The following is a 72,089-nucleotide window of genomic DNA, read 5'->3' as shown; positions in this document are numbered from 1 at the left end:
CCACCCTCTCGGTAAAGAAAACTGGCCTCATTCATCTCACTTAAAACTTCTCACTCTCACCTTAAACCGAGGCGCCTCAGTGTTTGATATTTCGACATTGGAAGAAGGATTCCAACTATCCACACTATTCACACCTCTCCTAACGCTATATACCTGTACCAGGTCACCCCTCAGTCTCCGATACTCTCGCAAAACAATCCCTCTGTTGCAACCTCCCCAGAGCCTCCACATCCTTCCTGTAGTGTGGTGATGAAAACGACACGTAACATTCCAAACATGGCCGAATGAAGTTTCATTCAGTCACAACATGACATGCAAACGTCTGTACTCAATACTGTGACCAATGAAGGTAACCATACCATACTCCTCCTTTACCACCACATCCTACTGTGTTGTTATTTTGAGGGAGATATGGATTTGCATTCAAGATCATCTATTTATCAATGTTTCCAATTAGACAATTAGTGCACTTCTCTCTTCCATTTGACTTCATAAATGTATCACTTCACACTTGTCCCGATGACATTCGGTTTGCGATTTCTCTGCACAGCGTCCCAGCTGGTCTACACACTGCTGCAACCTTTAACACTCCTCCTCACTATCCACAATTCCCCAAACTATCCCTGAGCATTACATGCCTTTCCAAATGTCGTCTGCAAAATACTAATCAAACTGCTGACCTTTTCATCTGAATCACAGCTAGAAATTACACACAGACATCGCAGCACTGATCCTTGTGAAACACCATTGGTCACAGACGTCCAATCAAAAATTGACCACTCCACATGCCTCTGCTGACGATCACCAAGAAAATATTGTATCCAACTTAACAACGAGCATGGATTGTGATTTGATCTTCCAGATCCCCAGGTCATTCTGCAGCCACCCTCCACAATAACAGTTCGATCATATCTGTTTTCTTCAGTTAATGCTGTCATTCCACCTGCCTTGTTGCAAATGCATGGCATGTGTCACCGAGAGAGGGCCTTGGAGGGATGGGTAGAGGTCACAGAGTGGGAGAGATGTTTGGGGGCGCGACAATGTTGCAGGGTTAAATATAGTTACAGTTGCTACAGAATGTTCGCAGGAGAAAGCATTTTATTGTTTGGAGGCTGTTAGAGAGATAAAGCGTCTTTGATTAGACTTCAGAGAAAGGGATGTGTGTAGGGCTGTGGATCGTGACATGACAATATCACAGTGATAGGGAGGATGGTATGGACTGGAGAATGTTACAGGGAAAGGGAGAGTGGTATGGACTGGAGAATGTTGCAAGCACATGGAGGATGATGTAGACTGGAGAATGTTGCAGGGATAGGGAGGAAGTTGTAGACTGGGAAAAAAGTTAGAAAGAGAGATGATTTCATGCACTGGAAGGTATGTCGGAGAGAGTGAGTGGTGTGCATGCTGCAAGATACTACAGGGATAGGGAAGCTTGTAGAGACTGGAGGAGAGAGTCGTAGAGAGGCTTGTGAGAGACAAGATTCACTTATGAGCATAGGATGTGCTACAGTGAGCAGCTTCTTTTGCAGATATAAATGAGTATACAGTGGTCACAAAGCAGTCACACCTATATGTATAAAGGAACTGAAGGTATTGAAGAGATTACACAGACTTGGAGTGTTGTACGCAGTGGAATAGATTAAACTGATAGGGTCGGTTTTAGAGACTCAACAATGTTAGGAAATACTGGGGGTTCCAATTGTGATAGCGGGTTTCAGCAAGGTGGATGATATAGACCTGAAGGAGCTTTCACAGATAGTGATGGCTTTCGGGTCTGGTGGGGGCTGCAAAGTAATGGGGATTGTAGAGACTGAGGCATTTACACAGATAGAGAGAGTATCAGTGCTCGGCTGAATTCACAAAAACGGGTAAGCAGGACATGATAGAAATCAGAAGGGTTGTATCAACTTGATGGTGTACAGAGACAGGAAATGTTATGGGGATTGAAGCAGCTCACCATGACAGAGGGACGCATGGAGACTGGAGATGTTGCAGAACGATTACTATGTTTAATTGTATAGATCTCCACATAAGTCTGTCCTGGTTCTTTCTTTATGTTTCTGAACGGCTTCATTACGTTTCTGGTACTAATCCATAAGCACTTACAATAGCCTGTTTGACATGTGCATAATCTCTTGACCACTCATGAGACAGCGCTGCAAATACCTCACTGGCTCTGCCTAACAGCTTAGACTGAACTAGCTTCACCCACAAGACCTCAGGCCACTCCATCTGTCTATCCAATTTTTCAAATGAAGTACAGAGGTCCTTGAAAGTCGAGTCACAGGTAGATAGGATAGCAACGAAGGCACTTGCTATGCATTCCTTTATTGGTCAGAGTATTGAGTACAAGAGTGGGAGGTCGTGTTGTGGGGAGATATTTGGGGGAGCGACATTGGTTAGGTCACGTTTGGAAAACCGCGTGCAATTCTGGTCTCCTTCCTATCGGAAGGATGTTGTGAAACTTGACAGGTTCAGAAATGATGTACATGGATGTTGCCAAGGTTGGAGGATTTGAGCTATAGGGAGAGGCTGAACAGGCTGGGGTTCTATTCCCTGGAGCGTCGGAAACTGAGGGGAGACCTTACAGAAGTTTACAAAATTATGAGAGGCAAGGATAGGATAAATAGACAAAGTCTTTTCCCTGGGGTTGGTGAGTCCAGAACTATAGGTCATAGGTTTAGGTTGAGAGGGGAAAGATTTAACGAGAGCTAAGGAGCAAATATTTCACACAGAGGGTGGTACGCGTTTGGAATGAACTGCCAGAGGAAGTGGAGGAGGCTGGTACAATTGCAACAGTTGAAAGGCATCTGGATGGGTATATGAATAGGAAGGGTTTAAAGGGAGATGGGCCAGGTGCTGACTGGTGTGACTGGATTAGCATGGACAAGTTGGACCGAAAGATCAGTTTCCATGCTGTACATCTCTATGATTCTCTGACTCTAATTGCCGAAGTTTCAAATCACTGCAGGCAGATAGTGATCGAGATAGAATTGTAAGGTCTTTTGGGGGTTACACAGTTTGGGAGGATTGCAGGGACTTGATGTTGTATATGGAAGTTGGGTTGTCGGGACTGAAGATGGGAATAGAGACAGAGAAAACTGCAAGGGGATTACTGAGATCTGGAGGTTCGTGGTATCTGGCGGAAGTTCCACGTAGAGGAATGTTTTGTGGAAATGCGGGACCTTGGAGAGATAGGCAGATTTGAAAGGGCTGGACGGGTTTACAGATGCATGGAGAAATGTAGTGACTGGAGCATACAGAGTGGTAAGGGCTGTAGGAGATGCAATAATTTAGAGGGACTGTAGAAGCTGGAGGGGTTCTCACAGACAAGGAGGATTGTAGGAGTGTGAGGAGTTTACAGAGGTAGGAGGTTGGAGCATTCTCAGTAATTAGTGGTTTGGAGCACTGTCCAGACTGGTGGAGGTTTCAGAATGAGGGAGGGATAGAGCAAAAGGAAGCAGTTGCAGAAAATCGGGGAACATAAACATGTCACTTCGGTGCTGTGTCACTGAGGGTCATCAGGAGGAGAGTTGTCCTCATTAAAATGTACAGATCCTCAGGGGAATGGACAGGGTGGATGCTGAAAGGATGGTTCCTTCCCCTTATGGGAGAGAGACAAACAAGCAGACTCTGTTTGACAAAGGTGGAGAAGGGGAAGTTATCTTTTTGTTCCAATGGCCCAAAACTACTTCAGGTTTGTTCCCACACAGCTCAAAGGAAAGCAATGCGATAACATTGGTCATTTAGGATTGCAGGAGATACAAGACCAAGGCCAGGTTGGAAGGGCTGGAGGGAGTGAGAGAGAAGGGAGATGTTCAACAGCTGGAAGGGTTTCCAGGGAGTGGACACTGTCAGGACTAGAGAACATGACACACTCACTCATGAGAGGGAGATAACAATATGGCACAAGGTCAAAGACAGCAGGAGGAACCCAAGTTCCATACCTGTCATTTACTCAGGGAGTTGCTCTCACCCAGTCTGGTGCTAAGCCTCACAGCTGAAAATGTGTTGCTGAAAATCGCAGCAGGTCAGGCAGCATCCAGGGAACAGGAGATTCGACGTTTCGGGCATAAGCCCTTCTTCAGTAATGCCCAAAACGTCGAATCTCTTGTTCCCTGCATGCTGACTGACCTGCTGCGCATTTTCAGCAACATATTTTCAGTTCTGATCTCCAACATCTGCAGACCTCACTTTCTCCGCTGAGCCTCACATACAAATAGAGTCTAGGTTAGAATGGTTGCTGGAAAAGCATAGCAGGTCAGGAAGCATCCGAGGAGCAGGAACATCGACATCTGGCACAACGTTGATTTTTCTGCTCCTCGGATGCTGCCTGACCTGCTGTGCTTTTCCAGCATCACTCTAATCAAGACTCTGATCTGCAGCATCTGCAATTCTCACTTTTGCCGCATACAATCAGCATGAGGTTTCCCAGTTCCTGGTGCTCAGGGCACAGCGCACTCACCCCTGAACCAGTCGGTGAGGTATTTACACAGTAACACATTGTCCAGAAACACTGTGTCCGAGCTGACATCAACTGGGAAACTGACACTCTACCAAGCAAAGACTATCTGCACTCAGATTCCCTGGTGATACAATCCTCTGAGTGATAGTCTGTAGAGAATAACAGAATCCACGAATCCCCGGTGCATGGGTCAGGGTCAATGATAAAAGTTTCATTCTTTCAAAAATGACAACTCCTCAATTCCTGCATCTCACAAAACTGCCATTTAAAAATATTAAAATAAAGACCATTCTAAACGAAGGCTTTGATGAGGTGAGCTGTGGTCAGTCCTGTAGATCTGGATGTTACCGGATATACTGAGAGTGCTTTCTACCAGAACGCCACCAGATCAATCTCAGGCACACAGAGAGAATGGGCAAATAGATTCACATCTGAACTCACACCTCCCAGCCTGGGAACCTGAAGATTTGCACAGCCATTCCGGTAAAGATCTCTAGAAACAGGGCATCAGAGCCAGAAGACTGGAGGTTGGATATCGTGTTGCTACTATTTAAGGAAGACAGTAAAGAAAAGCCAGGGAACTATAGACTGGTGAGCCTGACATCAGTGGGAACGTTGTTAGAGGGAATCGTGAGGGACAGGATGTCCATGCATGAGTCAGGGTCAAGGAAATGCAAGGACTGATTAGGGATAGTCACCATTGCTTTGAGAGTGGGAAATCATACCTCACAAACTTGATTGAGTTTTTTGAAGAAGTAACATAGAGGATTGATGAGGGCAGAGCAGTGGATGTGATCTATGTGGACTTCAGTAAGGTGTTCAACAAAGTTCCCCATGGGAGACTGGCTAGCAAGGTTAGATCTCACGGAATAGAGGGAGAACTAGCCAATTGGTGCAGAACTGTCTCAAAGGTAGAAGACAAAGAGTGGTGGGGAAGGGTTGGTTTTCAAACTGGAGGCCTGTGACCATTGGAGTGCCACAAGGATCGGTGCTGGGTCCAATATTATGTATTGTTTAGATATATGATTTGGATGTAGGCATAAGAGGTATAGTTAGTAAGTTTGCAGATGACAACAAAATTGGAGGTGTAATGGCCAGCGAAATGGGTTACTTCCAATTACAATGGGATATTGATCAGATGGGCCAATGGGCTGTGAAGTGGTAGATGGAGTTTAATTCAGATAAATGTGAGGTGCTGCATTTTGCAAAAGCATATTTTTGCTGGACTTATACACTTAATGGTAAGGTCTGACAGAGTGTTGCTGAACATAAAGATATTGGAGTGCAGTTCATGGCTCCTTGACAGCAGAGTCGCAGGTAGGTAGAATAGTGAAGGAGGCATTTGGTATACTTTCTTTTATTGGTCGGAGTATTGAGGACAGGAGTTGGCAGGTCATGTTGTTGCTGTACAGGACATTGATTAGGTTACTTTTGGAATATTGTGTGCAATTCTGGTCACCTCCCTATTGGAAGGATGTTGTGAAACTTGAAAGTGTTCAGACAAGATTTACAAGGATGCTGCCAGGGTTGCAGGGTTTGAGCTAGAGAGAGAGGTTGATTAGACTGGGCCTGTTTTCCCTGGAGAATCGAAGGCTGAGGGGTGAACTTACAGAGGTTTATAAAATTATTAGGGGCGATCTTACAGAGGGTTATAAAATCATGACGGGCATGGAGAGGCTAAAGAGGCAAAGTCTTTATCTTCAGGTGTGGGAGTCCAGAATTGGAGAGCATAGGTTTATGGTTGGAGGGGAAAGATATAAAAAACTTAAGGGGCAATTTTTTTCAATGCAGAGGGTGGTAGGTGTATGGAATGAGCTGCCAGAGGAAGTGGTGAAGGTTGGTGCCAAGACATCTGGATGGGTATATGAATAGGAAGGGTTTACAAGAATATGGGCCAGATGCTGGAGGTGGGACTAGATTGGGTTGGGATATCTGGTCAGCATGGACGGGTTGGACCGAAGGGTCGGTCTCCATGCTGTACATCTCTTTGACTCTAAGTACGGCTGAATGGTTCAATCAAAAATTATCTGTGGTTCAAATTATAACATCCTTCATGTTTCACAACCCATTCTTGGTCCCATCCCGCAGGTTCTATGAGTCCCGGTCCCTCTAACCGCCTGCAGGATCCAAGTCCCTTCCTACACTAGCACCATCCTCCAGGTTCTGCAGCCCTTCCTACCTCAGTAACATGGCATAGTCTCTACAACTCTTCCCTCCTCTGCAATGTTCCCCATAAGGGCAGTGGAGGCTGGTGGCATTTACAAGAGTTAAGGATGGATATCGGGATTGGAGAATTTTGCAGGCATTACGAATATAGTGACTTGAGGAGGTTTCACAGTTTATGAGTGTTGTAGGGACTGTGGGAAGTTACAATGATAGGGATGGTTTCAGATTGGAGGATTCTGCAGAAAAAACTTACATAGGTAAAGGCAGGATTCTTAACAGTGTATACAAACAGAGGGATCCGGTGTCCCTGAAGTTACCAACCAATTTGAGAGGGTATTAAGAAGGCGTATGGTGTGTTGGCTTTCATTAGCAGATATGGTTAAGACCCTAAACAAATTTTTCACTCCAGAACTTACTATGGTCAAAGACTGGGGAACTCAGGGAACAAGAGTGATACGTTAGACCACAATTAGAGTTCTCCGCAATTCCAGACTCCCTGCTATAGGGAGGATGTTGTGAAACTTGAAAGGGCTCAGAAAAGATTTCCAAGATGTTGCCAGGGTTGTTGCTGAATAAGCTGGGGCTATTTTGCCTGGAGCATCAGAGACCTTAAAGAGGTTTATATAAACATGAAGGGCATGGATTGGATAAACATTCAATGTCTTTTCCCAGGGGTTGGGAAGTCCAAATCTAGAGTGCATAGGTTTAAGGTTAGAGGGAAAAGGTTTAAAAAGGGACCGAAGGGAAAGCCTTTTCATGCACACGTGATGTGTGTATGGAATGAGCTGAGAGAAAAAGTAACGGAGACTGATACAATTACAACATTTAAAAGGTATCTGGTTGGGTATATGAGTAAGGGTTCAGAGGCACATGGGCCAAATGCTGATAAATAGGATGAATTTATTGAAGTCTTCTGGTCAGCACGGATGAATTAGACTGAAGGGTCTGTTTCCATGCTGTACATCTCTATGACTTGAAAAGAGTGCATGTTACAGAAGAGGTGGTGCTGGTGGTTTTAAAACACAAAAGGTATGGAAAACCCCAGGACCTGATTAAGTGTACCACAGGACACTGTGGGATGCTAGGGAAGAAATCGAGGAGCTACGAGCAAAGAGTATTTGTACCATTGACAGTCATGTGAGATGGGCTGGAAGGCTGGAGGGTGACATAGTGGACAGTGAAGGGGGTTTTCTAATGTTACAAAGGGATCTTGATGAAATGGATGAATGGACTGAAAACCTGTAGATGGACTTCAATCTGAATAAATGTGAGGTAGTGCAATTGGTAAAACAAACAAGGGTAGAGCTGATACAATTAATGTTCGGGCCTCGGTTAGTGTTTTAGAGCAGAGGGACCTCCGGGTTCAGGTACATAATTCTTGAAGCTCACATCACAGGATGGATAAGACAGTGCTTGGCATGCCTGACTATTGCTCAGTCCATTGAGTGGAGGATTTGGGACGTGATTATGATATTGTACGGACATTGGTGAGAACTCTTCTGCAATACTCTGTCCAGTTCTGGTCACCCAGTTATAGGGAGAACATTATTAACCTGAAAGGTGTTCAGAAGAAATTTACCATGACCTTGCTGGGTATGAAATGCTTGAGTTCTGAAAAATGGCTGGATATGCGGAGTTTCTTTTCAGTGGAGCCTGGAGGTTGAGAGGTGACCTCATAGAAGTTTAAGAAAAAAGTTGGGATATAGATAGAGTTAATGGTAGTTGCCTTTTCCTTAGGATGAGGGAATCTCAAGGAAATGGGCCACATTTTTAAGGTTAGAAGAGAGAGATGTTAAAAAAAAAGAAAATAAGGGGCAGGTTGTTACACAGAGGGTGGTTTGGGTGTGGAATGAACTTCCTGAGGTGGATGTCAGTACATTTACAATGTTTAAAAGACATTTAGTTAAGTACATGGATAGGAAAGGGTTTGGAGGGATATGGGCCAGCAACAGGCAGCTGGGATGAGTTTAGTTTGAGATTATGGTTGGTACCAACTGAAGGGTCAGTTTCCATGCAGTCCAGCTCTGACAACCATATGGTTTTGTTCCATTATTTAAGAAAGACTGCAATGGAAACCCAGGGAACTAAAGACCAAGTAACCCAATGTCAGTGGTGGGTAAGTTGTTGAAATGATTCTGCCAGACAGGAGTTACATGCATGTGGAAAGGCAAGGATTGATGACAGATAGTCAGCATGGCTTTGTGCGTACAAAGACAGGTCTCACTAACTTGATTGTTTTTGTTGAAGTGGTGATCGTACATTGTCTCCACTAAAGTCAGCAGGGCCTTTGACGGGATTTAGCATGAAATACTGGTTTGTAAGATTAGATCACATGTGATCAGGAGGAGCTAGACAACTGGATACGAAATCGGCCTGACAGTAGGAGACAGAGGGTGGTGGGAGAGGATTGTTGTTCAGACTGGAGGCCTGTGACCAGCGGTGTGCTACAAAGATGGATGCTGGGTCCACTGATGTGCATCATCGACAAACGATTTGGTTGAGAATATCGGAGTCATTGTTAGTAATTTTGTGGATGATTAAGTTAATGGTGTAGTGGGCAGTGAATACGGTTATCAAAGGGGATCCCGACCAACTGGGCCAGTGGAGCATGACATGAAAGATGGATTTTAATTCAGGTATTGAGTTTTGGACTAACACAGTTAATGGTACAACCCTGGATAGTGTTATTGAACAGAGACAGACCAAGGGGTGCAGTTACATTGTTCCCTGGAAGTGGCATCACAGGTGGACAGTGTGGTGAAAGCAGCCTTTGGCACACTTGCCGTCATTGGCCAGCACTTTGATACATGAGTTGGAGATATTTGTAACATTGTCTTCAATATTTCCCTTGGACAGAGGAGGCTTATAAGGGGTGACTTATAAAAGTTTTTAAAACCATGCAGAGAATAAGAATGGTGAATAGCCAAGGGTAAGTGAGTCCAAGAGCGTATAAACGTGAGGTGAGTGAGCAAAGATTTAAAGAGGGAGCTGAGAGGTAACATTATCCACAGAGGATGGTGCATAGGCGGAACGAACTAACAGGGCCACATGGGCAAAACAAGCACAATTGCAACATGGAAACAAAATTCGGGCAAGTACATGGAGAGGGAAAGTTTTGAAGGGATATGGGCCAAACACAGACAAATGCGACTCGTTCAGTTTTGGAAAAATGGTCAGCATTGATGACTTGGACAGAAGGTTCAGTTTTCCTGCTGTATGACCCTGTATCCAGTTAAAGAGGAGGACAATACTGAGATAAGGCATGTTGTAGACACTGAAGCAAGCTATAGTGATAGGGATGGTAGTCTGGAATGCGGTACATTTTAAATATGCAGAGGGCCTACATGGAAAGAAGGAGGTTACAGAGATAGGAACGGTTATAGGAGTTAAAAATTATTGAAGACGCTGATCAACAAGACATACCATAGGTACAGTGTTCTAGAGAGAACACAGAACAGAAAGATCCCAGGCAGCATTTCCACCCTCTCGTGGGAGGCCTGCTTTCCCCTCTGTTGTACTGATGCTCACTAAGAGAGCACAGGCCTGGATTGTGAACTCCCTATGCTGTCTCAGTGCAACGTAAGTTAAAGTAGACATGGTGATTGAGCTAGAGGTGTGTCTGTACTGTGCTCGCCCTCCAGCACTGTATCTGTGTCATGTCCTGTTAGCTGATGTTTAGAGCCCTCTCATTCCTTCCTGCTCTGTTCACTGTGAGTGATCTTACCTCACTGCAGGATTTAGTGAAGGCTCCAGATCTCCATGTCCTTTGTCTCTCTGGCTGGTCAACCATCTTCAATGTGGTGATGGACGAGACACCCCGCAGTTGGGAAGTCTATTGAGTCAGGACTCCCCGAGTACCTACAGAAGACAGACAAATAGACAGAATGGAAAATTACACTGATGTAGTGAAGATAACTCATGTAGAATGACACTGAGCCCCACAGAGATCAGTCTGCATCCCTGGCCTGAGCTGTTGTATCTCTGTGGAGCGGAGAATTCTGTTAGCTCAGGATCTGGAGTAGCTGCAAGAGTGAGAGGCACTGACAGAGGCAGCAATTAGACCCACACAGTGAGGGATACCACGTGGAGAGAGACTAAGTGATATCACCAGAATGCAGGAAGGTGTCAGGATCAAACAATTGTGACAAAAGAATAGGTTTAGCTTCATGATGCACTGCTATAACGGTCAAAGAGTGAGCAAACTGTGAGCAGGCGAAGTGATGGCCTAGTGGTATTATCGCTAGAGCATGTATCCAAAACCTCAACTAATGTTCAGGGGAGGAAAGTTTGAATCCCACCGTCTGAAATGGCAGAAATTGAAATCAATAAACTCAAATAATATAATTAACAATCCATAAACATGTATGAAACCATTGCTGATGTGCAAAAAACCCAAACACTTGTCCTTTCGAGATGGACATCTGCCCATGCTCACGTGGTCTGCACGACATACCCACAGCAAAGTGTTTTCCAAATTCAAATAGAAAAGGTGACGCATTGGAACAGCATGGGGATGTGGCTGAAGACAAGCAGAAAGGAACAGGATGGGATAAGGTTTAACTAAAACTCTACATTAGCGAATTAGTATCTGATAGGAAATTGTGGGAAAGAGTACAGATTTTTATTTCTGCATCGACAAAGTCTCTTCAATAAGGTAGCTGGATTTGTGACATAGATGAAAGAGATTTAAACATCAGAGAGATGTGGTTACAGGGTGAACAAAATGTGGAACATAAATATTCAATGGTTCACAACCTTGTGGAACCTCTGGCAAAATGGGTAACACTAACAATAATGGGGATCAAAGGCATGAGATAGAAAGCGCCGGGGGTGGGGGTGGGGGTGGGGTGTCCTTAAAAATCAATGGGCAATCAATGGTCTCAAAATATCCTTAGCAGATAATGTTAAGGATAAGGCACAAGATATTTAATAAGTACAGTTAGAGTAAGAGGATCCCCAACTAAGCAGTGGGGCCTGTTAGAAACCAAAGGGACAATCAGTGCATGGAGCCAGTGAATGTAGGTGAGGTCTTCAATGAATACTTCCCATCTGTATTCACACAGGAGCAAGGCATTGTAGCCGGGGGTTTCAGTTGGGATGGTGAGGTTCTGAAACATATTAAGATCAATGAGAAGGAGGCATTAAATGTATTCACGGGCAAAAAGGTGGAGAAATTCCCAGTAACAACAAAGTATATCCCAGGCTGTAATGGCAGGGAAGGGAGCAGATTGCAGGGGCCCTGGCCCTGGATATATTCAATACTTTGCTGGCCACAGGCGAAGTGCCCAATGACTGTAGGATCGCTAATGTGGTTCCTTTGTTCAAGAGTAGCAGTGATAGGCCAGGTAACTATAGAGCAGATCGTCTGACAGCAGGGGGAGGGAAATTATTGGAAACAATTCTGAGGGACACGATGAACCAATATTAGAAATGACAGGAATACATTAGGGATTGTCTGTATGGATTTGGTAGAGGACTGTCCTCTGATATTGATGAGGGCAGTGCAGATGATGTGGTTTACATGGAGTTTATTAAGGTCTTTGACAAGGTCCCACATGGAAGGCTGGTCCAAAAGGGAAGAGCCCATGGGATCCAAGGCAAGTTGGAAAATTGGATCCACAATTGGTGGAGGGTGTCTTTCACGATTGGAAGCCTTTGCCCAGCGGGTGTACCACAGGGATCTGTACAGAACCAATTGCTGGTTATTATGTACATTAATATCTCAGATGTGAAAGGAGAAAGTATCATTCGTAGGTTTGCAGATGACATGAAAGGTGAGGGTGTTGTCCAGAGTGAGGAGTATGGTCTCCAGCTGTAGTCTGATATCGATCAGATGATAAACTGAGCAGAGTATTGGCAGATGGAGTTTACTTCTGATCACTGTTGGAAGTTTAATAAGTAAACGATATCCATTATGAATTGTAGGTTCTCCTGGAATACTGAGGAATACACATGGACCTTGGTGGACAAGTCCCTGGTTGTCTGAAGGTGTCAGCACAAGCAGACAGGGTGGGGAAAACACCTGAACTGGGAGCAGGAGGGGGACCCATATCCTGGTGGGGAGAGTTGCTGGAGCTGCTTGAGAGGAATTAAACTCGTCTGGCAGGAGTGTGGGACCCCAAACAGTCAGAAGGCCAGAAAGAAATTTGAGGCTGGTACAGATGTTCAAGAGAGCAATATAAATAGACAAGGCAGGCAAGAACGTAGCAGGCAATAAGGGAAAACTGGTGGATTAAACTGCATTTATTTCAATACAAAGGGTCAGACAGATAAGGCAGATGAACCCAGAGCATGGATGGGAACATGGGACTGGGATGTTGTAGATATTACAGAAACACAGCTGAGGGAGCGACAGGACCAGCAGCTCAATGTTCCAGGGGACAGATGCTGCAGGAAGGATAGAACAGGAGGCAAAACAGGCGGAGAGTTGGTGGTTTTGATTGGGGGAAAAATCCCAGCAGTACCTAGAGGGAGTATTCATGCAGGATCGCCCAGTTAAGCGATATTGGTGGAACTGAGAAATAGAAATTGGTCATCAGTTTGCTACGGTCGTACTACAGCAATAGGCAATGGGAGATGGAGGGGCAAATGTGTCAGGAAATCGCAGATACCAGTTAGAATAATAGGATCGTAACGGAAGGGGATCTTCACCTTTCCAAACTTGGACTGGGATTGCTACTGCGTTAAGCATTTGGATGGAAGGAATTTGTTAATTGTGTCCCAAAAACTCCCGTCATAATGTAAAAAGCCCAACTGGAGAATGGGGCTAAACCTGACCTCCCCTTGGGAAACAAGGTCGGGAACGGGACTGAGGGGTTAGTGGGGGAGCCCTTTGGAAAGTCACCACAATTGTATTAGTTTGAAAATAGCGATGGAAAAGGACAGACCTGGTCCACAAGTTCAAGTTATACAATGGAGCAAGATAGTATTAGACAGGAATTTTTAAAGTAAATATGGGAAGGTTATTTGCAGGTAAAGGGAAGTCTGGCAAGTAGGAATATCTTAAAACCGAGATAAAAGGAGGGTTCAGCGCCAGCATGTTCCTGTTAGTGTGCAGCTCAATGCTGATAGAATTAGGAAACATTGGCTGTGTTTCGAGGCTCTGGAGAAGAAAAAAGGGGACACATGTCAGATATAACTGGCTGGCTCAAGGGAATCCCCTCAGGAGCATCGGGGCTGTAGAAATACACTTAGGATGGAAATCAGGAATGCAAAAAGGGAACATGAGATAGCTTTGGCAGAGAAAGTTAAGGAGAATTGAAAGAGATTCTACAAGTGTATTAAGAGCAAAAGAAGAGCAAGGGACAAAACCGGTATCCTTAATGATCAATGAAGCCAATGATGTGTGAAATTATAAGATCCAAAACAAATATTTCACTTTGGACCTTACTGTGGATAAAGACTGGGGAGCTCAGGGAGCTAAACAGTGTTTGTCCTGACTATTATTGGAACACTGTGTGCAATTCTGTTCTCAATGCCACAGGAAGGATGTTATGGAACATGAAAGGGTTCAGAAGAAATGAATAAGGATGTTGCCAGGGTTGGTAGGTTTGCGCTACAGGGAAAAGCTAAATAAGCTGGAGCTGAATTCACTTGAATATGGGAAGCTGAGAAGTTAACTGATAAAGGTGTTTAAAATCATGATGATAATTGATAGGGTCAACAGACAAGGTCTTTTCCGCAGGTTGGGGGATTCCCAACCGACAGGACATAGCTTTAAAATGCGTGAGGAACTTTTTAAAGGGACCTAAAGGACAATTGGTTCCTGCAGAGTGTATGGAATAAGCTGCCAGAGGAAATAGTGGAGGGTGATAGAAACACATTTAAAAGGCATGTGGATGGGTGTATGAGTAGGAAGGGTTCAGAGGGATATTGGCAAAGTTCTGGCAAATGTGACTAGATACGTCATTCAGGGGTTGGTCCGAAGGATTTGTTTCTGTGCTATACATCTCTATAACTGAAATGATTCCACATTATAGAAGAGGATGCGTTCGAGGTTTTAAAACACAAAGGTAGATAAATCCCAAGGACCTGATCAAATGTAGCGCAGGACATTGTGGGAAGCTGGTGAAGAAATTGCAGGGCCCCTAGCAGAGATATTTGTACCATAGAGAGCTGCATGTGGTAGGCTGGTAGATTGAAGGATGGCATTGTGGACAGTGAAGAAGGTTTTCTGAGATTACAAAGGGATGCTGATGAAATGTGTGAATGGCTGATAAACTGTAGATGGAGTTCAATCTGAATAAATGTGAGGGAATGCATTTGGTACAACAAACACGGGCAGGACTTATACAATTAATGGTAGGACCTTCGGTAGTGTTGTAGAACTCGGGGTTCAGGTACATAATTCTTTGAAGTTTGCAACACGGAGAGACAGGATGGTTAAAAAAAACTTGCTTGCTACACTTGCTCTCATTGTTCAATCCTTTGGAGATAGGAGTTGGGAAGTCGCATTGAGATTATACAGGCCATTGGTGAGTCGTCTTCGGGAATGCTGTGTCCAGTTCGGGTCACCCATTTATAGGAAGAATATTATTAAGCTACAGAGGATTCAGATTAGATTTACTGGGATGTGGCTGGTTATGGAAGTTTTCAGTTATAAAGAAAGGCTGGATAGGTTGGTATTTTTTCATTGAAACCTGAATGTTGACAGATGATCTCATAGAAGTTTATAAAGTAATGAGGGGGATAGATAGAGTTAATGGGAGTTGTCTTTTCCCATGGACAGGGGAGTTTCAAGTCAAGGCACTACATTCTTAGGTTTAGAGGAGAGACATTTAAAAAAAAGTACATGGGGACACATTGTCACAGAGAGTGTGGGATGCGTGTGGAATGAACTTCCCAAGGAAGGCATGAATGTGGGGACAATTACAAGGTTCAAAGACATTTGGATTAGTACAGAAATAGGAAGGTTTGAAGGGATATGATCGAGGAACAGGCAGGTGGGATGAGATCCGTTTTAGAGTATGGTTAGCATTAACCAAACAATGCGGTATGACTCTCTGACTATGATTATAATGTTGTGTCATTAATTAAGAAAGGCTGCAATAGAAAGCCAGGGAACTACAGACTGATGAGCCAGACATCCTGGTGGGTCAGCTGTTGATGGTCATTCTGAGAGGTAGGACTTACATGCGTTTGGAAAGATAAGGACTGATTACGAACAGCCAGCCTGGCTTTGTGCGTGGGAAAACATGTCTCACAAACTTGACTGGAGTTTGCTCAAGATGTGACCAAAAAGATAGACGAAGGCAGAGCAACAGATGTTGTTTCTGGCTTCAGCAAACCCTTGGTCAGGGTGTAGCATGATACATTGGTCAGTAAGGGTAGATCACAAGGGATCAGGGAGAGCTAGCCAACTGGATACACAATGGGACGACAGTGGGAGACAGAGGGTGGTGGGAGAGGGTTGTTGTTCAGACTGGAGGTCTCTGACCAGTAGTGTGCTGTAAGGATTGGTGCTGGCACCACTGTTGTACATTATTTACATAAACGTTTTGAGTGAAAATATAGGAGTCTCTGTTATTATGTTTGTTGATACCAAGATTAGTGGAAGAGTGGGCATAGAATATAGTTATCGAAGGGGATGGTAATCAACTGGGACAGAGGGTTAAGGAATGAAAGATAGAGTTTAATTTGGGTATTGAACTTAGTTCAGACAAACCATGGAGGAGTAACACAGTTAATGGCAGGGCCCTGGGCGGTTTGTCGAACAGAGAGAGACCAAGGGATGCAGTTACTTTGTTCCTTGGAAGTGGCATCACAGGTGGACAGGGTGAGGAAAGCAGCATTTGGCACACTAGCCAACAGTGGCCAGAGCATTGAGTACATGAGTTGGAGATATTTGTAACATTGTCGTCAATGTTTCCCCCAGGCAGAGGAAGCCACGGGGTGACCTTATAAAGGTTTATGAAACAATGTAGGGCCTAAGTAAGGTGAATAGCCAAGGGTAGGTGAGTTCAAAGCTAGAGGCACAAAGGTGGAGTGAGAGAGCAAGGATTTAAAGAGGGAGTTGAGGGGCAACACTTTCCACAAAGGATGGTGCATAGACAGATGGACTGCCAGAGGAAATGGTGAAAACAAGTACAATTACAACATGGAAAAGATACTTGGGCAGGTACATGGAGAGGAGAAGATTAGAAGGGATATTGGCCAAACACAGGCAAACGCGACGCATTTCATTTCAGAAACCTTGGCCAAAAAGTCATGCTGTACAGAAACAGACCCTATGTCTCCAGTTATTGGAGGAGACTATCGAGACAAGGCATGTTGTAGAGACTGAAGGAAGTTACAGCGATATGGATGGTCATCTGGACTGGAGTTTTCAAATATGTGAAGTAATTGGTGAGAGGTGAGGAGGTGACAGAGTTAGGAACTGTTGTAGAAGTTAGAATGATTGAAGACACTGGTCCACAAGACAAGCCATGGATACAGTTTTAGAGAAGGAATAGGGAACAGAAAGATCCCAGGCAGCATTACTACCCTCTCATGGGAGGCCTGCTTTCCCTCTGTTGTCCTGATGCTCACCAAGACAGCACATGCCTGGATTGAAAAATGGGAACTCCCTATGCTGTCCCAGTACAAGAAAACATAAAGTAAAGATGGTGCTTGAGTCTGGGGTGTGTCTGTACTGTCCTCCTCCTCCAGCACTATATCTATGTCATGTCCTGTTAGCTGATGTTTGGAGCCCTCTCATTGCTCTCTGCTCTGTGCACTGTGAATGATCTTACCTGACGGCAGGATTTATTGAAGGCTCCCGACCTCCCTGACCATTGTTTCTCAGGCTGACTAACCATCTTCCCAACCAGCAGTTGGCAAATCTATTGAGTATCTGTAGAAGACACAGAAATAAGCAGAATGCAAAATTAGACTGATGCTGTGAGGGTTACACATGTAGAATGGCACTGACCACATAGAGATCTGGCCTGTGCTGCCTCATCTCTCTGGAGTGGAGAATTTTGTTAGCTCAGGATCTGGAGTAGCTGCATGAGTGAATGACGCTGACAGAGACAGCAATTTGACCCACACAGTGAGGTATCCCACATGGAGAGATACCGAGTGATATCACCAGAGTTCAGGATCAAATAATTGTGCAGGAAGAAATGGTTTGGATTCATGTTGCACTGGGATGCTCGACCTGTGAGCAGGCGAAGTGATAGCCTAGTGGCATTATTGTGAGGCAATTTATCCAGAAACTCAGCAAATGCTCTCTGGACACAGGTTCAAATTCCGCCATTGCAAACGATTAAATTTGAATTAAATACTTCAAAAAATATATAAGTAAAAACATGTAAGTGAGTATTAAACAATTGCTGATGTTAAGAGAAATCCATCAGGTGCATTCCTGTCTTTAGTGAAGTAATCGAAGATGGGACTGGGATATCACAGGGATTACAGAACAACAGCTGAGGGAGGGACAGGACAGGCAGCTCAATGCCCCAGGGGACAGATGCTGCAGGAAGGACAGAAGGGGAGCTGAGAGAGGAGGAGAGCTGCTGGTTGTGATTGGGGTGAAACATCACAGCAGGGACTGAGAGAGGAGATTCCTGCGGGACCGCCCAGTGACGCTGTGTTCATGGAATTCATCAGTAACAATGGGGCTTCCCTTTCCTCTGATTGTTCTACAGACCCCGATAGCCCCGCCCTCCTGCACCTTGACCTTCTCAATATGGCGGCCTCGAGCTCTCCCTCTTCCCTCAAACAAATGGCGGCCGTGACCCTGGGCCCCTTCCCTGATCAGAGACCGCCACCTCCTTCCCCGGGCCTGGAGAGGGTTTTTCGAGTTTTTTTAAACCTTTATCCGGGACTTGTGAATTCTGTCCGCTCCTTTCTCCCAGCGAGGCTCCCACACCCCGGCTCTGAGCGCCGCTCTCTGAAGCCGATCGCAGCCGCTGCCGGAGAAAGCAGCTCCATGTCTCTCTCCCTGTCCTGATCAATGTGACACTGCGCATGCTCCACATAGGAACCAAACTGCGCATGCGTCTGAGGTTATCGGTGTTTATAGAGAATATTCATAAATGCTCAGAATCATGGGTGAAATATACATCATTAATAATTGTTCTATCGAGATAGAGACATATAGATGTCTAGCACGCAAGTAGATTGTTCAGTCCAACTTAACCATACCGGCCAGGTATTTAAATTACCAGTCATTCTGGGAGTTTGATAAGAAGTTTCTTACTCGAGTTGTGCAAATCGATTGAAAATATGTACGTTATCAGATTTACTTCTCAACTATTCCTTAAAATCTCACATTGATTTATGAGAGAGGTTTAATCCTCCACGATGTAGTGAGAACGATCAATCCTGCAAAACAGTTTGCTTTCTGACCAATCCTGAAGCGTTCCCTCCCGAGAAAGTTTTGGCCCCGCTCCTCACTCACTGGTTGGAGGACCCGCTGCTGCTTGATCCTCCAGTTCCGCCCCTCCCATTTGCAGAGTTGATTCGGGCGTGACTCAGCAGCTAAGCACCAGAAATATTCAGGGACAAGGGAAGTTAGAGTCGATGTTTTGTGATGCGATGAAAATATCCCGAATCTTGGAGCAGGAGGCTTGGGTTCAATTCACAGCTAGTGCAGGTGTGTCAAATAACAACTTTGAACAGGTTCATTCGGAAAAACAAGGGGAGTCAGAAACAGAGTAAAAACAATAGAAAATGCATACAATGTGGTGGGGCTCTCAATGCTCAGATGATTTTGGTTTTTACCAAGTGTTTCAGGGCCCCAATGGGTCCCAGTACAGACCGTTCCACTCTAATTGTGAACAGCCAGATACCACAATTGTGGGGCAAAGTGTTGTGGTAGGATACAGAGGTGTTTTTCTGGAACTCCCTCGGTTTTGGAGGTGAAAATAGGTGAGAAGGAGCAGGGTTTTGTATGGAGTTACCTGTTCCCCTCCAGTTGCATTATCTTATTATTGCCCTGACTCAACATTGTACATGTTTGGTAGAGATCAGTGACATTTCGCATGCCCACGATACAAGATCTGCCACTCTGTTTAAGACAGCAGAAATCTCTTGTAGCACAATAGTCATAGAACAATATAGAGCAGAAGAGGCCCTTCAGTCCTTGATGTCGCACCGACCTGTGAACTGTTCTCAGCTCGTCACCCTACACTATCCTAAAATCACCCATGTGCTTATCTGAGGATTGCTTTAATCTTACTGATGTGGCAGAGTTGTCTACATTAGCAGGTAGTACATTCCACACCCTTACCACTCTCTGAGTAAAGAACCTGCCTCTGACCTCTGTCTTGAATCTATCACTCCACATTTGTAGTTTTGCCCCCTCATGCACTCTGACGTCATCATCCTAGAAAAACCCTTCCACTGTCTACCCTATCTAAGCTCTGATCATCTTGTATGTTTCTATCAAATACCCTCTTAGCCGCCTTCTTGCCAAGGAGAACAGGTTCAAGTCTCTCAGCCTTTCTTCATAAGACCTTCCCTCCAGACTAGGCACCATCCTGGTTAATCTCCTCTTCACCTTTTCCAATTCTTCCATGACCTTCCCGAAATATGGGCACCAGAACTGCACACAATATTCCAAGTATGGCTGCACCAGCGTTTTGTGTAGTTGCAGCATGATATTGTGGCTCCGGAACTCAATTCCTCTACGAATAAAACCTAACACGCCGTATGCCTTCTCAACAGTAGTATCCACCTGGGTGGCAACTTTCAGGGATCTATGTACATGGACTCCAACATCCTTCTGCACATCCACACTACCGAGAATCTTTCCATTGACCCAGTACTCTGCCTTTCTGTTATTCTTCTCAAAGTGCATCACCTCACATTTAACTGCATTGAACTCCATTTGCCATCTCTCAGCCCAATTTTGCAATTTATCCAAATCCCCCTGTAAACCTGTAACATTCTTCCACACTGCCCACTACTCCACCAACTTTAGTGTCATCAGCAAATTTACTAATCCATCCACCTATGCATGCATCTAAGTCATTTATAAAAATGACAAACAGCAGTGGTCCCAAAACAGATCTTTGTGGCACACCACTAGTAACTGGACTCCAGTTAAATATTTTCCATCAATCACCACTCGCTGCCTTCTTTTACAAAGCCAGTTTCTAATCCAAACTGCGAAATCGCCCTCAATTCCATGCCTCTGCATTTTCTCCAACAGCCGACCATATGTAACCTTATCAAAGGCTTTACTGAAGCCCATGTATACCACATCAACCGCCCTACCCTCATCTACATGCTTGGTTACCTCCTCAAAAAACTCAATGAAGTTTGCGAGACACGACCTGCCCTTGACGAAACCATGTTGATTATCTGAAATCAAACTGTTGTTTGCAAGATGATTAAAAATCTTATCTCTTATAATCCATTCCAAAACCTTTTCATATAACACACGTAAGGCTCACTGGTGTATAATTACCTGGGTAATCTCTACTGCCCTTCTTGAACAAAGGCACAACATTTGGAATCCACCAGTCCTCTGGTACCAAACCTGTAGACAATGACGACTCAAATATCAAAGCCAAAGGCTCTGCTATCTCTTCCCTAGCTTCCCAGAGAATCCTCTGAAAAATCCCATCCAACCCAGGAGACTTGTCTACTTTCACTCCTTCTCGAATTGATAACACCTATTTTGAACTAATCACGATCCTTTCTTGTCTAATATCTCGTACCTCACTCTTCTCCTCTACAATATTCTCCTTTTCCTGAGTGAAAACCGATGAGAAATATTCATTTAGCACCTCTCTGATCTCCACAGGGTACACACTCAACTTCCCACTTCTGTCTTTGATTGGACCTATTCCTACCCTAATCATCCTTTTATTCCTCACATACCTATAGAAAACTTTAGGGTTCTCCTTGATTCTATTTGCTAAAGACAGCTCGAGTCCTCTCTTTGCTCTTCTTAACTCTCTTTAAATCCTTCCTAGCTGATCTGTAACTCTCCACCTCCCCATCTGAACCATCTTGCCTCATCAACACATAAGCCTCCTCCTTCTTCGTAACAAGAGATGCAATTTCTGTCGTAAACCCCGGGTCCCTCACCTTATCACTTCCTCCTTGCCTGACAGGGACATACCTTTGAAAGACACACAATATTTGTTCCTTAAACCAGCTCCATATTTCCATTGTCTGCATCCCCTGCATTTTGCTACCCCATTCCATGCATCCTAATTCCTGCCTAATCGCATTATAATTCACCTTGCCCCATCGATAACTCTTGCCCTGTGGCATTAACCATCCCTTTCCATCGCTAAACTAAACGTATGTGAATTAGCATCACTCTCTCCAAAGTGCTCCCCAGAACTAAATCAAACACCTGGCTTGGTTCATTACCAAGCACCAGATCCAATGTTGCCTTCCCTCTTGTCAGCCCTTCACCATACTGTGGCCGGAAACCCTCCTGTACACACTGGACGAAAACTGATCCATCCGACGTACTAGAGTTATAGCATTTCCAGTCAATGTTGGGGAAGTTAAAGTCCACCATAATGACCACACTGTTACTTTCACTCCTACTCAGAATAATTTTGCTAATCCTCTCTTCCACTTCCCTCCAACTCTGTGGAGGCCTATAAAAAACTCCAAGCAATGTGACCTCTCCTCTCCTGTTTCTAACCTCAGCCTACACTACCTCAGTAGACGAGTCCTCATCAAAAGTTCTCTCAGCCACCATTATACTATCCTCGACTAACATGACATTGCAGTGCTTCAAACTCCATGAGGCAGTCATACTCTCTATGACAGACAGACTCAGTCTGGAACCTCCTCTGTCCTTAAGACCTTATATACTGCCTGCACTCCTCCATTTCCCTTTTCCATGTTCCCTTTCCAACCCACCCCACCTGCATCACTCCACGATTGGAGCTGCCAAGGGCAGAAGTCTGTGGAATAGCCTCCCTAATCTTCTCTATCCTCCTTTAAAATGTATTTTAAAATCATTCTCTTTAATCAATGTTTTGATCATCCATGAAGCACCTGAGGAGATTTGCCATTGTGAAAGATTCCATACAATGCAAGTAGCTGTTGTTATTGCCGTACATTAGGGAAAAAAAACAGGAATGATGCATTCAAAATTCTAACAAGGAAGTCACTGATAGGTGCAGTGTGCAGGCCACCAAATAATAACATCACATTGGGATGGGCAATAAACAAAGAAATAACTAATGCCTGGAAAAATGGTACGTTTATTATCATGGGTGATTTTAATCTACATGAACTTTGGTCGAACCAGCTCAGTCAGGGTAGCCTTCAGGAGTTCATTACGTGTATCCATGATAGTTTTTATTTGACCAGTATGAAATGGAACTGACAAGGGAGCAAGCTATCCAAGATCTGGCCCCTGTGCAATGAGACAGGAATAATTAATCACCTCAGAGTTAGGGATCCTCTTGGAAGAAGTGATCACTGTATGGTTGAATTAGAATACATATGGAGAGTGTGAAGATAAAATCTAATACCTGGGTCCTGTGCTTGAACACGGGGAACTATAATAGAATGAGAGAGAACCTGGATAAAGTAGACTGGAAACAAAAACTTTATGGTGGGAAGTTGATGAGCAGTGGAAGATTTTCAAAGACATTTTATAAAGTGCTCAGCAAAGGTATATTCCAGTGAAAAGGAAGGACTGTAAGAAAAGGCATACTCAGCGATGGGTATCCAAGGAAAGTGATCAAATTGAAAGAGAAGGCATACAAAGTGGCCAAAAACAGCATGAAACTAGAACTGAAAAACCTTTAAAAGGTCAACCGAAAGTCACAAAAGAGCTATAAAGAAAAGTAAGATAAACATGAGAAAAATAATCTAGCACAGACTGTAAAGACAGATAGCAAAAGTCTATAGAAATATTCAAAGTTTGTTATATATATATATATATATTTATAACAATAGGATACTAATATCTTGCCAGTAATTAACAGAGACAAAGGAAGGTGAGGAATTGGAAACTATCATTACTATGGAACGGGTAGTTTAAGACTGTTGGGAGGTAATTGAGCTAACGATAGAAAAGTCTCCTGACCCTGATGGATGCATCTCAGGGTACTAAAAGAGATGCCAGGAAAAATAGCAAATGCACTGGCAGTAATTTCCCAAAATTCACTGGACTCTGTGGCAGTCCCAGCAGATTGGAAAGCAGCAAAACACTGTTTTAAAAAGGTGGACAAAAAGTGGGGAATTATATACCAGTTGGCTTATTCCCTGGAATGGGAAAGATGCTTGGATCTATTATCAAGGAAGAAATAGAAGGGAATCTCTTTAGAAATTGTCCCATTGGACAGACATAGCATGGATTCATGAAGGGCAAGTCATGCTTGACAAATCTTTTGGAATTCTATGAAGACATTTCGAGAAAGGTGGACAACGGGGACCCAGTGGATGCAGTGTGCCTGGATTTCCAAAAGTCCATCAACAAAATGCTGCACAAGAGGTTGTTGCATGATATAAGGGTGCATGGCATTAGGGGTAGAGTATTAGCATGGATATTAGATTGGTTGACTAACAGGAAATAATGTGTGGGGATAACTGTGTATTATTCTGGCTGGCAATCATTGACAAGTAGTGTGCATCAGGGATCGGTGTTGGGACTGCAATTATTTACAATTGATACAGATGATTTGGATTTGGGACCACACGTAGGGTGTCAAAGTTTGCATATGACATTAAGATGGTTAGCGGAACAAAATGTGCAGAGGACTGTGAAACTTTGCAGAGGAACATATAAACATTGGGTGAGTGGGTAATGGTCTATTAAATGAAATAGAAAGTTTGTCAATGTAAAGTTATACTCTTTGGTTGGAGTAACATAAAAAAAAACTTGAATGTTAAAAAGTTACATCATTTGCTATACAGAGGGACCTGAGTATCCTTCTGCATGAAGGTTGGTCACCAGGTACAAACATCAATTCAGAAAGCAAATGGATTTTGTCCTTCTTTGCTGAAGGGATTATGCTTAAAAGCAGAGGTTATGTTCCAGCTGTATTGGGTGCTGGTGAGGCCACACCTGGAGTACTCCATGTAGTTGTTATCTCCTTACTTGAGAAAGGATGTACTGGCACTAGAGGGGGTGCAGCGAAAGTTAACAAGGTTGATTCCGGAGTTGAGGGGGTTGGCTTAACAGAGATTGGGATTATATTCATTGGAATTCAGAAGAATGGAAACATATAAAATAATGAATGGAATGGATAAAATAGAAGTTGAGAGTTGTTTCTACTGGCAGGTGAAGCTAGGACAAGAGGGCATCACCACAAGACTAGAGGCAGCAAACTTAAGTCTGAATTGAGAAGGAACTTCTTGACCTCTATGGAATTCATTGCCCAGGGAAGTAGTTGATGCTAGTTCAGTAAACGCTTTTAAAGCTAAGTTAGACATTTTTAAAATAATTAATTAATTAAGGGACAAGGTGAGAACATGGGTAAATGGTTCTGCATCCACGAAATGATCAGCCATGATGATATTGAATGGTAGAGCAGGTTCGAAGGGCAGGATGGCCTTCTCCTGTTCCCAGTTCTTATGTTATACATTCCTCCCTCACTCGTGACTTGGAGGTGTTGGTGTTGGATTGGGACGAACAAAACTAAAATTCACAGAACACCACGATATTGGTCAACAGATGTTTCTGGGAGCACTAGCTTTGTTGTTTCTTCATCAGGTGGTTTTGAGATGGTGTCGTGTCATTTATAACTTTTGTCCCTCACTCTTGTAACTCATGAACAGCAACAAAAGCCGCGAAGCAGTGTGCATGCTCCAGCCAACAATGGGCTCCGGGGATTGATGTCAGCGGTGGACCAATGGAAAGGCAGGGACAGAGCTGGAGGACCTGGCCGGGCAGTTATTCCTCTGACCAATCAGAATGAATGACGGGCGGGATTAGATGTGATCATGCGATACCTTTACGTCGAGCCTCCTCCTAGGTGGTGCGCCCTGGCGACGTATTTTTTCGCCAGGTGCGTAACCTCAACTACAACACGCAGCACCTGTTCGTCGACCGTGATGGTTTGGAGGTCGCCATCAAGGTGCTGCCTGTCTTTTACCAGGACCTGATCACTGTCTGGAACATGGTTGAATCACGTCTCGCCTACCCTCCGGCAGGAGTAGCGGCTGTCGTCAGGGAGCCGTTGCTCAGGAATCCGCACCTCCGTGCTCGCGGGTTCGAGTGGCTGTCGGAGGGGAGGGCCATGGCGGCGAGGGCGACCAGGGTCGGGGACGAGCTGGGTGCCGGGGGCCTGGGCTGGATGTTGCCGCAAGACATAGCGAACAGGGCAGCGGTAGACGTCCGGTACGTGGCCACCGCCATCCGACGCCTTAAAACGGCAGTGCTCGGACCCGATGTAGTGCACCAGTTGGAGGACGCTCAGGTGTGCGGTGGGATCCCGTCTGCGCTCACCCCAGCCTGGACAGAATTTCACATTGGCCCCAAGGTCCTGTACTTCCCGCGGGAGCCTGTGCCCCACAACCTGAGCCGCCTCCGAAATTTTAATTTTGTCCAATTTAAGGACATTAAAAGGCGTGCCCTGTATAGACTGCTGCTGCACACCGTCCACCTCTTCTCCCTCATCCACCGCCCGAACACGCCCTGGCGTGCCCATTGCCACCGGGCGGTGGGGATCCCCAGTGGAGAGCCCTCTATGCAGGAGTCCTCCCCCTTTCTCTCGGGGATCTGGGGTGGAGGGTGCTGCACGCAGCAGTCCCCTGCAACCGCAGATTGCGGTGGTTCATGGACTCCCAGCCCAACTGCTTGTTCTGTGGTGCTGTGGAGTCCGTGGACCATGTGTATATTGGGTGTGGGCATTTGCACTCCCTCTTAGATTTTCTGAAAAACCTTCTCCTCTGTTTTTGGTTGCACTTCAGCCCCACGCTCCTGATCTTCGAGCACCCGGTGCGGAGGAGGGAGGGCAGGCCTGAAGACCTCCTCGTGGGTCTGCTCCTGGGCCTGGCCAAACTGGCCATAAACAGGTCCAGACAGCGGGCCGTGGAGGGGGTCGTTAGGGCCGACTGCCTGCCCCTGTTCCGCGGTTACGTTAGGGCCCGGGTGTCCTTGGAGAAGGAGCACGTGGTGTCCACCAACACCCTGGAGAAGTTCAGGGAGAGGTGGGCGCCACAGAGATTGGAGTGCATCATTTCCCCCTCCAACGCTATTTTGATTTAGTCGCTGCCCTCCCCTTCACTGTTTTGATCACACAGCATTGCCCTCTTTGATGTGAAGGGCACTGCTTGTCACAGGCCACTTGGGTGTTTTCCTATTTTTCCTGGTGGTGGAAATTGAATAAAGATTTGTGCACTTTGTGTCTCTCACTGTGTCTCACACCTGCACACACTATGGGTGCTGGGGAAAAAAATAAGCACTACCGCAGTTAGACGGTAGTGTGGGGGAAATACAAAAAAAAGGTGTATCTTTGAAAAAAAAGACGTGATCATGCTCGAGGTCGGTGCGGCATGTGCGGGCGGAGAGCTGTCAGTAAGGAAAGAAATAAACAGCTGGAAGCGGGGGACATGGTGCTGGTATGGGCTGAGAGGTTTCACAAACATTTGGTGCACATCAGAAAATACAGATTTGAAACTTAGTCCCATTTTTGCAGTGAATGGGAAAATGCCTCATCTGGCGATTGACTTGAGTAAGCAACACCATCTTTATTCGGGGCAACGATTCACTGGGCACGTGCAGCCGCCAGCTTTGTAGGGGGCAAGGTTCAGAGGGGTGTCTGTGCAGAGCCTTCTCTGGTAGAGAGTCATAGGGCAGGATTTACACAGAGCACATTCACACCCAGAGAAATGGATTTTTTTTTCTGAATTTGTTTCGTTATTCATTTAATTGATTTGGATGTGAATAGAGGCGGTACAGTTGGTAAGTTTGCAGGTGACACCAAAATTGTTGATATTATGGTCAGTGATAAAGGTTGTCTCAACATACAATGGGATATTGATCAGATGGGCCAATGGGCTGGGGAGTGGCAGATAGGGTTTAATTGAGATAAATGTGAGGTGCTGCATTTTCGAAAAGCAAATCAGAGCAGGACTGACACTGAATTGTAAGGTCTTGGAGAGTCTTGCTGAACAAAGAGACCTTGGAATGCAGGATTATAGTTCCTTGAAAGTAGAGTCACAGGTAGATAGGACAGTGAAGAAGGCATTTGGTATGCTTCCCTTTATTGGTCAGAGCGTTGAGTAAAGGAGCTGGATAGGACATTGGTTAAGCCACTATTGGAATATTGTGTGCAATTCTGGTCTCCCTCGTATCAGAAGGAGGCACTGAAACTTGAAAGGTTTGAGAATAGATTTTCAAGGATGTTGCCGGATTTGGAGGATTTGAGTTGCAGGGAGAGGCATAATGCTGGGGCCATTTTCCCTGGATTGTCATAGGCTGAGTGTGATATTATAGAGGTTTATAAAATCAGGAGGGGCATGGATAGCATAAATAGACGAGGTGTTTACTTTGGGTTGGTGGAGCCCAGAACGAGAAGATACAGGTTTAGGGTGAGAGGGGAAAATTCAAAAGGGGCCTAAAGGGCAACTAAAATAGTTATATTTAAACGGGATTTGAATAGGAAGAGTTCAGAGGGATGTCGGACAAGTGCTGGCAAATGGGAATAGATTAGTTAAGAGTATCTACTTGGCATGGACGGTTGGACCGAAGAGTCTGTTTCGGTGCTAGTCATCTCTGACTGTGGGATCATAAAAGTGAACACGGCTCTGATTCCCCTCTGGTCTCCTTGATTTCCACTTGTTCATTATCTAGCTTCCTCAGTCTCTCATGAGTGTATTTTTGCTCTGTTTAGTAATTTACTATTACGTTCACAGACCCTTTTGTAAATGAATTGTCCATTGCTGCCCGGCTCGTGACCGGATAATGCTGCTCATTATCAAGTTTTTTTCCCCTCAATATCTTTTACAGTCAAGAATTCTTTTTTTCCAAATAAGCGAGTGTATTTTCTTCTATTTCTGACAGTCAAATTCTGCACCATTTTCATTCCCTATAATTCATATTGCACTCCCTGAAACATTGTGTGTATTTCTCCTTCCACGGACACCAGTGATCAATGCCAAAGTCATGTTGCCTGTGGAGAGGGTAATGTTTGACTTCCTTGTACTGTTGCAGTTTGTATGATGAAGGTGCTCCCACAACGTGGTTGGGTAAGAGATATAACAGTTTATTCACTCAGTGAAGAGTAGAAAATGTCTGTACAAATCAACATGTTTTTAATTTCACAAAAATATTATTGAGAACTTTTGACATAAGACCAGAGATGGAGAATATTCTGTCCGGTGATCACAACCATTGCCAAATAATCCGTTTGTCAGGAATACCTTAAAGGGAGAAAGCAGATCTTAGAGGGTTAGGGTGGGAATTCCAGACCGTACTGCCTTGGAAGCTATAGAAACAGTCACACAGGTGAACTCAAAAATAAAAACATCGTTGCACATCTGAACTAAAATGAGTTATTAAGATATGAAAGGGGGTGTGTGTGCAGGGAGATAGGAATGATTACAGCCAGGAATTAAATCAAGGGTGTGAAAGTAAATGGTTGTTGCTTATAATTGGGAGCCTTTTGGTGGATCAGCAAGTTCTGGTACAAGTGAGCACTTGGGCCGTAGAGTTCTCAATGTTCTTGAGATTAACGGGACGGTGAATGTGGGATGCTGGCCAGGAATGGGTTTAGATATTCAAATCTAGAGTTAACAAAATGAATGAATGAGAGTTTCAGCAAATGAGCTGAGAATGTGGTGAGGTCAGATAGTGGTCTTGGAGTGGGACTGGGCTATCACCCTCGCCTCACCTCCGGAATTCATCTGTTTGTCAGTTTGTGAATCATGTCTGAAATAAGATCAGGATATGAGTGGCCCTGGCAGAACCCAAACTGGGCGTCACAGAAGGCTATTGCTGAGCAGCTGCTTGACAGCATTGTTGATGACACCTTCCACCACTTCACTGCTGAGCGAGTGTGAATGCATGGAGGGAAATTGGCTGAGTTGGCTCTGCCCTGTTTTTTTGTGTTGAACATCCATAGGCAATGTTCCACAATGTCGATCGATCCCAGTGCTGAAGCAGTACTTGTCTTGGTGGGCAGCAATTTCTGTAGCACAGCCATCAGTGTTATTTGCCACGATGTTGGCAGGGCCCATAGCCTTTACACTACTTGTCCATTTCTTGATCTGATTTAAGTTTTCAAACAATTCGATTCACATTTGTGATGTCAGGGACCAATGTAGAAAGCTCATCCATTTGGCACTGCTGGCTGAAGATTGCTGCAAATGCTGTTGTCTTGTCTGTTGCATGAATATGTAAGACCCTTCCATCAGTAAGGGTGGGGATATCTGTGATGCTTCCTGCAGTGAGTTGTTTGATTTTCCATCACCATTCCTGACTAGGTGTGGCAGAACTGCAGAGCTCAGATCTGATCCATTGGTTGTTGGATCATTTAGTTCTATTTGGTGTTGCTTGCACTGTTTAGCATGCAGGTTTGGAAGCTGCACAAGGTTGGCACTTCAATTTTAGCTATGCCTGGTACTGTTCCTTGTTTCCTGTTCCTTGGATGCTGCCTAACCTGCTGTGCTTTAACCAGCAACACATTTTCAGCACTGTTCCTGACACGCCCACCTGAATTCTCCATTGAACAAGGATTGATCCCCTGGCTTGATGTTATTGGTGGAGTGGGGGGTATACCAGGCCATGAGATTTCAGATTGCGCTGGAGTACAGTTCTGTTGCTGTCGGCCCACAGTGAGGCAGAAGTTGCAGTGTCAAGAGGGCTGATTGTGTGGTTGTATTTTCCAGTGCATTAGTAGATGTCATGTGGTCCATCCAGTTTCATTCATTTATTGAGACTGTGCAGTGATTAATACAATGAGCGATTGGGTGGGCCCCTGTCAGGAATGCAACTTTTACAACCAGGTTTTGTGATAGTTTCATTTCTTTCATGTGTCAATCATGGTATTCGAAAAGCTAAAAGACTCAACAGACAATCAAGGTATTTTTCAATGTATAATTTCAGTACATTACACTGTAAATTTTTGCTATAAATTCTGTATCTTAGAATTGTGCCCTCCACAATCACCTGATGAAGGAGCGGCGCTCCGATAGCTAGTGTGCTTCCAATTAAACCTGTTGGACTATAACCTGGTGTTGTGTGATTCTTAACTTAGACAATTACAGCACTACTAACAGGACTGCATGTAAACAGGCTCAGTCCAGTTAATCAATACATTCGGAAGGATTTCCTCCAAGTTTGATGACGCAATATTAGTCAAAAGCGTCAACTTCAACCTGCAATGTTGCTCTTAACAAAAACTTCAGTCTGACACAAAGCTCCCCACCCCACTGCAATGTGGTAACCGAGCCCGGCCCAGGAACTGGAACTGGGACATTTGTTCTCAAAGGAAGTGAACAAACACAATTCTGACAGATTCGTTCTCAAAGATGAGTAGCAGGTTTGAGACACGGTAGATGGTATATCTTCTTGCACTTAGCTGAATTGCATTTCTTATTTACAGAAGTGTTTTGCAAAGTATAAAGAATTATGTTTTTTTCCCATGGTTGGGGAGTTTTATCCCAGTTGATCACAGTTGCTGCCTCTCGCAAGTCAAATCATAGGATCCATAACAAAACAATAAACTGCTTAGATTAGATTACTTACAGTGTGGAAACAGGCCCTTCGGCCCAACAAGTCCACACCGACACGCCGAAGCGCAACCCACCCATACCCCTACATTTACCCCTTACCTAACACTACGGGCAATTTAGCATGGCCAATTCACCTGACCCGCACATCTTTGGACTGTGGGAGGAAACCGGAGCACGGAGGAAACCCACGCAGACACGGGGAGAACGTGCAAACTCCACACAGTCAGTCGCCTGAGTCGGGAATTGAACCCGGGTCTCTGGTGCTGTGAGTCAGCAGTGCTAACCACTGTGCCACCGTGCCGCACACAATGTTACAGTTCAAGTTCACTGACTCTTCGTCTGAACAGACAAAAGGTCACTGGACTTGGAACTTACAATGTTTTATTCCCCTCAGAGATGTTGCTGGACCTGCAGTTCTCCAGTACTGTGCTTTCTATATTGAACTTCAGTGTTTTTCTGATCTGGTTTGTAAATAATCTCCAAAGGTGAAAGGTTCATTGCAAACATGAGCATAGTTTCCACACTAAAGTTACACAAGCACGCCTCAGTTTAAAAACAAGATTTAACTCAAAGTAACATTCCATCTCAAAATTAGCCAAGTTACACCAGTAATAAAGCTCATCCACCCAATGGGGCACTTCAGCACAACATCCTGCAGTGTTGCACTCAGCCACCTTTACCAAAGAATGATTACATGTCACAAAATTGAAGGCCAAGTGCATGTCTCTTTAAAGGAGCTGAAGTCAAACTCTCAATTTTTGGAAGGCTTTTTGATCAAACCTGATTGAACATTTAAATCTCAGAGCATAATCTTTGCTTTTTTAAACAAAGATTGTGGGTAACATCCCACATCGTGCTAAAGGTTCAGTTCGGTCTGATACATAGAGCCAAAGGTCAAGCAAACATCACACCTTCCATTCACTTCTACAAAGGGCTGACATCACATTTCTTCAGGATTTAAAGAATTTGATAAATTGTTTGTAAAATCATTTGACACATTAAAGAACTGGACAATAAATGTCACTGTGTGCAATAAGAGTGAAGCCTGTGACAGCAGATTTAGCTTTGGAGGGCAGTGTGTGTGCTTTCTAAATTCTGGGAGCACTTTGGGAGACTGCTCCCCGATGGTGAGAGTGAGCATACCTGGAATGCACTGTTTAGATCTGGGAATCCTTGGGAGACGATCTGTGGGTTCAATAGTACTTGGCTTATGTTGTTGGTGTACAGTAAGCAATTCATAAAGTTACTTATGTATTGCTGTTGACTACCTGAATGGTATTCAAATCTGCCAGGTTGCCTTCAAAAGTGTGAATGCATCTATTGTAAATATTTGGAATATTCCAGAACTGCCCAGTGCTTGGCAAATTCAGGGAGGACAAAAATCACTGAGTAATTTGAAATAAAGAATCCAAGAAGATGTAACCACTGAAGTATTCAATTCAAATAGTTAAATGGAGTGCTCACATTTAAAATACCTGTTATCCATGGGAATGGATGGACTGACAGAATTGGGACCAAATTCCTAGCTGGGGAGTGTGAAATGTGCTTTGACAAAGTCACCTGCATTTACCAACAATAATTTGGCAAGCTCGGAAATTTAAAAAACAATACGAGCTTCATTGCTGCTCCAGTCGGGTCCCAAGCTCTGTGAAAACAATAACCATGTTCAGGTTTATTGCATACACTCTGAAACACGTGTTCCTTCTCCAGATCCTGCAAGTTTCCCCAATGAGCACAGTCCTTCCAAATGGTGTTGCTAAATTTGGCCAACTCATTTCTTTCCTAGCCTCTATAGCCTGAAGAGTGACCAGAAGCAATTACTCCCCATATGTGGGAACATTACCTACGAGGATGTTTTCCTTCAGAACTGACTTCCATATATTGTGCCAGAACAGATGAAAAGCTTGTTATCTTTTATAGAGCAATGATTCAGTGGGCGTAAAACACTAACCTTTTCTTGCTTAATAATCAAGCTGCCTAAATTTTAAAAATGAACACTTCTTAATATTTCACTCGATCCTAACGAAATATTTTGTGTAAAACAAATCACATGATACATAGTTATTCAGAGAACAAAACAAGTTTGTTCATTGAAGAACCCAGAGGAAAAGGTGATGAAACAATGTGAGTTTGATATACCTCAGTCATCATTTCAAGTGCATTCTCTGCATAAATTCTCCTTTTCCTCCTCGAAGTATTCAACTTCTTGAATAACTGAGAGAATGAAGTCACAGTTGTACAATACATAAATCAGACCCTTCAGTCCAATTTACCCATGCTGACCAGATATTCAAAATTAATCTCGTCCCATTTGCCAGCATTTGTTCCATATCTATCTTAAACCCTTTCTACTGATTATCAGTTTATTTTACTTTATCAGCACTTGAAATACTGACTTTTTTTTCTCCCAACATTGGTTAAAGAAGTCATAAGTTCATTCATCCAAGTTAATTTTGTAATCTTTCACAAAGAAACAAGTGAGAACAACATATAGCTGAGTGCAAACCAAAATACTGCAGCTGTGTGATATCTGGGAACACACTAAAGGTGAGGCACTGATACTTTGGTGTAACCTGCAGTCTGGCCAAATTGCAGCAAAAAGCTGTTCAATTTTATCTGCAAACTATTGAATAAAATCCTCCTTGCACATTAATGAGGCAGCATTTTGGGGTGTCATTTTTAAAATATATTATTTTCAAAGTTACTCACAATTAAGAGTGATCACTTGGTGCTGTCTGCATAACACAGTATGAAAAGGAATTAACAGTAAAAAACATTATAACCCAAATTCAGAGTCATAAATTCATTGATGTTGCATGGGTCCAGCATTTATAAGTAATCAATTTTTAAAAATAAATACATATACGTTTACTAACTATATTGGAGTACAGTCAAGTTTCTTACTGAACAGTGACAGGATTGGACAGAGTCCGCATGGATTTAAGAGAGGGGAATCATACTTAGCAAATCTACTGAAAGAATCTACAGAGTCGAATATTGAAGTAAGAAATAGCAGGACATTTAGACAAGCTTATCATTAAACATGGTAGACTGGGTTTTGTGAAAGAGAAACTATATTTGACAAATTTGCGACAGTTCATTGAGGAGATAACAAGCAGGGCTGATAAAGGGCAATCCCATGATATTCTCTATTTGGAATTTAAAAATGCAAATGATAAGGTGCTACATAAAAGTTAATTGCACAATTGAGGAGCTCATGGTATTGGGGTAATGTATTAGCATGGATTGAGGATTGGTTAACCACACTGGGGCTGTTGCTGAGTCCTCACTTGCAGTGCTGTATACAATATTAGCTTCCATATTTAATAAAGGATAAACCAACATTGGAGACCATTCAAAAAAGATTCACTTAGCTGCTTCGAGGATGAAAGGGTTGACCTATCAAGAATAGATAAGCAGGGGTGATCTTATGGAAACAAGATTCTGAGGAGCTTGACAGGGTGGATGTTGACTAGATCTTCTAGCACCAATGAAGTCTCAAACAAGGGAACATTCATTTTAGAAAAAGTAAAGAATTTTTTCTGTCAGTGAATGGCTAAAATTTTCTCACCCAAACTTTTTTGGAAGTTAAATGTGGGAGGGGAATGGTTGGGTTACTCTTCGGAGGGTTGTTCTGGCTTGTTGGGCTGAAAGGCCTGTTTCCACACAGTAGGGAATGTATGATTCTATCTCAAATTATTTTAAAAGAGGGCAGATAGATTTTTGAAATATTGAGCAGTTGAGGGCTATGCGGATCAAGCATAAAAGAGGTGTTGAGGCCTGGGTTGGCCCAGCCATGATCTGATAGAATGGGGGAACAAGCTGAAAGGGATGAATTGCCTACGCCTGCTCCAATTCCTTGAGGCTTAAATTCATGTTTTTGTTGTTTCCAAAGAAGAGCGTAATACAATGTGCTAAAGATCTCAGATGTTGTGAAAATGGGGTGTTTATGTACTGATTCAGATAGCATTGAATCATCAGTCACAGCTATACAGTCATGAGTAGGAAGGCAATGCCCTCCATGAATAAAGGAAATCTACTGCAGAGCTCACGCAAAGGGAATTCTTACCCTCAGCAAACTCTCAACCCACCCGACCTCTTGCAAAAATGCCTTCCCGTTTTCCAATTCCTCCGCCTCCGACGTATCTGCTCCCAGGAGGACCAGTTCCACCAGAAAACAAACCAGATGGCCTCCTTCTTTAGAGACCGCAATTTCCCTTCCCACGTGGTTAAAAATGCCCTCCAACACATCTCGTCCACATTCCTCACCTCCGCCCTCCACACCCCACCCCTCCAACCGTAACAAGGACAGAACGCCCCTGGGGCTCACCTTCCACCCTATAAACCTTCGCATAAACCAAATCATCCACCGACATTTCTTCCACCTCCAAAAAGACCCCACCACCAGGGATATATTTCCCTCCACACCCCTTCCCACCTTCCACAAAGACCGTTCCCTCCGTGACTACCCAGTCAGGTCCACGCCCCTCTACAACCCACCCTCCCATCCTGGCACTTTCCCCTGCCACCGCAGGAACTGTAAAACCTGTGCCCTCACCTCCTCCCTCACCTCTAACCAAGGTCCGAAAGCAGCCTTCCACTTCCATCAAAGTTTTACCAGCACATCCACTAATTTCATTTATTGTATCCGTTGCTCCCGATGTGGTCTCCTCTACATTGGGGAGACTAGGGGGCGCCTCCGAGCAGAGCGCTTCAGGGAACATCTCCAGGACACCCACACCAATCAACCACACCGCCCTGTGGCCCAACATTTCAACTCCCCCTCCCACTCTGCCGAGGACATGGAGGTCCTGGGCCTCCTTCACCGTCGCTCCCTCACCACCAGATGCCTGGAGGAAGAACGCCTCATCTTCCGCCTCAGAACACTTCAACCCCAGGGCATCAATGTGGACTTCAACAGTTTCCTCATTTCCCCTTCCCCCACCTCACCCTAGTTCAAACTTCCAGCTTAGCACTATCCCCATGACTTGTCCGTACTTGTCCTACCTGCCTGTGTTCTTTCCCACCTATCCACTCCACCCTCTCCTCCCTGACCTGTCACCTTCATCCTCTCCCCCACTCACCCATTGGACTCTATGCTACTTTCTCCTCACCCTCCTCTCGCTTATCTCTCCACGCTTCAGGCTCACTGCCTTTATTCCTGATGAAGGGCTTTTTCTCTGCACTTTGGATGCTGCATGAACTGCTGTGCTCTTCCAGCACCACTGACCCAGAATCTGGGTTCCAGCATCTGCAGTCATTGTTGTTACCTCCCATCACATGACCCAACATCTCAGCACAAGCAGGACACACTGCGCATGCTCCAGCCAACAGTGATCCCGGGTGATTGATGTCAGCACCGGACCAATGAAAGGACGGTGGGCGGAGCTGGAGGACCTAGCGGGAGGTTAGTCCTTCAACCAATCACAGGGAATGAAGGGCGGAGCTAAAGTAAACCATGTGATCACCCTCGCGCCCGACAGAGTCGCTGTAATGAATGCTCGGGAAGTTATGGAGAGAAAGGAGACGGTAAGGCAAGAAATAAACTGGGAAACGGGACAAAAACTGTGTTGCTATGAGCGGAGAGGTTTTAGAAACAAACTGTGCATGTCGGAAAACTCAAATGTGAACGTCTCAGTCCCGTATTTGCAGTAAATGGGGAATTGCCTCAGCGGCTGCAGGCCTGAGTGAGGCCGCCATCTTTATTTGGGACAACGATTCCCTGGACACGTGCGGAGCCGCCATCTTTGTAGGGGGCAAGGTGCAGCCAGGCGCATGTGCAGCCTCTCTCTGGTATAGTGTCATTGTGACGACAGCAGCCAATCCTGCTCTGATTCACCTCTGGGCTCCCTCAGGACCACTTTGTCAATGTCTAGCTTCCTCAGTCTCCAACCATGGGGGTATTTTTGGTCTGTTTAATACTGTATTATTACTTTTATAGACCCTTTGTAAACGAGTTTTTCACTGTGGCCCAGCCCCTGACCATGTGCTGCTCTATTATCAGATTACTTTTATCTTGAATATTTTTGACTGTCAAGAATTCTTTTTTCCAATAAGCAAGTGTATTTTCCTTCCATTTCTGACTATCAAATTCTGAACCATTTTCATTCCTTGTAATCCGTTTTGCACTCCCTGAGACATCAACTGTGTTTCTCCTCCCACAGATCCCAGTGATTAATGCCAAAGCCCTGTTGCCTGGGGAGAGGGTGATGTTTGACTTTCTTGTACAGCTGCAGTTTGTGTGGTGAAGGTGCTCCCACAATGTGGTTGGGTAAGAGACATTACAGATTATTCATTACAGCAACAGTGATGATTTGAAGATAATGTCCAAATCAAGAACAGTTTGTAATTTTATTATCATGCTTATAATTTCACAAAAATACTGTTGAGAACTTTAGATATAAGGCCAGAGATGGAGATATTAGGTCAGGTGATCAAAAGCATTGCCAAAAAGCAGGTCTTAACGGTGGAAAGCAGACCTGTGAGGTTTTCTCTGCAAATTCCAGACCATAGTGCTGTCGCAACTGTAGAATCAGCCACATAGTTGAAGTAATGAATTAACAAGTCGTTGGGAGTCTCAAAGAAAATGGTTGTTGAGGCCTCAAAGGATGTATGGTGCAGGGAGCTAGGGATGATCACAGCCAGGAATCAAATCCAGAATGAGAATTTTAAATTGTTGTTCCTTATGAATAGGATCCTATTGACAGATGAACATGTTTGGGGAGAAGTGAGCACGTGGGCAACACAGCTTTCAATTTTTCTTGAGATTACAGGGTGGTTGAATTTGGGAGGCTGGCCAGGAGTGTGTTTGGACAATTAAGTCTGGAGATAACACATGATGAATGAGAGTTTCAGTATATGAGCTGAGATGAGGTTGGAATCAGCTAGAAATAGTTGTGTTGGAGTGGGACTGGGCTCCACTGGGATTCAGCTGGAGGTCAGGTTGTGAATCAGGCAGTAACACAATCGGGAGCTGAGTGGCCCTGGTGGAGCCTAAAATGAGTGTCACTCAGCTGGCTGTCGCTGAGCAGCTGCTGATGGATAGCCCTGTTGATGACGTCTTCCATCACTTTACTTCTGATTGAGTGTGGACTGACAGAGGGAAATTGCCGGGGTTGGATTGCCCTGTGTTTTTGTGTTGAACATTCCTGGGCAATGTTCCACATTGTCGGTAGATGCCAGTGCTGGAGCAGTATGTGGCTTGATGGGTGGCAAGTTCTGGAGCACAAGCTGTCAGTATTATTGCCGAGAATGTTAGCAGGACCCATAGCCTTTACACTACTTAACCATTTCTGGATATTGTTCGAACTAAATTGAACTGGCTTATAGCTCACATCTGTGATGTTAGGAACCACTGGAAAAGGCTGAGATGTTTCATCCCCTTTACATCTGGCTGAAGATTGCTGCATATGCTGTCATCTTATCTTTTGCATGGATGTGTGAAACCCCTCCATCAATAAGGGTGGGGATATCTGTGGTGCTTCCTGCAACAAGTTGTTTAATTGTCCATTACCATTCACAACTGGGTGTGGCACAATTGCAGAGCTCTGATCTGATCCATTGATTGTGGGATCACTTAGCTGTGTTGCTTGCTGCTGATGCTGTTTGATTATGCAGATGGTCCTGTTTGGTAGCTTCACCAGGTTGGCACTTCATTTTAAGGTATGCCTGGTGCTGCTCATGGCATGCCCTCCTTACCTGTCCATTGTGATGGGTGTGCGGGATTTACAAATCCATGAGATTACAGATTGTGCTGGAGTACAGTTCTGCTGTTGTTGTAATCCCACAGTGCCTCAGAGATGTCCAACTTGAGTTCCTACATCTGTCCCATTTAGCATGATGATAGAAGAACTCAACACAACGGAGGTTTTTCTCAACTTTAAGGTGAAGCTTTGTCTCCAAAAAGACTGTGGGATAACAACAGTTATCGCTCATACCGACACTGTCATGGACAGATACATTTGCAGCTGGTAGATTCATTCTGATAAGATCTAGTATGTTTTTCCCTCTTGCTGGTTCGGTTACCGCCTGCTGCAAACCCAGTTGAGCAGCTATGTCCTTGAGGACCCGACCAGCTCAGTCAGTAATCCTGCTGCTGAGCTACTCTTGGTAGAGGAAATTGAAATCCTGTACCCAGAGTAGGCTTGTCACTATGTTATTGTCTCAGTGCTTCCTCCAAGTGTTATTCAACATGGAGGAGAACTGATTCATCAGCCGTGGGAGCACGGTACGTGGTAATCAGCAGGAGCCATGAGACTTCCTGGTGTCCAAAGTCAATGCTGAGTACTCCCAGGGCAAATGGTTCCTGTGTGTACACTACTGTGCCATCACCTCTGCCTGGTCTGTCCTGCTGGTGGGACAGGACATATCCAGAAATTTCAGGAGAAAGTGAAGACTGCAGATGGAGATCAGAGTCGAGAGTGTGGTGCTGGAAAAGCACAGCAGGTCAGGCTGATGAAAGGCTTAGGCTTGAAATGTCGATTCTTTTGCTCCTCGGATGCTGCCTGACCTGTTGTGCTTTTCTATCACCACACTCTCGATATCTAGGGATGGTGATGTTGGTGTCTGGCCATTATCTGTAAGGGATTACTCTGTGAGTATGACTGTGTCAGGCTGTTCCTTGACTAGTCTGTGAGACAGCTCGCCACGTTTTGGCACAAAAAAACAGATGTTAGTGAGCAAGATGTTGCAGAGTCGAGAGGGCTGATTCTGTGGTTGTATTTCCTAATGCCCTGTTCGATGCCAAGTGGTCCATCCAGTTTCATTCCTTTGTTGAGACTTTGCAGTGATTAATACAGTGAGTAGTTGGCTGGGCCACTGTCGGGATGGCAGGATTTTTTTCGCTATTGACAATGGTTCCATGGAGATCAGGAGATTCCTAATTCCAGTTATGTTTTCCTTGAATTCAGATTCCACCATCTGCCGAGCTGGGATTCGAACGATGACTTCAGTTGTACATTTTAATATTCTGGATAAAAGTTAAATATATTAGTTTTGTTCATTCATTTTAAATATCACTAACCCCGGTTTTGTTTCTCTGTAAAACACTGCCCATCATCCTGTCTCCTTCATCCTTCTCTCCAACAACAAGAGCACACTGAGTTTCTCTGTCACTAAGACTGAGACAATCCGACCAGCTGCCTCTGCTGCTTCCCTCCCTCCCACTAGCCCACTGAGACAAACTGCCTCACATGGTGTTCCTGATTTTTGTCCCAAACTTACATCTTTCTCCAGTCTCTTGTCAAGCCTTATCGGAGCTCATCTTGATTTTTTACTAGTCTCACTAAACTACAGACATTCCAACTCTGTTTCCTCCTCATCACTCCCCCTCGCCAAATCACAGGTATTGTTCCTTGTTCTGTCTGTCTGTCTTTCCTGGTTATGTCCTTCTCATCCATTCTGCAAAAAAACTAACATTTGACCTCACCATCATTTGTAAATTCTGCTCCATCTCCACAATCCCTTTCCTTTCTGAATTCCTTGTATTTGGTGTCCCTCAAGGATCTATCCTTGGTCCCTCCTGTATCTCACCGACATACTGTCAGGAGGTGAAATTGTCCAAAAGCACAGTGTGAGGTTTCACATGTACACTGACGATGCCCAGCTCTCCCTCCCCATCATCCCTCTCCATTGCTCCACTGTTGCTCAGTTACCAAACTGCTTATCACATTCCCACTACTCGATTAACTGCAATTTCCTACAATGAAACATTGTAATGGGTAAACACATTACCTTCAGATGCTAATACAAATTTCTTTCCCTTCCAGCTGAGCCCCTCCCTCTCGCTGGGTGCAGTCTGAGGTAGAACGAGACTCTTCACAACATTCTTGTCATATCTGGAACCCCAAGGTGACCTTCTGAGCAGACATCTGCACAATCAAAAACACCAGGAATTCCAATCTCTAAAATGTTGCTTGTCTCCACCTCACCCCAGCTCCATTGCTACTGAAACCCCTTACTCGTGTCGGCGTTGCCTTAAACTTGGTGAATCTGAAACAGAACCCTTGATTTCGTGACTGACCCAGAATCTGCTACCTTTCAGTGTTTCCTGCACAATGACCCCCCGGTCCCTTTTTGGTGCAGCTTTCTACAGTTTCCACCATGTAAATAGCACTCTGTTCTCTTATTATCCCCTCCCAAATGACCGACTTTGCATTTTCCTAAATTATACTCCATCTGGCAACTTGTTGCCCCCTTCTCCTATGTATCTCTCTCTCTTCACAATCCTCTTAGAACTTTACAGTTATGCCTTTTCCAGGAGTTCCCCCCTACCCCCATTCTTCGAAGAATTTACTGGGAACACTGGGCAGTGTGAAGCATGCAGAGTTGCTCTGTTTTTAGAGATACTCTATGGGAGGAGCTTGCTGCCCATTGGTCAGAATGGAGACAACTTGCCCATCGAACTGCATGAGCCTTTCACACCCCATGTCTTATTGATGAGGCACAGCGGCAGCACGGAAGGAAATAAAACAAGCAAATCCTGCTCTCCACATCTCACTGATTCTTGGAATATTCGGTCCCATGTGTCAAAGATCTGCCCTGTTCAGTCACATGAAATTCCAAGGTGGAAACTCCGAGAAACCAACATAGATTTCCACCTGAACTGACTGCTGACCTCCACAAGGAGTAATGTGTCCAGTCATCCTGGGCCAGGAGGAGGGGATGGTGCGAGTTTCTAACCTGAACTGACAGTGATGGCTTTTATAAACGTGTATTACAGGATACTACAGGTGGACATTCAGATGGTAATCTCAGTCATTGTAACACCAAACTCTGATTGAATTAGTCAGTTCATCAGGACCTGGATATTCGCATTGTGTGTGAGTATTGTATTCCATCTGAATCCCATTTGCTACATAAAAGTTCTCCTTTGAAACTTCCCAAACATTTAATGTGTGTCTTGTAAGCCTTGTATAATGAGCTGATGGGTGTAAGGTTGATTATTATAACGTGTAACTTTTCTAAACCCCTCTGTCACAGCTCCTCTCAATTGCCTTTGCTACAAGGAGAACGACCTCAGTTTCCCCAAACCCCTGATTCCCCAATGTCTGTTTGCTCTCTATAAGGTACACATCAGGATTGTGTTGGAACATTCTCCACTTGCCTCCATCAGTGCAGCCCCCAACAATATTAAAGAAAGTGAACATCCTCCAGGACAAAGCACTGTGCCTGAGTGGTGTCCCATCCCCCACCTTCAGCATTCCCTCTCCCCACCCCAGAGACACAGTGGCATCACTGTGTAAAAGGTAAAGGCAGCATTGTCCTCCCAGACCATAGGGCTGCTCTCTCATTAGGGAGGAAACTGGAGCCCCTGGAAGAAACCCATGCAGACACTGGGAGAATGTGCAACTCCCACAGAGACAGTTGTCCAAAGCTGCAACCGAACCTGGGGCCCTGGCAGCAGGGCTAATCACTGAGCCACCGTGCCACCCTAAAGTTGTAATTTGATTCACAGCTACCACTTCCTCTGATAGTTCATTCCACACATAAACCATTACCTGAACAAAAATAAAAAAAATCCCAAACGACTTTTTAAAGCCATTCTGCTGTCACCTTCAAAGGTATGTACCCAGTCTTGAATCGTGTCCCTTCCTGGAAAGGACACCTTCTGTTCACATTACTGAAACCACCCCTCCGTGATTTCAGAAACATCTAATAAGGTCACTCCTCAGCCTCCTGCGCGCCAGTGAAAGAAGTCGCAGCCTATCCAGCCTCTGCTTAGAATTCAAATTATTCATTCCCATCAACATCCTGGTAAATCGCTTCTGAATCCGGTCCAACTACATAATGTCCTCCCGATATCAGCATGACCAGAACTGGACACAGAATTCCCGAAAAGGCCTTCCCAATATCCAAAATAACGTCCCAACTCTTGTACTCAAAGATCTGAGCAATGATGGTAAGCGTGCTAAGCACCTTCTTAACCACCCTGTCTACATGTGGCACAGACTTGAAAGACCCGAACTCCTCAGCCTCTTTGTTCCATATCACTACTCGAGGCTCTGTTTTTAATTAGTGTAAGTCTGCCCTCGTTTGTTTTATCAAGATGTAATATTTTGCATTTATTCCAATCCAAAAATACCAAAAAAAAACCCTGAGCATTAAAGACAGTAGGAGTATACTTAAGAGGGAAATCAGGAGGGCAAAAAGGGGACATGAGATAGCTTTGGCAAATAGTTATGAATAATCCCAAGGGTGTTTATAAATACATTAAGAACAAAAGGGTAACTCGAGAGAGAATAGGGCTCCTCAAAGATCAGCAAGGTAGCCCACACGTGGAGCCGCAGGAGATGGGAGAGATACTAACTGAATATTTTGCATCAGTGTTTACTGTGGAGAAGGACATGGGCAATATAGAATGTGGGGAAATAGATGTTGAGTATGTCCATCTTACAGAGGAGGACGTGCTGGGTGTCTTGTAACCCGTACAGCTTGGTTAATCCCCAGCACCTGATCAGATGTACCCTAGAGCTCTGGGAAGCTGGGAATGTGATTGCTGGGCCTCTTGCTGAGATATCTTGTATCATCGATTGTCACAGGTGAGATGCCGAAAGACTGGAGGTTGGTTAATGTGGTGCCGTTATTTAAGAAAGGTGGTAAGGACAAGCCAGGGAACTATTGACCCGTGAGCCTGACATTGATGCTGGGCAAGTTGTTGGGGGGAATCCTGAGGAACAAGATGCGCATGTATTCTGAAAAGCAAGGACTGATTAGTGATAGTCAGCAAGAATTTGTGCATGTCTCTCAAACTTGATTGAGTTATTTGAAGATGTATCAAAGAGGATTGATGAGGGCAGAGAGGTGGACATGATCTATGGAATTCAGTAAGGCACTCGACAAGGTTCCCATGGAAGACTGTTGAGCAAGGTTAGATCTCATGGAATACAGGGAGAATTAGCCATTTGGATACAGAACTGCCTCAAATGTAGAAGGCAAGGTTGTGGTGGAGGGTTGTTTTTCAGATTGGAAGCATGTGACCAGTGGAGTGCCATAAGGATCAGTGCTGGGTCCACTACTTTTCGTCGTTTATACATATGATTTAGATATGTGCATAGGAGGTATAGTTAGTAAGTTTGCAGATGACACCAAAATTGGAGGTATAGTGGACAGCAAAGAGGTTTACCTCAGATTATAACAGGATGCTGTTCAGATGGGTGAGAAGTGGCAAATAGAGTTTAATTCAGATAAATGTGACGTGCTGCATTTTAAAAAAAAGCAAATCTTAACAGGACTGATACACTTAGTGGCAAACTCCTAGATAGTGTTGATGAACAAAGATATCTTGCAGTGCAGGTTCATGTTTCCTTGAATGTAGAGTTGCAGGTAGATAGGATACTGAAGAAAGTGTTTGGGATACATTCCTTTATTGATCAGAGCATTGAGTATAGAAGTTGGAAGGTCATGTACAGGACATTGGTTAGGCCTCTTTTGGAATATTGTGTGCAATTCTGTTGTCCGTCAATCGGAAGGATGTTGTGAAACTTGAAAGCGTTCAACAACGATTTACAACGATACTGCCAGGGTTGGAGGGTTTGTGCTGCAGGAAGAGAGCAAAAAGGCTGGGGCTTTCTTTCCCTGGAGCATCAGAGAGTGAGGGGTGACCTCCATAGAGGTTTATAAAATCATTGGGAGCATGGATAGGGTAAACAGACAAGGTCTTTTCCCTGAGTAGGAGAGTCCAGAAATAGAGAGCATAGGTTGAGGGTGAGAGGGGAAAGATATAAAAGGGAACTAAGGAGCAACTTTTTCACGCAGAGTGTGGTGCGTGTATGGAATAAGCTGCCAGATGAAGTGGTGGAGGCTGACAATTATAGCATTTTAAAGGCATTTGGGTACTTCACATGAATAGGAATGATTTAGAGGGATATGACCCAGGTGCTGGCAAGAGGGATAAGATTAGGTTCAGATATCTGGTCGGCATGGACAAATTTGACCAAAGGTTCTGTTTAGTGCTGTTCATCTGTGACTCACAAGGTTTTGGTCTCTTCAAAGATAAATGTTAGTTTGTTTTATTTAGGTAAAGCTACAACATTCAGTTTGGTGACGGTTTACTTCTTTAAATACACATCTTATATTTAAAAACTTAGTCAATGTATCATAAAATATTGGTACTAATTTATTCTAGAGTAGAGTTTTATAAAGCTGTAAGACTGTGCACCTTTTTCTGTGTTAAGGCGCAGAGATGGCCATTCGTACAGTGATGTGCTCTTCCTGTTGGATGTAGGAGATTAAGGAAAGTTTCAATGATCCTGATTGTCTGCAGGAAGTGAGGACGTAAATCCTGTAGGGTTTCATGGATCAGATGGAGCGATAGTTAAAGGTAATGAAGAATTTACAGGAGCCGGGGGGTGTGATAGGTGTCAGTTTCAGAAAGGTAGGAAAACTGCCGATCCAGTCAGGTAGATGGGTTTCCTCTCGGAAAGGGAGGAGTGGAGGGCAAAGTAGTGCAGGAGTCTTGTGGTTATTTCCACCTCAAACAAGTATACTGTTTTGGAAAGCGTCGGGGGTCACACTCTCAGGGGAATATCACACTGACAGCCAAGTTACTAGTGTAATGAATCTAGTGTAATGTGAGGTATATCTGTTTTCATGCGATCGATGGTGATAGGGGGCTGTCTAGTCTGCAGCACAGACTGCAGTTTTTGTAGCTGACAGTGAGACATCAGAATGGGGTGGTGCCTCCCTACTGCCTGGGTGAAGGATGGCTCCGAGGGTGCAGAATATTCTGAAAGGGGAGAATGATCAGTGGGAGGTCGCTGTGCATTGATACCAATGACATCAGAGAAAAGGATGAAGTCCTGATGAGAGAATATTGCAAACTAGCCTGGAGGATAATAAGCAGGTCCTTGTGGGTAGTAATATCTGGATTACTCTCTGTGCCACATGCTAGTGAGAGTAGGAATAGCAGGGTAGAGCAGATGAATGCGTGGCCGAGGATCTGATACAGGGGAGAAGGATTCCCATTTTTGGATCATTGGAATCTCTGCCGGGGTAGAATTGACGTGCATAAGAAGGATGGATTACACCTGAATTGGAAGGTGTCTAATATCCAAGCAGGGAGATTTGCTAGTGCTACTCGGGAGGCATTAAACCAGTGAGGGCGTGGGGGTAATCCTAAAGAGATAGTGAGAAAGGAGGTAACCCTGAGGCTGGTACCGTTGAGAAGTTAGACAGGCAAGGGCAAGGCACAGAATGAGGTCGGACTGACAAGGTACAATAGACAATAGGTGCAGGAATAGGCCATTCTGCCCTTTGAGTCAGCACCACCATTCATTATGATCATGGCTGACCATCCACAATCAGTGGAATCATGAAAGTATCCAGAGACTTGGCCTCCACTGCCTTCTGGGGCAGTGCATTCCATGTGTCCACTACTCTCTGGGTGAAGACGTTTCTCCTCACCTCTGTTCTAAATGGTCTCTCCCTTATTTTTAACCTGTGTCCTCTGGTTCTGGACTCACCCATCATGGAAACATGCTTCCTGCCTCCAGAGTGTCCAACCCTTTAATAATCTTGTAGGTCTCAATCAGATCCCCCCTCATTCTTCTCAACTCAAGGGTATACAAGCTCAGTCGTTCCAATCTTTCAACATATGATCATTCCGCCATTCCAGGAATTATCCTCGTGACCCTATCCAACACTCCCTCAATAGCCACAATGCTCTTCCTCAAATGTGGAGCCCAAAACTGCACACAATACTCCAGGTGCGGTCTTACCAGGGCCCTGAATAGCTGCAAAAGGACCTCTTTGCTCCTATACTCAATTCCTCTTGTTATGAGGGCCAGCATGCAGTGAGCTATCTTCACTACCTGCTGTACCTGCATGCCTGCTTTCATTGACTGATGTACAAGAATACCTAGATCTCGTTGTACTTGACCTTTACCAAACTTGACTCCTTTTAGATAGTAATCTGCCTTCCTGTTCTTGCTTCCAAAGTGGATAACCACACATTTATCCACATTAAACTGAGTCTACTATGCATCTGCCCACTGACTTAGCCTGTCCAAGTTAACCTGTATTCTCATAACATCCTCCTCACATTTCACCCTGCCACCCAGCTTTGTGTCATCAGCAAATTTGCTAATATTACTTTTAGTATGTTCATCTATATTATTAATGTATATTGTAAACAGCTGCGGTCCCAGCACCGAACCTTGTGGTACCCCACTAGTCACTGCCTGCCATTCCGAAAGGAAGCGTTTATCACTGCTCTTTGCTTCCTGTCAGCCAGCCAATTTTCAATCCAATCAGTATATTCCCCTTTGTAAATCCATGCTAACTCTGACGAATCCTATTACTGCTGTCCAAATGAGCCATAATTTAATCTTTTATAATTGACTCCAGCATCTTTCTCACCACTGACATCAAGCTAACCAGTCTATAATTCCTTGTTTTATCTCTCCCAACTTTTTTTGAAATGTGGGATAACATTAGTCACCCTCCCATCTGACTCTACATCCCCTGATTCGTGTCTCCCCCTTCGCAAGGGACTGAACGTCATCCTTCACCAATAGGGCCATCCCACCCCCTCTGCCCATCAGTCTGTCATTTTGATAGCACTGCACTGCATTTATTTCAATGCAAGAGGTTTTACAGGGAAAGCAGTTGAGCTTAAGATAGGATTTTGAACATGGTACTGTGATATAGTGGGTATTACAGAAACATGGCTTAGGTTGGAAAGGATAGGTAGCTTCATGTTCCAGGGAATAGATGTAAAAGGAAAGATAGAAAGGGGGATAAGAGAGAAGGTGGAATGGTGTGTTTGATTCAGGATAACATCATTGTTGTGCTTAGGGAGGATATTCATGGGGGTTCGCCCATTGAAATTACTTGGGTGGAACTGGGAAATAAGAACAGGATGATCACCTTATTCAGGTTGTCTGGGTTTCGTCCGGGTGCTCTGGTTTCCCCCCGCAGTCCAAAGATTTGCAGGTTTGGTGGATAATCCAGGCTGAATTGCCCATATTGTTCAGGGATGTGCAGGCTATGTGGATTGGCCTTGGGAAATGCAGCGTTCCAGGGGTAACGTAGGAGACTCTGAGGGTCAGTGTGGATGTGATGGGTCGAATAGCCTGCTTCCACACTTGGGATTCTCTGACGATAATTCTACTAGTTTTAAAATAGTTCCAGAAAATAATAGATCAGATCTAAAAGTTAGTGTTCAAAATTGGACAAAGGTGAATTTTGACAGTACAAGACGAGAACTTTCAATATTTCTTTGCAACCCCCAGATAAAGGGACGGCTGGAAAGTGGGAAGAGAAGAACAGAAGGAATAAGAGCAGGAGCAGGCCTGATCTCTGTCCTAAATCTGATACCACCTTACTTTGACGCTATGCTCTCGAGCATCCTGTATAGCTGCAGCATAACCATCCCTCTAGCAAGGAAGGACAATAGACCCTTCACAATCTCTTTTAGTCCCCTGGGATGCATTCCATCACGGCCAGGAGACCCATGTACTTTTGGGCTGTTATCTTTCCCAACACTACCTATTTACTGAGAATGACTGTTTCCATGTCCTCATCTGCGATTGCCTCCATAGGCCTGTGAAAATGAGGCAACAAGAGTACATGGACAGTATGTTCCTGTTAAAGCCAAGTCTGGTAGGTGTAGAGAATGCTGTGTGTCTAGAGAAATTGAGAGTCTGGTCAAAAAGATGAAGGTGGGATAGGGCAGGTACAGACAGCTGGGTTTGAGTGAATCCCTCGGAGTATAGGGGCAGTAGGAGTGCACGTGAGGGAAAACAGGAAGGCAAAAAGGATACGTGAGAGAGCTTTGGGGGGAAGGAGGTTTAAGGACAATCCAAAGAGATTCTACAAAACACTAAGGACAAAAGAGTAACCAGGCAGAGAATAGGGACCCTCAAAGATCAACAAGGCTGTCTGTGGAACCACAGAAGGTGGGAGAGATACTATCCGAGGATTTCATGTCAGCTTTTACTGAAAGAGGATATGGAAGCTAGAGACTTTGGAGAAATAAATAGTGATAACTTGACAAATATCCATATTACAGAGGAGGTTGTACTCGATGTCTTATACAGAAAGCTGAGTAAATCTATGGGACCTGATCATTATTTGAGAAAGGTGATGAGGAAAGGCCTGAGAACAATACACAGGTGAGCTGAAGTTAGTGGCAGACAAGGTGTTGGAAGGAATTCTGAAGGACAGGTTTATATGTAATTTGAAAGGCAAGAAGTGATTAGGGATAGTCAGCATGGCTTTGTACATACATCACTAACTTGGACTTCAGAAAGACATTCAAAAAGGTTCCACATAACAGACTGGTTAGCAAGTTAGACACCATGGGATACAGAGAGAACCAGCTATTTGGATACAAATTGGCGGGAAGGTTGGAAATGGAGGGTAGTGCTTTTCGGACTGGAGGCCTGTGATGAGCAATATGGTGTAAGGATCAGTGCTGGGTCCACTGCTTTTCATCATTTATATCAATTATTTTGATGTGAATATATGAGGTATAGTTAGTAGGTTTACAGTAGGCATCAAAATTGGAAGTGCACTGGACAGTAAAGAAGGTTACCTCGGAGTACAATGGGACTTCAATCTAATGGGCTGAGGATTGTCAGGTCGAGTTTATTTCAGATAAATATGAGATACTCAATTTTGGAAAAGCAAATGAGGGCAGGAATTATACACTTAATGGGAAGGTCCTGGGGAGTGTTGCTGAACAAAGAGACCTTGGAATGCAGGTTCATAGTTCCTTGAAAGTGGAATCATAGGCAGGGTAGTGAAGAAGGTGTTTAGTGTACTTGCCTTTACTGGTCACTACATTGAGTAGTGAAGTTGGGATGTCATTTTGCAGTGGCACAGCACATTGATTCAGCCATTTCTGGAATTCTGCTTTCAGTCCTGGTCTCCCTGCTATCGGAATGATATTGTGAAACTTGCAAGGGTTCGGAAAAGATGTGCAAAGATGTTGCCAGGTTTGAGCTATATAGGTAGAGGGTGAATAGGCTGGGGCTGTTTCCCCTGGAGCATCGGATACAGTTGTGAGGGGCAAGGATAGGGTGAAATCCCAGGGTCTTATTCCCAGGATATGTGAGTCCAAAGCTTAGGGCACAGGCTTCAGGTGTGAGGGAAAAGATTGAAAAGAGATCTAAGGGGCAATGTTTCCAGCTGAACATGGTACGTGTGTGGAAGGAGCTGCCAGAGAAAGTGTGGAGGCTGGTACAATTACCCAATTATGCCTTTGAGATGTTGTATGTGATTAGCAAAAGTTTAGAAGGATATACGCCAAGAGCTGGTGGATGGGATGAGATTAATTTAGGATATCTGGTCAGCATGGACAAGTTTTGGATCGAAGGGTCTGTTTCTCTGCTGTACATCTTTATGGCACTACTAAAATTAAGATGGGTTTCTATTTTATGGAGAGTTAGCAGAAGATCAACTAATTCTTCTTGGAGCTGAGAAGGTTAGGCAGGAATTTCGACCAGGAGCAGATTTCTTTCCAGGATATTTAATTTACAGAGAGACAGAGGGAGAAATTATTAACGTCACAATTTTGAGTAACTACCTTCAGGTAAATGGCTAATAAAACAGGTTAAAAATGTGAAGATTATATTACTCACTAAGTTCTGAGCATCTGGAACAGTTTGTCCGCCAGCTGGATGCAGATCCAGTAGTTATTGAGAAAACGAATTTAGAATGTAACTTTTTTAAGGAAGGATTTGGAGGTCTACAGACAAATGGGAGGTGAGTTGGGATAGACTGGCACCATCTCCAGAGCGGCCAGTACAGCTGAATAGCCCCAAACCCTTGTCCTCTGTGTTACTGCCCCATTCACTGTGAATGATGAAGCTTATCCCAGGGCAGAGTCATAGAGACATACAGCATGGAATTAGACCCTTTGGTCGAACTGGTCCATGCCGACCAGATATCCCAACATTTGGCACATATCCCTCTACACCCTTCCTATTCACATGCCCATCCAGATGCCGAATGGTGTAACTGTACCAGCCTCCACCACTTCCCCAAACAGAAGATTCCATACAGGCACCCATCTCAGTGTGAAAAAAGTTGCCTCTTGGGTCCCTTTTAAATCTTTCCCCTCTCACCTTAAACCTACACCCTCTCGTTCTAGACTCCCCCACCCCAGGGAAAAGCCCTTGTCTATTTTTCCCATCCATACTCCTCATGATTTTAGAAAGCTCTATGAGGTCACCCCTCAGCATCCGATGCTCTTGGGAGGAGCCCACTCATGTCACAATGGGGCCCAGGTGATTGACAGCAGCTTCAGACCAATAGGAGAACTGGCGTGATCCTTCGGCCAATGGGAGTGAATTGGGGTGGGTCCAGCAGGCCAACACATGGCCATGAGCTGTGCAGGCGCAGTGTCACGGTGAGGGGGTGGGGGGGACCTAGTGAGTGTGAAGGGAGTGGGAGAGACTGCAAAGTCTGGGGAAGAAATTGAGTTATTGTGGACTCGGAGGGTTTATAAACGCACAGTTTTAGGCTGCTAGACCTGAATTAGAAATTCCTGGTAAATTAGAACCAAAAGAACTGCGGATGCTGTAAATCTCACTCAACAGCCAAAAGATACTGGAAAAGCTCAGCAGGTCTGGCAGCATCTGTGAAGAGAAATCAGAGTTAACATTTTGGATCTGCTGACCCTTCCTCAGAACTGATGCTACTGAAAAAAAATGTTGGTATATATGCAGAAGATCGGGGTTAAGGAGTAAATGATAGGTGGTGATAGAGTCCAAAGAGATGGGAGCAGTTGGACAAAGGAGTGGATAACGATCTGGCTGGGGGAGGGTGAATAGCTGTTTATGGGGACTGTTAGTGGCTAACTATAGCTAATGTGTAATGGTAGGTTATGTACTAACAAGGCCTGGTGTGTGGGTTAAGAGGCTATGGCGCTAGGACACTGGAGAGTTCAGGACCTAAATTATTGATTTTGATACTGGGGCTAGAGGGGTGCAGGGTCCCCAAGTAGAAGATAAGGTGTTGTTCTTCCAACTTGCGTTAACATGTGGCGCTGGAAAAGCACAGCAGGTCAGGCAGCATCCCAGGAGAAGGATAATCGACGTTTTGGGCATATTCCATTCATCAGGAATGCCGGGATTGGGAGTGGGGTGGGAAGTAAGAGGGCTGAGAGATAAATAAGAGGGATGTGTGGTGTTGGTGGGAAGTGGGCTAGGAAGGCAATGGTTAGATGTAGTTAGAGGGTAATGGAGATAGGGTGGAGTGGATAATTGGAAAGGAAAGTGGACAGGTGGGACAGTTTAAGGGCGTGGTGTCGAGTTGGAGGGTTGGATCTGGGATAAGGCAGGGGAGGGGAGATGAGGAAACCTTGATTCTGTGGTTAAAGGGTCCCAATTACTTCCTCCAGGCGTCGGGTAGCTGGGATTTGGTGGTGGAGGTGGCCCATGACTTGCATGTCCTTGGAGGAGTGGGTAGGGAAGTTGAAGTGGTCAGCCACAGGATGGTGGGGTTGGTTGGTGCATGTGTCCCAGAAATGCTCCCTGAAACATTCCGCAAGTTGGTGTCCCAGGAGACAACATCGAAAGCAAAGGCCATAATAGGTGAGGTGTTTGGATGTGCAGGAAAATCTCTGCTGGATGGGGAATGGTCCGTTGGAGGTGAGGGGGAGGTGTGGGCACAGGTTTTGCACCTCTTGTATTGACAAGTGAAGGTGCTGTGAGTGGAAGGTGGGTTGTTGGGGAGCATGGATCTGACTAGGATTCACAGGGAATGGTCTCTGTGGAATGCTGAAAGGAATGGAGAGGGAAATATATCTCCGGTGGGATCTGATTGTAGGTGGTGAAAATGGCGGAGGATGATGCGTTGTATCTGGGTGGAAGGTGAGGACTGGGGGGTTCTATCCTTGTTGCAGTTGGAGAGGTGTGGTTCAATGGCAGAGGTGCGGGAAGTGGTGGAGATACACTGGAGGGTATTGTTGACCACGTAGGAGGGGAAATTGCAGTCCTTGAAATATGTGTGTTTTGGAATGTTCTGGAATGTTCTGCCAGCTTGCATCAAGCTTCACTGGAACACTGCAGTAAGCATGAGACAGAGATGTTGGCCAGGGAACAGGCTCGTGTGTTAAAGTAGCAGGCAGCTGGAAGCTCAGGGTCAGTTTTGCAGCAGAACGTAGATCATCAACTGCCATTTCCAGCACCTCCACTGAGCTGCTGCCAGACACAGGTTCCTGTCCCCTCCATTCACAGCTATTCACCCTCCCAGCAGATTGTTATCTACTCCTTTCTTTCCAAATGTTATTTTTTCTTTTGGGCTCTGTCCCCACCTATTATTTACTCTTTACCCCCTATCTCCTGCAGTCCAAAGATGTGCAGTAAGGTGAATTGGCCAAGCTAAATTTCCCGTAGTGTTCAGGGATGTATAGGTTAGGTACATTAGTCAGGGTAAATGTAAAATAATAGGGTCGGGGAATGGGTTTGGTTGAGAAACTCTTCAGAGGGTGAGTGTGGACTTGTTGGGCCGAATGGCCTGTTTCCACACTGTAGGGATTCTAATTTTCCCAGCTGCAGTCAGTTCTGAGTGAGGGTCACTGGACCTAGAGTGACCCTTAGTGTGTGCAGAAGGAGGAAACGGGAAAGGGGAGTTGGATCAGTTTAGACTGGAAGGGTTTAATTACACTCTGTACAGGTAGTTAGGCCTGAATTAGAAACTCTTGGTCCCACGTTTACAGCAAATGGGAAAACGGCTGTGGGCCTCAGGCGGTGATGGGTTCTGGGTTATGGCCACCATCTTTATTGGGGACAAGGTACAGCGAGGCGCATGGGCATATCCTCTTCCTGGGTGGGGTCGGGGTGATTTGAAGAGGAGCATTTACACATCAAACACATACCAAGAGAAGTATTTGTCTTTACTGTTCAGCCTGCACTGACTGTGAGTTTTATTTTGTGAATTCATTTTATAGGATTTTATTTAATAATTGAGACAGGGATCTCAAAATCAACTTTCTATCGTCAGCAGGGTCATCAGGATCGGAATACCATTGACATTTAACTGGGGAAGGAGAAAGGTGTGTCTGTTCTGTCTGTGGGAAAGTATCTCTTTTTTTCAAGCAAAAAGCAGAAAGATGTTCCAAGGGATCACCCTTTGGGTTTGTGCTCAATTCTGGGCCCTGAGAGGGAACGCAGATTTGTCCAAATTACACCTCGTCTCTACATAGGAACTGTCAGATTTAGACCCAATCACCCACTTTCTGATGTTAACCTGTAAACTCCTCATTTTCAATTCCCTGCAAGCTTCTGATTAAAATTCCTTATGGACTCAAATTCCAGCACCATTTCGGGTGGAATGTTCCAGGTTTTGACAACTGTCTGTTCATTCAGAAACTGCTGAGGTCCGTATTGACTCTGGGGTTACAAAGGGCTGAACTGAAAGATGAGATGCAGTTCTTCAGCTCCCATTGAGATGCATTGGAACAGTACAGGAGGCTGAGGGCAGTGTAGGTGTGAGCAGACAATGAAAATGACAGGGCTGCACCGTGAGGGCTGCTTGGTTCAATGAGAGTGTTTTGGAGTTGGGTGTAAATAGAGCGAGGGGAGACAGGGAGAAGGTGAACCACAGCTTCAGTTTTAGTCCAGGCCATTCAGCAATTCACATGTTCCCAAAGGGAACAGCCAAGTTGTAAGCGATACCTGCTGAGTGTTTTCTTTAAAACAGTTTTTAAAGTGTAAAATGTCAGCTTAAGTAAAGATCGGGGCTTTTGATGATAATGGAAATGTTGGAAGAGAAGGAAGGTTTTTGCTCACTTAAATTCTCCTAATGGGAGTAACTAGCTGAAACTAGAGACACATTGTTACAGGAGCCCTCAGACCCGTGGGGCGCTCCTCTTGTACAATGTGGGAAATAAGGGACACTTCCAGTGTCCCTGACGGCTGTGTGTGCAGGAAGGGTGTCCATCTGCAGCTACTGGGAAACTGCTTTTCAGACCTGGAGCTGAGAGTGGACTCACTGTGGAGCAATACTGAGAATGCTATGGACGGCACGTTTAGTGAGTTAGTCACACTGCAGGTGAGGGTTACACAGGCAGAAAGGGAATGGGTGACCATCATATCAAGCAAAAGGCTCAGGAAGGGAGTGCAGGACGCCCCATGATCATTTCGCTTCTCATACAGATATTGTGCACCGCTTGGGATTCTATAAGGGAGGGAACAGATGGGGTTGCCTCTCAGGGGAAATCAGCAACAGCCAGGTTCATGACCCCATAGAGAGCTCTGCTGCACAGAACGGGAGGAAGGAGAATGGCAGAGCTATAGTGACAGGGGATCCAGTCGTCAGGGTCAGAGACAGGCGTGTCTGTGGCCACTGACATGAATCCAGAACAGTGGAATTGAACCCAGGTCCATTTATTGATAAAGTGCACAGACTAATAAAGGTCAACGTCCCAAATGCAACCTTCAGCACTTGGTCACCCTAAAGCTCTATTTTCCAGGGTCTGTGCACTTACTCTGAGCCCTTCAGAGGGATTGAAGGGGATGGGGAGAAAACAGGAACAGGATTGTGTTGTAGATCTACAAGCTAACCGTCACCCTCCCCTCTCAGTCTCCCCCCTCTGTCTCCCACCCCCCATCGTACCTCCTCCCCACCGCAGGGAAAAGACCTTGTGTATTTACCCTATCCATGCCCCTACTGATTTTATAAACCTCTATAAGGTCACCCATCAGCCTGTGACGCTCCAGGGAAAACGGTGTATTCATCCTCTCCCTATAGCTCAAATCCTCCAACCCTGGCAACATGCTTGTAATACTTTTCTGACCCCTTTCATGTTTCACAATATTGTTTTGAGAGGAAGGAGACCCGAATTGCACGCAATATTCCAAGCATGACCTAACCAATGTCTGTATAGCCGCAACATGACCTCCCAACTCCTATACTCAGTGCTCTGACCAATAAAGGAAAGCATATTAAACACCTTCTTCACTATCCTATCTACCTACGATTCTGCTTTCAATGAGCTGTGAACCTGCACTCCAAGGTCTCTTTGTTCAGCAGCGCTCCCGAGGACCTTACCATTAAGTGTATACATCCTGCTAATATTTGCTTTTCCAAAATGTAGCACCTCACATTTATCTGAATTAAACTCCATTTGCCAATCCTCAACCATCTGACCAAGATCCCGTTGTAATCTGAGATAATCTTATTCACTGTCCACTACACCTCCAATTTTGATGTCATCTTACTAACAATACTTTCTATATTCACTTCCAAATCATTTATATAAATTATGAAAATTAGTGGATCCAGCACCGATCCTTTGTGACACCCCACTGGTCACAGGTCTCCAATCTGAAAAGTAACCTTCTGGCACCACCCTCTGTCTTCTACCTCTGAGCCAGTTTTGTATCCAAACGGCTCGTTCTCTCTCTGTATTCCGTGAGATCTAACCTTGCTAACTAATCTCCCATGGGGAACCTTCTTGAACGCCTTACTGAAGACCATGTAGATGATTTCCACCCTTTTGCCCTGACTTAAGTTCATGAGACGTGATTTCTCACACACAAAGCTGTTAATAGTATACAGGACTTAACTCTGTACATTGGAGTCTGCGTCACCCAGTTATGGGTGTTCATATTCTGGATAAAGTTCACGTACACCAGCTTTGTGTTAGTGACTGTGTATCGAGTCTTATTAATATCACCAACACAGTGAGTTCCTTTTCAAAGGCAGTCCCTATATCCCTAACCCTGCTCCCATCTGCTCTGTCTCCTCCATCCCCACCAGAGACAGTAAGTGGTAGGAGCTCATGGAGTTTCCATGTGAGTGAGACGGAGAACATCTTCCCTTCTTTCCTCTAGTCCACTAAGAAATGGTGGTAGTGTCCTTACCTCTGGACCAGGAGGATCAGGTTCAAAGTTGAGTGACAGCATCTTTGAAGTGGCTGATTGGAAAACCTGCCCAAGCCACCAGGCCATACTGTCTCCCAGCTGTCCCTGCCTGAGCCTCTAAACAAAACCTTCCTGTAGTTTCTCTCCTGTTAGACTCTCCCATTGCTCAGTTTGTCCAGGATCCCCTCCTGCTGCTGCACTGCTCATGTCCCTCACTGACCTGTCCATCCCCCAGTGTCCTCCACATTCATTCATTGTTTACAATCCCATTGTCCCAGTCCTCCAGCCCCGCCCCCTCCACCCTATTGGGCAGTGGCTGCTGTCAATCACTCAGGCTCCTGTGTGATCTGGAGCATGCTCAGCAGGAGGGGAGACCAGTGCATGGGCGCAGTGCTGGGCAATTGTTGGTGTATGTGCAAGGTGGGTCAGTGCCAGGGAGAGCGGCTGTGGGTGTGTGGGATTGATCTTTCATTGGCAGCTCACTCCCTTCCTCCCTCTGGGAACAGGTCCCAGGGGAATGGCCCCTCCCCTGGTATCGGGACAAGTGGTCGGCGTATCAGTGGGGGAGTATTTTGCAGAAAGTTATCAGAACTCGGGTGAAGATTCAGGGATGTTACGGAGAGGAACATTCATTTTAGTTCATTTTTATTCAACCAGATATGATTTGGCCAGTGTGTGCAGGATGGTTCTCATCAGAGGATCGGAGTAGGGGAATAAATAAGAGGTTCCAGATTGGGGGGGAAAACGTCAGTCCGTTCTGTCCCAGAAGGAAGCCCTGGGAGGTGTAGGGAGGATTCACCAACACCCAGGAGGCTCCGAGTCAGACTCATTGATTTGATTAGATTAGATTTCCTACAGTGTGGAAACAGGCCCTTCGGCCCAAACAGTCTACACCGACCCTCGGGTTACCCACCCAGACCCATTTCCCTCTGATTAATGCATCTAATATTATGGGCAATTTAGCCTGGCCGATTCACCTGACCTGCGCATCTTTGGATTGCTGGAATCGAACCTGTGACCCTAGTGCTGTGGGGCTGCCGTGCCATCGTGCCACCCCTTTTTTTGGTTTTTAGTCTGTAGGCAGGAGCTAGGAAGCTGAATTCAAAGAGAGGAGAGTGTTAGAACTAGGTGTGGAGGGAAGGAGTGAGGAGATTATTTTGGATTTCAGTTCACAGAAGAGAGAAATTGTGAGACTGAGATTTAAAGCTTTGGGGGAACAAAGAAACTGCAATTTAATACTATAATTGTCTTATGAATTTCCATCCTGTGTTAACGGTGGTGACTTGTTTTCTCTGTTGTAGAGAACTGAAAGGGCAGATTTGCAGATGAGAAATTTAAATTGAACTTCATTTTCAGTTTTGATAGTTACTTGATCCGTGCCAATCTGAATATCATTGGCCTTTTTCATGTGGAAGGGAAGGTGTGTATTCTGTCCGTGGGTGAATATTTCAAATGTCAGTGTGACTGGGAAAATTACTGAGGTACAGCCAAGTCCATGTTAGCGTGGTGACTGTGGAGAGAGGATCAATCTAAACATCAGGTCATAGGCAGAGAACAAAGGGAACTAACACCTTCAACATATTGTCTCACTATAAACCATTGTTAGCAGCTAACCTGAGAATGCAACTTTAAAAAGAAGGGTTTTGTGATTTACACATGAAAGAAGTCAAACTATCACTGTATTCTCACAGATGAAAGGCTTAACAGACAATTAATTTTTCAATGTATAATTTCAGTTACATCACACTGCAAATTTTTGCTATAAACTCTGGGTTATGATCGAGCCCTCCACAATCACTTGATGAAGGAGCGTCGCTCCAAAAGCTAGTGCGCTTCCAATTAAACCTGTTGGACTACAGCCTGGTGTTGTGTGATTTTTAACTTTGTACACCCCAGTCCAACACCAGCATCTCCAAATCATGACTCCTTTGGGGAGGGTGGTGAGTTTTGGATTCAGCTTTCCAGTTATTACCATAAGAAGATGAGCACTGGGTACAGGAGAGGCAATGCAGCCCTTCGAACCAGCCCCACCATTTAATACGGTGATGATTGAGCTCACCTCGGTCTCAGCTGGGTTTTCCTGCCTGCTCTCTCTCACCCTTCATCTCATTGCAAATTCAACATCTGTATCTCTTCATTAAATCTGCTCATTGTCCTGGCATCCACTGCATTTTGAAGAGGGAATTCCACAGATTCACAGCACATTGAGATAGGTACATTCTTCTTCATGAAATTAGAATAGAACCCCTACAGTGCAGAAACAGGGTATTCGTCCATGGAGTCCACACCAACCCTATAATGAGCATCCCATTCAGACTCACCCATTCCCTGTATTTCCCATGGTTAATGGCTTAACCTGCACAGGCATGGACACTGTGGGCAATTTAGCATATCCAATCCTCCTAACCTGCACATCTTTGGACTGTGGGATGAAACGGGAGCACCCAGAGGAAACCCGCTCAGACACGGGGAGAACGTGTAAACTCCACACAGTCACCTAAGGCTAAAATCAAATCCAGGTCCCTGACACTGTGAGTCAGCAGTGCTAACCATTGAGCCACCTCTGCTTAAAATCTGCTCCTCCTATTCACTTCCCACGCCCCAGTTGGCTGAATCTATATTCCTTACATCAGAAAATCAGGTTGTGGAAGCAGGTGTCTCAGTAAAACCCAGTGACAGCCCATATGTCCTGTGTGTCTGAATGGGGATCCTATACACAACACCCTCCAGTCCACATTTTTCATACACTTTCCAGAGACAGGGCTCCAGTGGCTTCTTGGGGACTACAACACCCACAATCCCTGTGGCAGGGACCACACGTGTGTGGGGAAACCCATCACTGTACATGTACAGAATGTGGGCGGGTTTTGGAGCATGTGCTTTAGGTAAGTATACTTTGCAGAAAGTATTTCACACTGTGATTGGCTGGGGAAGGGATGCATCTGCTTCTGGTATTGATCTGTTAGGGGGTCACCACACCCATGTAGGACCACTCTCCATCCCCAATTCATTGTAATGCTGGGAATCAACAAATGGGAAACAAAGAAGGATCTGACCCATTCTCCCAGACTGAAGGTTCCTCTTCTGTCCAGGATCTGCCACCTCCCTTTCTGTTTCCTTTTGTTTCATTCTGCTGTTACATTATTGACTTGCAGCAACTGAAGGGAAAGGAAGTGAACCCAGAAAGGGTGCAGAGTCTAACCAGGGACGGGAAGCGGTGGCATGGATCTGTTTATCAGTAACTCCATGAGAATGGGGAGGGTGTACACTAGGGGGTAGCAGAGTCAGAATGGTGGGAGAGAGTAAGTGGGCTGGAGGGTAACAGCTTCGGGGGAAGAAAGGGGAAAAAGATATTCCAGAGAAGCTAGAATTGTCTGCTCTGAATTTCTAATCTGTACATATTCCTTTATACAGGGTGCTAGATGGTGAAGATTTGCAGACTGAAATCTCAAAATCATGTGCAGATTGTGATTATGTTAACCAGCATTTGAAGAACCAAAGATAGAGAATCACTCGGCCAAAATCCTGCAACACTCACACACAGCATTGTCGGTCTATCTGCACCAAATGGACTGTGAATGGTTCAAGACAGCAGCTCACTCCCATCTTCTCAAGGGTAACTAGAGATGGGGAATAAATGCTGGCTGAGCCAGTGATGCCCATATCCTGGAAATGGTTTCTATCTCTAGTTGCTGAACCCCAGTTGATGTTACTGCAGGATGATGAGGGATGCTGAGTGCATCCTCCAGGAGGCAGCACCATCACATTACCCCTGCCTACACCCACACAGTAACACCGCAACGTCACTGGAACAAAAGGTAGCGAAGCCAAAGGAGGACTAAGATATAGTTCTTCGGGGTAAAGTCATGAAAGGGGATTGGAACACAGCAGGAACAGGAGACTGAGCTGGATGGTCAGCTGTTTCCCATTGAATGGTGGAGCAGGATTGAAAGGCTGAATGGTCTCCTCCTGCTGCTATCTCCCAGGTATGTATATAGCCATGGAGCCCGGGTAGGAAGGAGTGGGCAGGGATTCTCCAGGAGATTGCACTTCCACAACAGGTTTCAGTGAGGGAAGGTTTGATGGATTTTATTTAACATTTATCTTTAACACAAAGTTTGTAAATTTTGGTTTTAAAATGTTGTAAAAGTTTTTTGCACAGCAAATAAAATTAAAGAAAATAAATTAAACTGTCTGAATATAACAGTTTTAAAACTTTCAACCACTGTAAAACAAAATCCCTTTTGTCACGGACACCATCACTTTCCAGTTACTCAAGCTCCAGGGAAATATTCCCTCCCTGTCTGAACCTTTGGTTTGATGTAATTGCTTTTCAGGTCTCCTTCTATGAGCTGCGAAGCGTTCTTTTTCCCCATTTCCCTGACACAGAAATGTTATCACAGCAACCTTCCCACCATCAACATCATCATTATGCCATTTTGCTTTTGGTTAACATATAATCACCAGCAGTGCAAAAGTGAGGACTGCAGATGCTGGAAACCAGAGCCGAGATTAGAGTGGTGCTGGAAAAGGGCTTTTGCCAAAACGTTGATTTTCCGGCTCCCCGGATCCTGCCTGACCTGCTGTGCTTTTCCAGCACCACTCTAATCTAGACATATCATCACCAACAGTAAACCATTTGTGTAACCAATTGAGTATTTCCAAAGTAAGCCCATTACGGGCCAAGCAAACCATTACAAGTGACAGAGTGAGAAGGGACTAAATCAAAGTAGAGTTGTGGGGAGGGGGCAGCAGTGGGGATAAAGCACTGTATCCCCTGCGGTGCCCACCTCTATCTAAAGGCATCGAGAGAATTGATACACACCACATGGTCCTTCTCCAAGGACACCCGGCTGTGTAGCCTTTATCCTCAATCATAGAATAGAGTCCCTACAGTGTGGAAGTAGAGCACTGGCCCATCAAATCGCGCCGACCATCCAAAGAACATCACACCCAGAGCACGCTATCACTGTAACACTGCATGACCCATGGCTGATCCACCTAGTCTGCACAATCCTGGATACTGTGGACAATTTAGCATGACTGATCCACCTGCACATCTTTGGACTGTGGGAGGAAACCAGAGCACCTGGAGGGGACCCACACTATCATGGGGAGAATGTGGGGACTCCACACAGGCCGTTGACCAAGGCTGGACTCCAACCTTGCACCTGATGCTGTGAAGCAGCAGTGCTACAATCACAATTTAAATCAAAACAGATGATCCTTGCGCATTGTCACATTACTGTTTTTGGAGACTTACTGCCCAGAGAGACAGCCTGAGGTTCAGAAAGTGGCAATGTAAGATCAGTCAACTCCAGCCCAGTTAATGTGGTTAACAACAACATCAATACTCCAACAGTGTCATCATGTACAAGGTCAGAGAAACTGATCCATCAGCCTGAAACTGACTGACCATGTGGCTGTCAGTGACTCCAACACAAGTGAATGGAAACATTGCTCAGAGCCTGTTTCTGTAACATTCAACTCAACCAGGAAATAAAAAACATGAATAATTAGCTGAAAACAAGGCAACTGCTCTGTTAAGAGTCAAAATCATTCAATGTTCAGTTATTGGACATTATTGACTCTCAGAATATTCTAACCTGCAGAATCACAGTAAAAGGGGAAAGTAAACAACATTCTTGGCAAAGACTTAATGAACCAACTGCTTGTATAAAACAGCTCAGAACAAAGGGGCTGAATCCTCCACAAACTGACAAACACAGATACCATCAGATTTATAGATAAAGATTGGAATTCTTTGGAAAAACACTTCCCTGCTTATGGTTTGCAGTAGAAACCATTCTCAGTGATCTGCCACTTATTTCCTTTGAAAAGAGTCTCTGTTTCCCCTCAGAAAAGCAGGTGTGTCGCGCACTTACAGACTGCCTTACAGACAAAGGAAACCTGATCTGAGACTCGCAGGTTAATGAAGCTATTAGTGACAGCCCATTGCACACAACAAGAGCTTAGACCACAACAGATTCTAGTGAAACCAACAATGCAATGAAAAAGGTGAATTAGTCTTTATAATCATGCAGCCTCTCTCAATCAAATAATCCTAGTCAACTTCTAAACATTTTAAAACTATTAATATCAATATATACATATTTATTTACTTTCCTAATTGCCTGCAAAAAATATATCTGATTATTCTCTTCAAAATATATGTTAAATGGTCAATTCATAATCACAATTTATTTCCAATTATTCTTAGTATAAAACAACTTGCAAACTAAAATAGTTTTCATGGTAATAATGACAATGGAAACTTTGTTATGTAGTTTACCCATATGTCCAAATATTGTTTTGGTTCATTATTGTAGTGAAGCTAAAATTAAAGTCTATTTATTTTCTCTGATATCCTTCCATTACTTTATTCCCTAATAACAGTGCCCATGGTGTAATGGGTGACAAGCATTAAATAAAATTGAATTTTCATTGCAAGAACTTGTGCAAATAATCACATATTATTCAGTTCATTCATTGTCGTTGATTATCATCATTTTCACCATATGATTACGTTAAATTCACTTAAATAATCACAGTAGAATTTTCACTTCTATAGATATGTCAAGTGAATGTCAAATTACTCATATTTCAAGTCAAACCAAATTTACATTTTGTTCTGTTTTCTTCCAGGAATGACAGGATGTGTTACGTTATTATGGGAAACAGGAACAAGTGAAGGTAGTGCCTCTCAGACGCGAGACCTGAAAGCCAAAGAGCCAGGTGGTAGTTACAGTGGGGGAGGTACCGAGTCTCCCACTATCCTCAGAAGGCAGTGAGGATGGTGACACTGACTGGGACGGGTTAGATGACAAAGCGCCCACGTATGGACAGAGAGAGGACAGTAGGTGGGTTGACCCACCGCCCTGTAAGGCCCAGAAGGCCGTGTCTGTGGCACCGCTCGGCATCAAAGCTCAAACTTGGACAGACGGGAGGGGGGCAAGAAAGGGAACTGACAGAAACCAAACTGAACCGTTTATCCAGCTGAACGACAGATGTTGGTGAATGACCACCCAGCCTGATAGAGAAATGGTAATAATGGGCCTTATTGGGTGAATACAGATAAATTAGTTGAGATACAGTCTCACCGATGATGGTGTCAGGCCAAGATGCCACGATGTGTACAGCAGAACATGTCTCTGCAATGAGAGGGTGAGGGTGTGAGCCGGTTCCCCCCAGTGCACAGCCGATCAGTGGCTCCAGGCATTTACAGATATTACAGGGACACACTGGGGAGGGGTCAGGCTGAATGGGCTAAAATAACCTTGGTGACTCAGGGACCCAAGGGTAATATCGAGGATCATACAGAGAGGAAACCTAAGGTGTGTAAGGACCACTGGGGATTACCAACCCCCAACCTGTGATGATGAAATAGGTTGATGTGTTTAAAGATAACATGGGACCATATTTAACTGTAATTATAAACATGGGACTCCCAGTGGGAGATAATTCTAACCACCTTCTGAATTGGGCCATGAGAGCTGAGGCAAACTCAGAAACACAGGGGAATAGCTGCAGTACAGGGAGGGTAACCAGACCCACAATGTTACAAGGGAAGCAGGAAAGGGTACATAGCCAAGGAACGTAGGCAGAGAGAGGGAGGTAGATGTTCACATTGTGTGTGCACCTGTGTTCATGTAGGCACATGAATATTCATTGATGCTGTGCTTGGGAACCAGCAGAACATAATATTGATACAGGAGCATCTATATCAGTTACCGATACGGATTTGCCCCTCACTCCTCAATTACTAAAATGAGAGCAGTTGGAGAGGGAATCGAGGAAGCTGGATGAAATAAACCTGTCCCGATGCAGATCATGGATACGGCAAAATATATTCAGATATGGGAGTGTGAAACTGAGGAAAGGACCATTCTGGGAGTTGCCATTTTAGAACCGTTCCGAACAACTATTGATGTAGAGACACAAACTGTAATATGGGAACAACCTGGCCAGGCCCGGGACAGGAAGCAAAGGAGAGGCGACATCTCCAGAGTAGTTACCTTGCAGGGAGACTGGAGCAGTCAGAGAATCTGGAGAGTTATAGCAGGGCGGGTAACTCAAACAGGAATGTGGATTGTTATCTGTAGATCCTGTAAAGATCGAGGGTCCTCTCACTCCCCACACAAACAGGATCCCATTAAAGCTGGGGCTGAGGAGGCAGTCATTGTGACAGTAACAAATTGAGAGAAGCAGGGAATAGTCAGACTAACAGTATCCCAGACTAACTCACAGAAACCGAAAGGGTCATCCCACCTCACTATTGATTATACCTCCCTCAGTAAATCCGCCACTAAACAGTATCCTACAGTAGCGAACCACACCACTTCAGTTAATGGATTAAAATTGCAACAGGATACAGTCTCAGCCCTTGATATTGTGAATGGGTTCCTGTGGACCTGGAACAGCAGAATAAGCTGGTATTTACTGTCTGAGGAAAGCAGTAGACCTGGATCCAATTACCTCAGGGATCCCATAATATTCCAGTATATCCCACCGATACATGGCTGATGGAGTTCGTCAATTTAATCTTACCAGCACCTCATTACCTCAGTTGGAGAGAAAGAACATATCCAGATATCACACAGAGTATTGTGTTGGATCAGGCAGGCCGAGCTTAAAATTAACCCACAGAGCGTGGGAAGGTAGGGGGAGACGTACCTGGGACATCACATCAGGGCGATCAAATCAGGAAGGGAGGAGGACAATCCCAGTGTAACGAAAGATCATGATTTCAAAACTATACACCCACACACCGTGAAGGAGATAAGGCAAACTTTAGGATTGTTCAATTATTGGAGAACTTTTGTCGAGAATTACCCAGAAATGGCAGAACCATCACGAGCCCTGACAGAAGCACTGACATTAGCCAGGGGTCAGGGAGTCAGCACATGCACAGACAGACAGCATGCCTTTGGTATAGTTCATGACCAATTGATAGCCTGGGCTTGGTGGGGCACATAGAGCATGAAGGACAGATCAGAGAGTTTGTGGAAGCAGCTAACTTTCCCAGTGAAGCAGCAATAATGAAGATTATAGCTCACAGGAAAGTAGAAACACCACACTAACAGAGCAGTGAGTATGTGGGGAAGGCGGGTGAATAGACAATAGATGCAGGAGTAGGCTGTTCTGCCCTTCAAGACAGCACCACCGTTCATTATGATGATGGCTGATCATCCTCAATCAGTATCCAGTTCGTGTCTTATCCCTATAACCCTTGATTCCACGATGCTTAATAGCTCTATGCAACTCTTTCTTGAAAGTATCCAGAGACTTGGCCCCCACTGCCTTCTGGGGCAGAGCATTCCATCCCACTACTCTCTGGGTGAAGGAGTTTCTCCTCAATCTGTTCGAAGTGGCCTACCCCTTATTTTTAAACTGTGCCCACTAGTTCGGGACTCACCCATCAGCGGAAACATGCTTCCTGCCTCCAGAATGTCCAATCCTTTAATAATCTTATATGTAAAATACTGACTGAAACAGTGAAGACATTTGAGGAGATGGCAATGGGCATAGCTACAGAAGTGAGAGAGGAAGGTTGAAAGATATTCCCAGAAACAGTCCCACAACAGGAGAAACAGGAATGGGAAAAGGGTGGGGCAATAATAGTACAAGACAGAGTCTGGATGATCCAGCAGTGCCACCACACTGTATAAGACAAACATTATTAAAAACATATCATGGGCTGAACCATATGGGGCAGGATACAATGCAATAGCAGATGATCCACGACAATCCTTGCCGAGAACAGGGAGCAAGGTTTTGTCGAAGGGGTGCAGTGTGTTCACAGTGTGAGCCAGGGAAAGCAATCAGGATAAAATGGAGGCAGCAGCAGGGACCCAGGGGTCCATGGGAACAATTACTGATGGATTTGACACACACACCCATCCCAGTCCCAGGGAAGGAAGTCCTACTGGGTTTTAATAAATAGGTTTACTCATTGGGTGGAAGCGTTCCCCTGCAGATTATGACCAAGGGACAAATGTTACAGGGAACATAGCTAAAGAGCTATGTGCCCTGTTTGGTACTGAACAGAATACCCATTCCTCCATACCACCCCCAGAGCTCTGGGACAGTAGAAGGAATGACGCAGACACTGACAGCTAGTCTGACTAAGGCTCTCTCAGAGACAGGACAGCGATGGGTTAGAGTACTCCACACCAGCCTAATGAAACTGAGGACAACCCAGCAAAGGGTATGGGGCTGTCCCCCTTTGAATTAGTGACTGGATGGACTATGCAGATGCCACAGGGTGTGGTAGTGGGAGGGCCGGAGATGTGTGGTGGTGGGACAGCCGGAGATGTGTGGTAGTGGGAGGGCTGGAGATGTGTGGTAGTGGGAGGGCTGGAGATGTGTGGTAGTGGGAGGGCTGGAGATGTGCAATGACAAGGATAGGGTTAAACCATTTGTGAAAGAACTGGCAAAGCAGCTGCATGGGCTGAGAGAATCAGAGACTGTGAAAGGGAACACGGAAATATCCGAGCTGACATTCCAAACCCTGGAGTTCAGGTCAGGGGGAAAATATTACTGGAACGTATGAAATAAACACATCAAAATGCTGGAGTTATCTGGGGGAGCCAGAGAGAGACCTCTCCCATCATGCATTAGTAAGGAGCTCTGAATAAACGTTGGTCATGCTGCTCATCACAGAACTCAAGGCTCCTCTTTGATATTTCTCCCAGCAACAGTTGTGCAGGGGCATGTTGCTGGCTGGATGTCTATGGCTAGTGCTGTTCCACAAGGATCAGACCTGGGCCATCTGTTGTTTGTAATGTATGTAAATGAAAAGTTTGGAAATGTAAAAGATTTAATGAGCAAGTTTGTAGATGGCACAAACTGTTGAAGTTGTGAATCGTGAAGAATGATGTCAAAGGATACAGCAAGAAAGAGATGAGTCAGAAAGTTTTGTGGAGAAATTGCAGATATATTTTAATTCAGACAAGTGTGAGGTGATGCGTTTTGGAAGACACATAGCAAGAGGAATATACACAATAAACGGAAGGGCCCTGAGCAGCACTGATATACAGATGGATCTTCAGTTGCAAGCTGAAAGATCCCTGAAAGTGGTGAAGGAGGTGAATGGCAGCCTTGCCTTCTTCTGTCAGGGGAGTGAATATAAACCTAGAATCAGGCCACCTTTGGGGTATTGTGTGCCGTTTTGATCACCTTATTATAGGTAGAATGTGAAGGGTTTTGGGAAGGTGGAAACAGGTTTACCAGGATGTTGCCTGGATTGGGATAGGTTGGAAAATCTTGGATTGTTGTCTTTGGAAAATCAATGGCTGTGGGGTGACCCAACTGGCACAGACAGAGTTTGTAGACCATGGTTTACTCCAGAAATTGAATCTCTTGTTAAGAAGAAGAAAGAGGCTGATGTGTTGATGAGGCAAAATGGTACAGATGAAGCAATAGAGAGTTTCAGATCAGCTAGGAAGGATTTAAAGAGAGAGTTTTAAAAAAACAAAGAGAGGACAAGAGCAGTCTTGAGCAAACAGAATAAAGGATAACCCTGAAATTTTCCATAGGTATGTGAAGAATAAAAGGATGATTAGGGTAGGAATAGGGCTAATCAAAGGCAGAAGTGGGAAGTTGAGTGTGGACCGTGCAGAGATCGGAGAAGTGCTAAATGAACATTTCTCAATGGTGTTTACACAGAAAAAGGGGAATATTGTAGAGGACAAAACTTGGTACGAGATATTAGACTAGAAAGGATTGAGGTTAGTTACACACAGGTGTTATGAATACGAGAAGGAGTGAAAGTAGACAAGTCCCCATGGGGTTTATCCGAGGATTTTCTGGGAAGCTATGGAGGAGCTAGCAGAGCCTTTGGCTTTGATATTTGAGACATCATTGTCAATGGGTTTAGTACCCGAGGACTGGAGGATTGCAAATGTTGTGCCCTTTTTCAAGAAGGGCAGCAGAGATGACCCAGGTAATTATAGACCAGTGAGCCTTCCTTCCATTGTAGGAAAGGTTTTGGAAAGGATTATAAGAGATAACAGTTATAATCATCTAACAAGCTCCCATTGTCTTACCTCCCCTCCATATTAGCATAGGTAAGTGAATTCCCCATTTACTGAAGGAAGAACCCTCCAGCCTTAATCTCTTCCCATCAACACATAATCATGAGCATTACGATAATCAGTTTCTGTAATCCATTCATACGTTATCACAGGACATCGCCATTCATCAAGCTTTGTAAGGTCATAATTACCTACTTTAAACTATGTAATGACAATCGCCCATGTGACTGATATGCCTTTGTCTAATTCCTATTAAATATACTGTCTCTGTGGGTAAGGCAGAGATTCATGAAGAAGAGTCTCTACAAGTAGGCACTTTGCTACTTTAGAGATGCTTTAAAACTCTCGCCGGCTGTCCAATAATAAAGCTACTGCTGTTGTGCAGAAAACTTGCATCGTCTGGATTTGTGGAAAAAAATAGTCATCAACAATGAAGGATATGAATGATCTTCAGGATGTGGAGTACAGACTTACTGGAGTGGTTCACTGATGAAGAAAATGCAGTCATTGGATTGATTTGAAGAAATTGCTATTTTCTTTGAAGTAAACAAGCTAAATATATTTTTGATAGAGCTGTATAAGATTATAACAGACCTAGATATAGCAGACAAAAATATGTGTATTCGATAGGCGATGGCACTAGAATTAAGATCAGATGTAAGGTTTTGAGACAGAGGGACATGAACAAGTGTTTCTGCTGTCTGTATTGGCTAGAAATATGCAGAACATTACCTATTATGGTGGTGCAGGCAGAGGAGAAGATGAATGATTGATAAAAAAAATTATATCAGATCTGAGGGAAATAAACTTGCAAAGTTTGTGGGACATATGGGGAGGGAGAATATGGGATTCTGCTACAGAGAGCCAGCTTGGATTTGATGGGCCTCTCTCTGTGCAATAATGCATTTTATTTGGGCTTGCTTAACTTGCTCTGGTCACCGATTAAGTTGTCATTTAGGTAAATCTGTTCAGTGTTCCTACTCAGACCAATACAGTCTGTCCTTCCACAGCAGGAGATAATGTTTACTGCTTTATACTGGTGTGTGTGTGTGTGTGTGTGTGTGTGTGTGTGTGTGTGTGTGTGTGTGTGTGTGTGTGTGTGTGTGTGTGTGTGTGTGTGTGTGTGTGTGTGTATATATATATAGAGGGGGTGGTGAGGGTGTAACGGTGTGTATAGCAGTCTGCCAGCATTTATCTGAAATGGCAAAACACTAGTGCAGCCACACTAGGGACAGACTCTGGAAATGTGGGGAATGTCAAAAGGGAATTCCATGCCTATCCCACCTGGAAACTGGCCAAACCAGTCAGACTGGGGAGAAGCTGTTCACCTGCTCTGTGTGTGTGGGGGGGTGGGGGGGTGTGGAAGGGATTCACTCAGGCATCCATCCTGCTGAGATACCAGTCAATTTACTCATACCCACAGTTGGATGATTTTTTTTCTCTTTTTCACACCAAGTAATGAGCAGCGGTTTTGGCAGTTCATAAAGTTTTGCATATCGAGAACTTCGTTTTGGAAATGTTCACAACATTTCTGAACTGTCGACCACATTGCTGTGGGTCTGAAGTCACAATGTAGGCCAGACCAGGTAAGGATGGCAGCTTCCTTCCTGAACGGGCATTAGTGATCCAGATGGGCTTTTCTGGCAATCGATTAATGGTCATCATTAGATTCTTAAATTGTCAAGTTTTTAAAAAATTAATTCAAATTCCCCCATCTGCTGCAGTAGGCTTTGAACTCAGGTCTCCAGAACTTTATCTGGGGCTTTGGATTAACTGTCCAGCCATATCATTCGGCCAATACTTCCCCACATCACTGTCCATCTGCACAGAGTAAACGGCGATTTTCTGGTACATCAGGACTGACATCAGGACTGGTTAATCACACATACATTTGCTGAATAATTGCAGGAGCTGGATGTTGATGGGCTATTGCCATCCATCTATGAACCATGTATTCTGAGGTTTGTTTCTGATCATGATTGTAAACACCATCAGTCTTGTTATCTTTTGGGGATAAGAACAGTTTCAATTACATTTCTGTTAAATACCTAGCAATCAAGTCGATCCCATAACTCTCAGGCAGATTAGTTTCCTTTGAAGAGCTCCTCATCTCCCCAACCTCCTCCATCCTCACCTCCAACAGGACAATAATCTCACAGAGTCTCTTTGTGACTATGAATGAGACAATCTGATCAGTTGCTTCTTTCTCTACTCCTATGTCAAGTTGGATCTTAATCTCCCTTGCTGCAGTTGTGATCCTGCATCGTTGTATAGTGTTGCTTGTATTTCATGTCTTGGACTGTCAGTGTTTATGATACTGCATGTAGCTTCTTGTACATCGGGTTTACAGTGCAAGAGTTTAGCTCTTGCCTTCCAACAACAGTAGAGTCGTACTCCAACAAAGCTTACAGAATCACGGCCTAGCATATTCCCCAACTTCCCTCCTTCCATCAAACCAGAGGATCAGCCCTCATTCAACTGAGGGAATTCAGGAGGGCATGGCAGTAACAGCAGCATGAATACCTACAAATGAGGTGTTAACCTGATGAAGTTACCAAACAGCATAAGCAGCAAGTGATAGACAGAGCGAAGCAATCCAGTAAACATCGGAACAGATCTAAGATCTGCAGTCCAACCACAAGCAGCCGTGATTGAAGTCAGAGCACAGCTGGAGTTCTGAGGACAGTTCTCTCCAAGATATCAATCAACAAGAATGACAGACTGGATTAATCATCATAAAACTGAAGTCCATTTGATATTAATACGTTTACAATCAGTGTTCAAATCACCACGTGTAGCTGAAGGTAAAGATAATCTTCAAGTGATTGTAACAGTGAAGACACCGGAATACTTATTCAGCAAATTAAAACCTGTTGTGCTAGTAATAATTTTAAAGAGATATTAAAAGTAAGGTGACTTGAGTATAATGGACGAAATTTATTGGTGGGTATCTGAAATGTGAAGTTAATTTAGGATTAGTTAACAAATAAACACATGGTAGGGAATCCCAGTCTCATG

At 44.6% G+C, this 72,089-nt stretch overlaps 1 long non-coding RNA gene across 1 annotated transcript; it reads left to right on the top strand.

Annotated features, from left to right (window-relative positions):
* The first annotated feature begins 36,666 nt into the window (after window positions 1–36,666).
* On the top strand, window positions 36,667–61,217 carry LOC132812788 (uncharacterized). Its single transcript, XR_009643785.1, has 4 exons — window positions 36,667–36,751; window positions 37,387–37,493; window positions 40,990–42,042; window positions 60,451–61,217. It is a non-coding gene; the product is annotated as an uncharacterized LOC132812788 (long non-coding RNA).
* Window positions 61,218–72,089: the final 10,872 nt, after the last annotated feature.

This window comes from Hemiscyllium ocellatum, unplaced genomic scaffold, assembly GCF_020745735.1.
Source record: "Hemiscyllium ocellatum isolate sHemOce1 unplaced genomic scaffold, sHemOce1.pat.X.cur. scaffold_302_pat_ctg1, whole genome shotgun sequence".
Classification (NCBI taxonomy): domain Eukaryota; kingdom Metazoa; phylum Chordata; class Chondrichthyes; order Orectolobiformes; family Hemiscylliidae; genus Hemiscyllium; species Hemiscyllium ocellatum.
The sequence above is the reverse complement of the archived record's forward strand: the minus strand, read 5'-3'. Positions and strand labels throughout refer to the sequence as shown.